Genomic DNA, 72,089 nt, shown 5'->3' on the forward strand with positions numbered 1-72,089 from the left:
GGTACATGGGAACAACACCACCTGCACGTTCCCCTCCAAGTCACACACCATCCCGACTTGGAAATATATCGCCGTTCCTTCATCGTCGCTGGGTCAAAATCCTGGAACTCCCTTCCTAACAGCACTGTGGGAGAACTGTCACCACATGGACTGCAGCAGTTCAAGAAGGCGGCTCACCATCACCTTCTCAAGGGCAATTAGGGATGGACAATAAATGCCGGCCTCGCCAGCGACGCCCACATCCCATGAACGAATAAAAAAAAATCTTGGAATGTTTTTCCACGTGAAAGGTATTATATAAATGTTGTTCTTGTTGTAGAGGATGCTGCATTTGGTCATTGCCAGGTAAGTGTACCAGGAGTGCATGTACATTTGACGGCATAAAGGTAGGTGTGGGCCATTAGTTAGGTTACAGGGTGCAAATTAGATTAGGAAGCTCATGTGGAGAAAATCACTGGTGGAGACTTGATGGACTAAATAGCCAATTTCTATGCTTCTACGGGTAGGTATGAGTAAAGGCTTTTGAAGTTGGTGGACTGAAGAATGGGGAGCCAATGGAGGATGGGAGGTAACAGGAGTGCTAGACTTAGTATGGGATCGGAAACAAGTGGCAGATTTTCAGGCAGGTTGGAACAGGAAGTTGGCGAGGAGAGTTTTGAAGAAGTCCAGCCAGGTGAGGACAAGGGTTTCTGCACACTGCGGAAGGTGGACAAAACACCTGCAAAAGAACAAAGCTGTGTAATTTTTCAGTAAAGACTACAAAACCAACCAAGCTCAGCTCTTTATTGACCCGGACAATGAATGGGACTGACAGGTCCCCCAACCCCCTGACTGAGGGCCTACAATGGCTGTCACAAGGTAATGATCCGTAATTTGGGAACCAAATGTATGGAGCCAGACAAACCTTGCCCGCCCGTCTGCCTCCTTCCCTCCAGTTACAGTGTTTTAATACCTGTTATTGAAAAGAAAGACTTGCATTTATATGGCGCCGATCACGACCTGACGATGTCCCAAAACGCTTTACAGCCAATTAAGTACTTTTGAAATGTAGTCGCTGTTGCAATGTAGGAAACGCAGCAGCCAATTTGCGCACAGCAAGATCCCACAAACAGCAACCTGATAATCTGTTTTTTTTTTAAAAGCCACGTTGGTTGAGGGATAAATATTGGGAAAACAACCCTGCTCTTCTTCAAAATATTGCCATGGGATCTTCTCAGGACCTCGGTTTAACGTCTCATCTGAAAGATTTTCATTTAGTCTGACACAGTCAGCTCTTCACCACAGTCTCGAAATTTCGGTACAGCCCCTTCCCCCCCCCCCCCAAACCCACCGTGGTAATTTCCGGCTGGCGGTTCGGCCGAGCTCGGCCATTTCCGGAGTGTGGGGAGCGGGGGGAGGGAAGGAAACCAACCGAAACGCGACGCCATTTTGTGTGTTGACTGTCGGTGGTAGTTCGCTCTCAAACCTCTGGTAATCCGGCAATGGACGGGTAAGTACCGATAAACGGCAGGAAAATTTAAAAAAAAAACCCGCTTAGCTCCGGGTGTTTATTAAACGTATTCAATTTGCTGGTCAGGATCATGGTGCGGCTCTCCTAAATATAAATATTCCGGCGGAGTGCGGTTTTTTTTTATTATATATATATGATGTCGTGGCGTCTAACGTGAGTCGACTGGCGGGAAATGGAGGCGGACTCCTCTCCTACTACAGCCCCGGGCTCCTTCAGTGCCGCTTCTCGGTGACGGGAGAAATCGGCTCCGTTCCGGGAGGGATATCTCTTTCCCCCGCCCGCCGCCCCGGTCCCTGCCGATTGGGATCGGACGAGGGAGGGGAAGCAGAAGCAACAAAGCCCGGGTGAAGTGGCGGCCGCGCCGCCGTGTCTCTCCGGCGTATTGTTCATCCAGGGCCCCGGCTCCGACTCTGCGCTCATAAGGGGAGATTTTCACCTCCCGACACGGACTCACTTCCCTCGCAGGCCAGACGTAAGCGCCAGGACAGTGGAGGCGGACCCGACATAACCGACGATGGCTCGTTCTCCCTCCTTTTCCCCCTTAATTCAGAGTGAAGATAATTCAATGTTTATTTTAATCAATTAAAGCGAGTCCTATCCCGACGCTTATCAACTCGGCTCTTTATTATTCCAACAATAACAAAAAAAAAACAGGGCCATCGGATTAAGAGTTAATGGGATGGGGGATGGGTGGGTGATATCGAGAGGGACGGTGGGCGCCAAGCCATATGGACACGGGTCTTTCAGCTATGGCAGAGAGCCAGGTTGTGCACTCAGCAAATAACAGGGCCCATTGACTCGGGAGGGGGAAGGGAGGAAAGTCTTGTTTATAAAAGCCACACACAAAAAAAGTTTGCAGCTCGATGTTTCACACAGCATCGTTTTCATATTAAACCGTAGCTTGAATTAAATAATAGACGTTGATTCTGCAATGAACGAGTCATACTGCGTGGGACGAAATTCTGGTTTTACAGTAACAAGATTTTTTTCCTTCCTCTTGCAGCATTCTCACTGATGTTACAGTTGGCATAAAGGTAGGTGTCGCAGCTATATTAATTAGGTAGATTTTTTTTTGTTGCCTTTTCAAAAAAAATGTGTTTCCGACTGCATGTCAGACACGTGAATCTGCAAGGGAACCAAAATGAGAGAGACAAATTAAAGCGGGCCTGCGAATTGAGGCCTTACTGGTACCGTACACCATGATGCAAATATTTATGCGCATTAGAACCAGCTCAGTCATTGTGGCCCAGCGGTAGAGGCCCTTAATTTAACAGTAGTTCAAGAGACCCTGGGGAATTTTGGGTCTGTGATGCTGCTGAAACAGAGACGACAGGGGTCATTTACATTAGAGTGCCATCAACGACTGGGATACCATGCTTCTACTGTAAAACTAAGTTGAGTATTGATGGATGAGAGGAACCAAGAGTTAGGACTGGAGCTGAGAGAATACAAATGCAGATTCAGCTGAATTTTAATGTGTAAGTTTGACATGTCCAACTTGACATGTTAGTGAACTTTTCCTGTTCCAGCACATGCTCCTGGTTATAGCGATTATTGAGATTTTAAAATTCAAGCTACTCTGATCAGATGTGTCTGAATAAAGCATAGTTTGAATAAAGTATACTTTGTTGTATTGCAAAACCAGTGATTTTTGTCTGTTCCTAATGCTGTTGACCTCTTCATTTCAAGACCAGTACTATAATAAAATATAGTACTTCTGCTTTGCACTGCATTCTTATTCTCATAAATTGCAAATGTTCTGTATTTCCTTGTGATGTGATAGCAGGGACCAAAGAACAACTTGCAATAGATTAAGGCAAGAATAATGGAAGGTTACAGACCAGTGTTTACTCGCAAATGCACGGGGTCAAAATCACGTGGACCACGCATAGACCTGTGTGATTCACCGAACCATATGTTATTTTGTGCAATATATTCAACAACGTTAAGAAAAATAATTGTTGTAGGGTTAAATTGCTTTCAATGGGAACATAAGAAATAGGAGCAGGAGTATGCCATCTGGCTCCTCGAGCCTGCTCTGCCATTCAACATGATCTTCTACCTCAATGCCATTCTCCTGCACTATCCCCGTATCCCTTGATGCCTTTAATATCTAGAAATCTATCAATCTCTGTTGTGAATGTACTCAATGACTGAGCCTCCACAGCCCTCTGGGGTAGAGAATTCCAAAGATTCACCACCCTCTGAGTGAAAAAATTTCTTCTCATCTCAGTCCTAAATGGCCTACTCCTTATTCTGAAACTGACCCCTGGTTCTAGACTCCCCAGCCAGGGGAAACATCCTCCTTGCATCTACCCGTCGAGCCTTGTAAGAATTTTGTATGTTTCAATCAGATCACCTCTCATTCTTGTAAACTATAAAGAATACAGGTCTAGACTACTCAATCTCTCCTCATTCGATAATCCTGCCATCCCAGGAATCAGTCTGGTGAACCTTCGTTGCACCCCTCTATGGCAAGTATATCCTCTTGGGTAAGGAGACCAAAATTATACATTGTACTCCAGGTTTGGTCTCAAAAGGCCCTATATAATTGCAGTAAGACATCTTTACTCCTGTACTCAAATCCTCTTGTAATAAAGGCCAACATACCATTTGCCTTCTTAATTGCTTGTTGCACCTGTGTGTTAGCTTTCAGTGACTTATGTACAAGGATACCTAGGTCCCTTTGAACATCAACATTTCCCAGTCTCTCACCATTTAAAAAATACTCTGCATTTCTGTTTTTCCAATCAAAGAGGATAACTTCACATTTTTCCACTTTATATTCCATCTGCCATCATCCATTTAATATAGGGTTTATCACATGGGCTACAGTGCAAGTGCAAAATTACAGGATACCTTGCTAGTTATGATCTGTTTACAGGAATCTGTCAAAAGATGCAGGAAACAAACTACCTTGTGTGTATTTGGTTAAGTTTTTGCAATTTTTTTTATTTTACATTTTTGCCAAGTTATACAACCAAAGTGCTGGTCGCTGTATCCTATAGGATTTGTTCATGTTATCTTTAACGGCACAGTAATGTGAAAATGAAACCGAAGTAATTGACAGAAATTTATCTTTATGAAATTTTAAGTGATTCCGGGCTTTTATTTAGTGAAGACTTCAGGCTCTCATTGAAAATTGGCATTCCAAGAATGTAATTCACATCTGATGCTGTACTCTATTTATCTTGTTCCTTTACTCCAAATCAAGGTGTGTTGGAGGCTAGAGACCGATTGTCACCTAACAAAACCCACTTGGGAAAGCTGCCTGTTTTTGTGCATGAGTTTCTAGAGGTGGCATCTACCTCATTTACTATACTGTGCTGCCACTGAAGTCAGAATCGCAGTTGACAACAGTATGCTAAATGCACTATAAAACGCTCCATAATAATTTTCTTACCTACTTGTTAACTTTATGGGAACTGGAAGAACAAATCATGATTCAAAATAGAGTATAGTAGAATGATGCTAGTCTGCACACATCAGTAGTCTGAACAGATGGCTTTGGAAAGATCTGTTTTCTTGGTTTTTCTGCCTGTTCCTATGTAGTGACTAACGGCCAATTCTTTTTACCCTAATGAAACTGTCCCAAATTTAAATGGATAATTTTTGTGATTCAGCGAACAGATGAATTTAACATCTAGTAGGAAACATGTTATCCTATTTATCATTCTTATTTTGTGGAGCAGTTACTTACCCCTTTTGTTTTTCAAAGCTTCTGTGTCTATGTAGAATATAATTCTATTAACAATTCGCAGATGTTTTCAGTACTTAAAATACACTTATATTTTTGTTGTTTTAGTATTCAGTAGAATATACCCAAAACATGACTGTTCCCCTTTCCTTTATTTCAAGCTTTTACACATGAAAAAAATTAAATTATCATGTGGATTATTTTCTCAACATATAATGTAAACCTCGCCATCCTTGACTCAGTTGTAGCACTCTTGCTTTTGAGTCAGAAGGTCATGGCTTCAAGCCTCACCCCAGAGTCTTGAATACATAATCCAGGCTGACATTTCAGTGCAGTACTGAAGGAATTTCGCCTTTTGGATGAGACATCAACCGAGGCCCCGTCTGCCCCCTTAGTTGGATATAACAGACCCAGTGGCTCGATTCGAAGAAGAGAAGAGCTCTTCCAGTGTCCTGGCTAACATTTATCTCTGAACCGATTTCACTTTTTAAAAAAAATTTACCTGGTCATTTATCTCATTGCTCTTTGTGCAAATTGGCTACAGCGTTTGCCTACAGTACAAAAATGATTGCACCACAAAGGCATTCCATTGGCTGTGACATGCTTTGAGATATCCTGAGCCTGTGAAAGGCATCATATAAATGCAAGTTTTTTTTAATCTATTTTTAAATGGTATTAATTATCTGCCTGGAACCTAGAGTAGCTCCAAGTACCAGTTTTAGTTGGGATTCTCTGTTCATTGCACTTTTTTTTCCCTTATTTACATAAGATGTGTTTTGTATTTTAACGCTGAGAATTTTCAGCAGAGTTTGGTCATTTTGCATTGGTGCTATTATTGTAATTTGCTTGATGGATTGTATAAGTTTTAAATTGGCCTCGAACCGGGGTTCTCTAGGGGCAATTATTATTTATTTAAATATAGTAATTGGGACTTATGCCATGGAAATCCTCTCCATTTGGACAACTACACATAAAGATTTTTAAAATATCTAATCTTGCTTAGTTGTAATGGCATTTTTCCACTTTGAGTCTCCTTTGATCAAGCTGTTGACTTGCCTCGTTTATGTGTTCCTAGTTATATGCTTGTGCTTTCCTTTTTCTGTTTAGATTGACTAGGAGCAACAATCATCCTTGTTTGCTTGAGTTGTAATCTAACCCCTCTCTATAGAATACCTATGTTTGGCGGAGATCTTTTTCAAATTCTCTGGTCACAGTCCAGTGAACTACCATTATAGAGATGGATGTTTCCTTCATACACAGGGTTTTGGGGAATAGTTTTATTTAAATTTTTGACCTCCATTTCCCTGGGGCAGTTAAATTACAGAAACATCACAGCTGTATTTGAATTTACAATTTGGCCTGATAAGCAATTTTTCAATACTTCATAGACTTAAAATTATATTGTTGCAATGCTAAAAGAGTTTAAAGGAAGTAGACAATTTTGTTGATCAGGTTGTGGAATTACACTTATCTGTGCAATGTTAACATTATATTACAAAACAATCTGGTGTGTTTTGTTTTTGTAATACTGTCAATAACTAGGGTCTTGGAAGAGCAGATATTTGTTTTTACTCTTATCTATTATTATCCCAAAAGATTTAATAAAAAAAATAATGGAGCTGGTGTGACATGATAGGAAAAAATACAAGGTAGCACTCCTGGTGCCTTATTGCTTAAATGATGCTGAGCTTTATAGACTTAAAGGACTCTATATATTCATTCCCTGATCTCTGATGTGGTGGTTGGGGTGCTGCTGTTGGCCTGGTTGCCCTGGACTAATGGCAGGAAACTCTGCCAGAATTCCTGCCTGGTCCTGATCAATGTCCAGTACGTCTGCTGGAAAGTGTACATATATGGCCATTGGATGAGGAAAGGAGTGGCTCGACTTCAATGCTTCCTATGGCCAAATAGCATGCTAACACTATCTAGGCTTGCCATGAAGAATGTACCCTTGAGCAAGGTACTATAGGGCTGCCAGCACACAATGAAACTACAAGAGCAGAGGAGAAAATTGGGGGGGAAAAAGATGTTTGAGGAATATAAGTAGAAATTATGGTATCAGGAAGACACAATTACTGTGTTCATGTTTTATTAATGAATCGGCAAAGTAAGTAATACAGATATTGAATGCCTGAGAGCTGTGGTGTTACCCTAATCATGGAATCATAGAAAGGTTACAGCATGGAAGGAGGCCATTCGGCCCATCAAGTCCGTGCTGGATCTATGTAAGAGCAATCCAGCTAGTCCCGTTCACCCACCCTATCCCTGTAGCCCTGCAAATGTTTTCCTTTTCAAGTACTTATCCAGTTCCCTTTTGAAAGCCACGATTGACTGCCTCCACCACCCCCCCAGGCAGTGCATTCCAGATCCTAACCACTTGCATAAAAAAGTTTTTCCTCATGTCACCTTTGGTTCTTTTGCCAATCACCTTAAATCTGTGTCCTGTGGTTCTTGACCCTTCCGCCAATGGGAACAGTTTCTGTCTATACCCCTCATGATTTTGAACACCTCTATCAAATCTCCTCTCAACCTTCTCTGTTTCATAGAGAACAACCCCAGCTTCACCAGTCTATACACGTAACTGAAGTCCCTCATCCCTAGAATCATCGTAAACCTTTTCTGCACCCTCTCTAAGACCTTCACATCTTTCCTAAAGTGCGGTGCCCAGAACTGGACACAATACTCCGGTTGTGGTCGAACCAGTGTTTGATAAAGGTTCATTATGACTTCCTTGCTTTTGTACTCTATGCCTCTATTTATAAAGCCCATGATCCCATATGCTTTTTTAAAACCACTTTCTCAACCTGCCCTGCCACTTTCAATGATTTGTGCACATATACCCCCAGCTTTCCTTATGCCTGTACCCTTTTTAAAATTGTGCCCTCGAGTTTATATTGCCTCTCCTCGTTCTTCCTATCGAAATGTATTACTTTGCATTTTTCTGCATTAAATTTCATCTGCCATGTGTCCGCCCATTCCAGCCTGTCTATATCCTCTTGAAGTCTATAACTAACCTCCTCGCTGTTCACTACACTTCCAAGTTTTGTGTCATCAGCAAATTTAGAAACCCAAGTCCAAGTCATTAATATATATCAAGAAAAGCATTGGCCCTAGTACTGACCACTGGGGAACACCACTGTACACCTCCCTCTAATCCGTAAAACAACCGTTCACTATTACTCTCTGCTTCCTTTTGCTTAGCCAATTTTGTATCCATGCTGCTACTGCCCCCTTTATTCCATGGGCTTCAATCTTGATGACAAGTTTATTATGCAACACTATCAAATGCCTTTTGGAAGTCCATATACACCACATCAACCGCATTGGCCTCATCAACCCTCTCTGTTATCTCATCAATAAACTCTTATCAAGTTAGTTAAACACGATTTGTCTTTAACAAATCTGTGCTGGCTTTCCCTAATCAATCCACACTTGTCCAAGTGACTGCTAATTCTGTCCCGGATTATCGTTTCTAAAACCTCCCCACCACTGAGGTTAAACTGTCTGGCCTGTAGTTGCTGGGTTTATCCTTGCATCCTTTTTTGAACAAGGGTGTAACATTTGCAATTCTCCAGTCCTCTGGTACCACCCCGTATCTAAGGATGCTTGGAAGATTATGGCCAGTGCCTCCGCAATTTTCATCCTAAATTCCCTCAACAACCTAGGATGCATCCCATCCAGACCGGGTGACTTACCTACTTTTAAGTACGTAAAAGTAGGTAAGTCATTTTCCACATCGTTCACCTGACGAAGGAGGTAGCCTCCGAAAGCTTGTGAATTTAAAATAAAATTGCTGGACTATAACTTGGTGTTGTAAAATTGTTTACAACTTTTAAGTACAGCTAGCCTTTCTAGTACATGCTATTTATCAATTATTAGCTCATTCAGTATCTCAACTACATATTCCTTTACTGAGACTCTGGCAGCATCTTCCTTGGTAAAGACAGATGCAAAGTAATCATTTAGTACCTCGGTCTCCATGAGTAGATCTCCTTTTTGATCGGCCCCACCCCTCTTACTACCCGTTTACTGTTTACATGCCTATGGAAGACTTGGATTCTCTTTTACGTTAGCCGCCAGTCTATTTTTATACTCTCTCTATGCCCTTCTTATTTCCTTTTTCACTTCTGAACTTTCTATATTCAGCCTGGTTCTCACTTGTGTTATCAATCTGACATCTGTCCTACGCCCTTTTTTTCTGCTTCATCTTACTGTCCATCTCTTTTTGACATCCAGGGAGCTCTGGCTTTAATTGCCCCACCTTTCTCCCTCGTGGGAATGTACCTAGACTGTACCTGAACCATCTCCTCCTTAAAGGCTACCCATTGTTCAATTACGGTTTTGCCTGCCAATCTTTGATTCCAGTTTACCTGGGCCAGATCATTTCTCATCCGACTGAAATTGGCCCTCCTCCAATTGAGTATTTTTACTTTAGAGTGGTCCATGTCCTTTTCCATAGCTATTCTAAACCTTATGATACTATAATTGCTGCTCCCTAAATGTTCACCCACTGACACTTGCTCCACTTGGTTCTGGGGAATGAGGCGGGCCAAGTCCAGCAATGCCTCCTTCCTTGTTGGGCCGGAAACATACCGATCAAGAAAGTTCTACTGAACACACTTGAAAAATTCCTCCCCCACTTTACCCCTTATTATTACTATCCTAGTCTATATTAGGATAGTTGAAGTTCCCCATTATCACTACTCTATGACTTTTGCACCTCTCTGTAATTTCCCTGCAAATTTGCCCCTCTATCTGCTTCCCACTAATTGGTGGCCTATAGAATACACTCAGCAGTGTAATGGCACCTCTTGTTTCTTACTCTAACCAAATAGATTCTGTCCATGACCCCTCCAGGACATCCTCTCTCTCCAGCACTGCAATATTCTCCTTAATACTGCCACTCCCCCTCCTTTCTTCCCTTCCCTATCTTTCCTGAACATCTTGTATCCAGGGATATTTAGTACCCAATCCTGCCCATTTTTGAGCCAGGTCTCCGTTATCGCCACAACATCATATTCCCATGTGGCTAATTGTGCCTGCAGCTCTCCAACCTCGTTTAACATGCTTCGTGCATTTACACACATGCACTGTAAACCTATCTTAGACTTTCTTGTACTCTCTCTTAGTCTGGTCACATCTACTACTGTACTATTTCTTGCTCTAGTGCTATCTTTCTCTCCTGATCCTTTGCGCACCTTGTTTCTCCTTTCCAATGCTACATCCTGGTGCCCACCCCCCTGTCAAATTAGTTTAACCCCCCACCCTCGCAGCACTAGCGAACCTTCCCACAAGGACATTGGTCCCAGCTCCATTGAGGTGCAACCCGTCGGGCCTGTTCAGTTCCCAACTCCCCCAGAACTGGTCCCAATGCCCCAGGAATTTTAAAGCCCTCCCTCCTGCACCATCTCTTCAGCCACGCATTCATCTGCTCTATCCCCCTATTTCTATACTCGCTAGCGTGTGGCACTGAGTAATCCAGAGATTGCTACCCTTGAGGTCCTGCTTCTTAATCTCTTTCCTAACTCCTTAAAATCTGCCTGCAGGACCTCATCCCTCTTTCTAGCTATGTCATTGGTACCAATATGGGCCATGACCTCTGGCTGTTCACCCTCCCTCTTCAGAATGTTCTGCAGCCGCTCAGTGACATCCTTGACCCTGGTAACAGGGAGGCAACATACCATCCTGGAATCACATCTGCGGTTGCAGAAATGCTTGCCTACTCCCCAAAATATAGAATCCCCTATTACTATCGCTCTCTTGACCTTTCTCCTCCTCCCCCTGTACAGCTGAGCCATCCATGGACCTATGACCTTGGCTGCGGCTGCCCTTCCCAGAGGAACCCCCTCCCCCACCAGTATTCAGTATACTGGATAGAGAGTGAGATGCCCTCTGGGCTCCTGCACTACCTGCCTTGTCTCCCTGGCGGTCACCCAGTCCCTCTGCCTGCATTTTCTTATGCTGTGTGGTGACCACCTCCTGAAACGTGCTAGCCACGTAGCTTTCAGCTTCACAGATGCACTGCAGTGACGCCAGCTGTTGCTCAAGCTCCAAAACCTGGAGCTCGAGCTCCTCCAGCTGATGACACTTCTTGCACATGTGGTTGTCCAGGACACTGGAAGCGTCCTGGAGTTCCCACATGGCACAGGATGTGCATTTGAAGGGTCTGAGTTGCCCTGCCGTGCCTCGATTTATTAGATTATTAACTAAACTTAACGGAATATTAACTAAAGACTTAAAATAAATGCTCACCAGCTACTCACCAATCAGCTCCTTCCATTGTGCTGACGTCACTTTTTTTCTCTCCCTGACGCTCATGCTCTGACTCCCGCCTTTTTATGGACCGCTCCCTCTCCTCTGCTCTGCCGCCTCAGCTGCTCTTGGGCCTCCGACTTCTGCCATTTTATGTAAGGAATCTTACAACACCAGGTTATAGTCCAACAGTTTTATTTGAAAATCACAAGCTTTCGGAGCTTACCTCCTTCGTCAGGTGAGTGAGTGAAGCTATGCTCTGAAAGCTTGTGATTTTCAAATAAAACTGTTGGACTATAACCTGGTGGTGTAAGATTCCTTACATTTGTCCACCCCAGTCCATCACTGGCATCTCCACATCATGCCTTTTTATGAGCCGCTCCCTCTGCTCTGCCGCCTTAGCTAATGATTACAGAAGTCACTGTTTAGAACCAAAACCAAAAGATGAAGACATCGTTGCACACTTAAAGCATAGCAAAGTTTGTAGAAGTGATTTTATCATTTAAAAGTAGAGCAGTGCACCAATTTTTAATGTAGCCTTAAGCTTTCCTAGTACTGTTGAATTAAGTGAGACAATTTTGTAACAACTTCAAACGCTGTAGAAAATTGCCGGAATGGGAAATGAACAGCCTACAAAGTGCAAGAGGAAGATAAAACAATATCTGCTCGTAATTTCTGTTCTTGACAAAGCTTTTAGAAATTGATTCATTATTGATACTGCTATATTATCATATTACAGTGACAATTCAGCCAGTATGAGCCAAATTATTTAGCATGCATTTCAGTATTGTTGGGTTCATAGTGAAGTTTTTCTGTACTGCAGGTTGATGTTTTGTGTTTTTTTTAATCGTAGTAATAGAAATCTCTAGTCTTGGTATACCATGAGTGCGTTTCACTCATGCTTTTGGGCAGCCAAGTGGGAAAATATAATTTTAGAAGTTTCATCTTTGATTTGCAGGCCACAAAAAATGCATTTGAAAAACTTCACTTACTCAAAATTTAATGAAATTCCATTTCTTTTCACTCTCAAATAAGTTTTACTTTTCATGCTGCTTCCCCTCTACTTTTCCGTTTCCATTTTTGTGTATTTTTATGATGGGTCAATGAGAAAAATGGAGAGATGGGATAAATGCTGTCGAGGACTAAAATGAGAATCAGAAAATGAGTTCAAATGGGAGCAATATTCATCATGACATCTGTTCGAAGTTATTACATTTTTAATTGCTTTGTTTATTTTGGATGTTTTCTTCTAGATATTTGTATCACACACTTTATCACCTAAAGCATTTGGTAGGTCCTTTGACTGGGTGCAAAAGTAAGAAGGGTTGATTTGCCTCAATTTATTTCTTCTCTGCCGAATTCAGATTGGAAACCTGCTCTGGGAATGTAATTTTTTCAGCTGAGTGACGAGCTGCTTCTCTAGTTACCTTCAAATTTTGGTACCCCGGTTTCTGGCAATTGCAACGCCAGAACTGTGAAGGCTTGAAAAATGTTAAACTTGCAAGGCATGTCTTATAATGATCAGCATGCACTTTAAAACTGCATTTCTGTCATAATTTTTCAGGATTAAAAGAGTGGAAACACAATTTAGTGGATTTTCAAATAGGCTCTTCTACTCTTGAAATTTTTACGTTGAATTTAAGGGTAATATGTAAATCATGCTATAATAAAAACAGAAAATGCTGGAAATACTCAGCAAGTCAGGCAGCATCTGTGGAGAAAGAAACAGTTAACATTTCAGGTCGATGACCCTTCATCAGAATGTGAATTGTGCTTATTGACTGATTTGATTTCAGTAGAATCCTTGCTGTTTGGATTTTAGTTATGCACCAGATATAAAATTAGATTGTTTCCCAGGCACTTAAATGGCAGCATTTCCAGTTAGATTTTGGTTGTGTTACTATTTTTTTTTAAATTCCTTTTTTGGCCAGAAGTAATGAAACTTTTTCTTCCCCATTTCCTCTTCCTATCTCAATCTGCACATGCTCTTCTGTGTTCAGGTTATGCAGCAGTGTCTGCGTTTTGAGTTAGCTTGTTGATAGGCTTGTGCACCAAAAATTTGTATGGCAACTTAATGGTAATTTTTAAAATATTGCTCAAGTTATCCCATTTGTATACTCTTCTGAATTGGAACCCACTTAGTATTTTGTATATCGACAAGTTCTTTATCGTGATCATATATTTACTAAACCCATAATACAACGCAGTACTGTCCATAATTCTTATTTAAGAGTTACGTATCCTTTTTGAATACATTTTACAAATTCAGTTTCATCCCTTAATGAAGATCAAACTACATGAGACAGCATTTTCAATGGCAGTGCGACACAGTTGAGTCTGTGCTTGGTGTAGTTGCTATTGGAGGTCAAGCATAATGTAAACCGAAGTCCCAGCGGGGGGGCTGTCATGGATGCCTGTAAAATCTGCCTTGCTGAACATGTTGGCAAACAGTTTAATGGGTGGCAAGGTTTAACAACAGAGTTGTCTGATCAGGAATATCCTAACAAGTACTTATTCGACTGTTGAGATTCACATTTATTGCTATCGTAGGGTTTTGTCATCCTGTCTTTTATTTTAAAACTTAGGGTTATGCTGGAAATTTGGTTATCGTGTGTCCCTGATATTTTTAGAGCTTTTATTTCCTATCCCAGAGCGTTAGTTACATATACTTTTGGGCAGATGCAAGGTATGCAGAGGGCAGCAGAAGTGAAATCTGGGCCATATGGACTGTGTAGGAAAGGCACAATTACAGATTTTAAAACTAAGTGGCACAGACAATTTTGTTGCCATCTCAGTTATGTTGAATCCTGAGTAATTTTAGCATTTTTCTATATATTAACAATCTTATATTTGTGTGCATTTCCTGTCAACCTTTTCCTATATAAATTCCTATATTCATATTTATAATGGAAGCTGCCTATGTAAATTTGTCACACTGAAGACACTACAGCAGCATCAGGGGTGGGGGGAGGGTGTTATTACAGCGTGACAAGTTTACAATATAAAGTAGACATAAGAATTGATAATGGAATATAAAAATAAGGACTGAATGTACGACTTAAAAAATGGGAACTGAGTTACATTTGTGTCTCCCGGCCCAGTTATTTCCTCACTCGCCATCCCTACTTCATCTGTATACTGCATCTGGTCTTGACTCCCTGTGTGCATTGCCACAGGAAATGGATTGGTATTTATAAATTTTTATATTTTTTCTTTAGAGAAATTTGTGCTTGAGGTGCCCATTTTTTGGTATCTCAACTTAATTTTTTAATTATTCTACAGTCATTTACATTATATTTCATGATACTACAATTCACACACAATCAACAGTTATGATTGAATTGTATGTAGAAAGATAGAAGTTCAATGATGTTTACTAAGACTAATGTGGTTTAGAAATTGTTTGGGGCTAGTAGATTTTGAGCATAAAAGGTGCAGCCAGTAGCCATATTTTCCTTTTTTTTGTGTGAATTTGTAGACCTAATTAGGAAAAGTGAAGAAAATACCGTAGCTTTACAAATTGTTTAATACATTGTATATACAAAATAAGTTTTAATCTGTAGGCTGCTTTTAGGCCTAGGGCTGAGGTGTCTAAACTTCGGTATATAAAGCGTATATATCAATATTCTCATTCATTCATATATTTCTCAAGTTGCTGATGCTAATAGATTTTGTATTTTCTGTGTTAGGGTTTATCCATCAATGAGGCAAAAAATGTTAAGAATGGCATTTTCCAAAACTCCAGGCCCACAAAAATCCAAACATTAACCTGCAAATGAGAAAAATAACTACATATAGGACTGAATTACCTTAATATTAAGGTTTGGATTGCCCTGGCTTGTGGGACTGAATATGGTCATCGAGTTGCAGGTTGGGCACTTCTTGTCTAGGCAAATTATTGCCTGGGGCAGTTGGTTTCACATCTTTTCAATTGATGCACTTTGTTGCTGGCAACAAAATATTACAGTTGAATGTCAGGCGTGGCTTTACTGTAATAACCTAACCTACAAAATTAACACTACTGAAGACTGACATGGTAGCCTAATAGGTGTAACCAGATGAACTCTGACATGAATTTTTATATCAAATGGAGGAAATATTACCACTGGATAAGCAATTCTTATGAATTAAAGCAGCCAGCAACATTTTATTTTGGACTTCATAAAATGTAATCCCAATATGGTAAAGAATTGATTTATCTTTATAGGAAAAAATGCATCTGTCAATCTCTAGTGTCAGCAGTCAGTGATTTTGGGCAGGGGACACCAGGTCCAACAGATAACACTTACAAACAAGTTAAAATGAAAACTGTTACTGCCACATCACAACTCTTGATTATAGAGTTTAAAGAATTGGTACAATTGAATTTGTTTTAATGTCATTGTTTTTTCTCTGGTTTCTGTTTGTAGTGTTACTGATTTGCTTGTTTATGTTGATTTGGACAATGTCCCACAGATTTCATATTTCCATAAATTTCTGTTGATTGTTTTTTTTTTACTTGGTTTAGCTTGGCAGTAATATGAGGAAGCATTCTACTCAGAGTAGTTCCCAGAAGCCATTTTGGAAAATCTCTGCATGAGAACAATGTTCAATATAACTAAATAGTTGTAATGAAATGATCAATTTTGTTTTTTTTTTACAGAGGGGATCTGACGAACTTTCTGGCACCATTCTCAGCAGCCCAAATTCTACCATGAGCAGCGTGGTGGTTACTGGTAGGTTGCCTCGTCCACAGTTTAGGACAGTAGCTCTTTGTTATAACTCTTGTATTAAAAAGATAAAGTATATGTTTCATTTCTGCTGAAATGTAGTTTGAGCCAGCAGCGTACGGGTGCATTATATTAAGTACACACTATTGAATAATAGTCTGGTGCTTTCCCTACAGGGTGGGAGGGTTATGCACAGGTGTATTTGCACCTCTTTCTAGTTTGTGATATCACTGGGAATGGCTGTCCCTTAAATGGGCTTGTTTATATTGATCAGTGCATTGTCAGCACAGTTGGTATGAGACCAGGGAGAAAAATTGCAGAATTTACTCTCCAGGTTAAATTCAGAAATATAGCTCTGCTTCATAATTGGAGTGGTAGTGATATATATATATTTTCTAATGCACTGTAAATGTTATTTTGAAAAGGAACATTTCCTGAATTTTCTCCCCAGATCTTCATGCCTGTCCTATTGCTGAAATGATGGGTGGCCAACTTGGACTTAAGTGAGCCTTTAAGGGTGTGTAAAAATAGTCAAGAATTACCCTCCTTTTGACTTTGATTCTCTGCACCAGTGTATCTGAGATTAGGAATACAGTGGTATTGGGAAATTAAATCTGTGTCCTCTGCTGCTGTCGTCACACATATGCTCAAATCACATTCAGTGGCACTGAGATCTTCTGAAATACCCAGTGCAATAAGCCTTCAGCACAGTCTAATTCTAAAAAGAGGTCATTAGTTTTGTAAATAAAGCACTACAAAGATATATTACAATTATTTATTTCTTACTGTTCACATACAAGTAGGAGCTAAATAAACAATGAAACAAATGGGAATGGCTGTTCCTTAAATGTCCTCCTTCATGTTTGTCGCTGCTTTCAGTTGCAACCTGTTCGGTCTTATCAATCAGTGTAGAAAATGACTGCTTTGAATCATTTAGCTGCAGAAACCATTTGAATTTGGGAGCAAACCTCTGTAGAAAGTTTTCTACTCTCCACTTTATGGTCATAACCATGAAATCTTGAAGTAATCCAACAAATCATTTATGGGTGTCTACAATACTGGCAGCGTTGTTCATAGAGATCAACAAATTGGTAGCTATGGGTGTAATTGAAAGGGGAAAGAGCAAGCAGCAACTACCAACATTTTATATTCCCAAAAAGACAGGCACTCATCTCAGGATTAGTTATCAGGACTTTAAACAAATTCCGCAGGCAGAAAAGTTTCAAGATGGTTACTATACTCATGATTTTCAGATATGTCCAGAGAACGAGTTATCAGCTGGACATGTAAAAGAAACCTACTTCTATATTGCTTTCCGGGAGTCTCATCAAAAGTACTCCAGTTCAACTTTAAGGAGTGCCCAGTCAACTACAAGACGTCTTGGCTACATGTCCGCAAAACTCTGTTCTTTGGGGGTTATTCCAAACTACTTAGCAGGAAATCTGTCTGTTTCTCTGTTGATTTGCATTAATGCAGTATCTGAGATAGTCACCTCAGGTGGCCATGGTGGTTAACGATATATACTCTTCCTATTGGTTGCAATGATCTTTGTAGTTCATAATGTCGATCTATTAGAAGTCGCCTCAGCTAAATTTGCTCAGCTAGTTGTCTCCCTGCGGACCCCTCCCCCATCTCAGCTGATAAGGATCAAACAAGCTGTAGCTCTGAATCTTGCATATGGAGGTGTCCCTAGTGCGATGATTGGCTGCTTATAAGGGGCCTCGATTCGTGGCAGATGACAGTGGATCAAATGACCTTGAATTGAAGGCAAAAGTGCGCACATTCTTTGCTACAGGAACAAACAGAGCAGCCTCTTTTTCTAAGGACCTGATTCAGCTGACAGAGGGTGTCTGAATCACACACTCCTTGTCCAATGCGTAGTGCGGTAGAAGGGAATTTCAGAATTTGGGAATGATCCTGGCAATCAACAGTTTCATAGAAACAGGAGGGAGGCCATTTAGTCCCTCGAGCCTGATCCGTCACTCATTTAGATCATGGCTGATTTATATCTCAACTCCATTTACTCGATACAAGAAAATGAATGGAAAGATAACCTTGTGACCGACCCCGGCCCCCATTGGCCTTCTAAACTGTAACTTTCAGATTTCTCGTGAGCTGGTACAGCATTTCACTGGCTTACCAAAGAAATGATCTCATTTGGGAGGGCTCATCTGCACTCAGAAAAGTTCTAATTTCCAGCCCGGTTATTGATAGGCAGGGTCTCCCACCATTGGTAGTGAATACCATGATCAATTCCTGTAAGATGCACACTAATTGGCCTTGCAGCACAAAGTGAAAAATTTTTGTTGTACTGATCTACAAAGTTGGTTAGCCCATATCAGGTGATGTAACCCAGATCTTGAAACACCTAGTTTTTGTCTGTTTAAAACCCAGTTCTGTTTGAGGTTATATTGAGCCTTGGATTTTCCACGAGCTGTTTTACATTTGGTTTGTTAGAGGAGCACCCACTGGTGGACCATATGGCATTGTGACAGATGGTCCTTAGGAGCTCCTACCAGAAGTTGTTTCCCAGTTTGGACCAGGAAATTGTCATTTAATGTTTTTATCTGCCCTCGCAATAATCAAATGTTCAGCATTGTTTTCACTGTAGATACTCATAGCCCTAATTTGCTATGTCTTTCGTACAAAGAAACTTTGGAGATCTCAACGTTAATTCATTCCCTGTGGTGCCAAGACCTAAGGCAAACTGACCAGGCCACAGATAGCTAAATGGATGTTTGAGTGCTTTCTGCATGCTATGTGGCATTGAGAAAAGGCTGCCACATGAACTAATCAACTTGTATGTACTGGACATTGCTATCTAGAGTTCACTAGTGTGCACGTTAATGGCTCTCCTAACAGCTGATGTGTTGGCTCCTCGGTGAAGGTGTTCACATCTCCTGAATTGCATCACTTTTTGGTATGCTTTTGTTTGGAAAATGCATGAATGGGGAAGAAATTTAGATTTTTCTTTGAATGATGTACATTCACACATCACAGTCCAACCTATCCATCTCTTCAGATCCTGCAGGTGCTGGGCTTAAAGGACTTGTGTTCAGTTTCAGGTCAAAATTAACTGATGCAATGACCCACTAGTACTCCCCCACAAGTGGAAACCAGTCATCTTACATGTCTGATGGATCCAAAGAACTAGGATATATTAATTTTGTTCTTAAAGTATGATCTGTGAAGGGATTTAAATGCAGACTTTGAAAGATTGACCACATGGCCCAAAGTTGGGCTTTTTTCATGTGGTGCTGCAGTATACCGAGGAATTGAAAGTTTTATTGTTGTGGGTTTTTTTGTTAATTTGGTTAAGTCTGTTATGGTATTCAAAGAGAGACCTCACCTAAAGTTGAGCTATCTAAGTTTCAGGGATTGCTAATTTGTGTGCACACTTAAATCTATCGACAAAATCCAAACCCCAATGGAATTATTTTTATATACTGTAGTAAGATTAACAAAATGTCAAATTAAGTGTTATGTCTGTGCCCATCCTGTTGACAAAATTCCTCTTCCTGTTATCAAGATTTTGTCACTCTTTAGTCCACTTTTTTTCCATTTATATATTCCCACCATATTTATAATCGAAACTGCCTATTTATAATGGACTCTTACCATATGCAAACTTGTCACATTGTAATTGTGCCCTCCTCCACTGGTAATGCTGTAGCACCTCAGTTTTGCATCTCAGTGCAGCCTGTACCGCAAAGAAATTTCCGTTTTCCAACCAACTATACTTCTCTCCTCCCTAAATTACCATAAGTTTTGCTATTTAACTATATAAAATCAAAATATTAAAAAATGGATAATTTATGAGTTCATACTGGGGACTGAGGTACGTCTCCATGTCCAGTACAGTTATCCCCCGTCTTCTAACCCTACTTTACTTGAATACTACAATTGGTCTTGACTCCCTTTGTGCCACGGGCGATTGCATAGGAAAATGAGTAGGCCATTCAGCCCCTCAAACCTGTTCTGCCATTTAATTAGATCATGGCTGATCTATATCTTAACTGCATCTACCCACCATGGTTCTATAACCCTTAATACCCATGCCTAACATAAGACCATAAGAGATAGGGGCAGGAGTAGGCCATTCGGCCCCTCGAGCCTGCTCCGCCATTCAATGAGATCATGGCTGATCTGATTTTTACCTCAACTCCACTTTCCTGCCTTTTCCTCCATATCCTTTGACTCCCTTGCTGATCAAAAATGTGCCTAACTCAACTTTGAATGTATTCAATGACTCAGCCTCCACAGCTTTTTGGGGTAAAGAATTCTAAAGATTCACGACCCTCTGGGAGAAGAAATTCCTCTTTATTTCTGTCTTAAGCGAGTGACCCCTTATTCTGAGACTATGCCCCCTAGTTTTAGATTCCCCCATGAGGGGTAACATCCTCTCAGCATCTACCCTGTCGAGTCCCCTCAGAATCTTGTATGTTTCAATAAGGTCTCCTCTCATTCTTCTAAACTCCAATGAGTATAGACCCAACCTGTTCAGCCTTTCCTCATAAGGCAACCCTTCCATACCCAGAATCAACCTAGTGAACCATCTCTGAACTGCCTCCAATGCAAGTATGTCCTTCCTTAAATAAGGGCACCAGAACTGAACGCAGTACTCCAGGTGTGGTCTCACCAGCACCCTGTACAGTTGTAGCATGACTTCCCTGCTTTAATACTCCATCCCCTTAGAAATAAAGGCCAATATTCCATTTGCCTTCCGGATTACCTGCTGCACCTGTATGTTGACTTTTTGTGTTTCATGTACAAGGTCACCCAGATCCCTCTGTACCGCAGCATTTTGTAGTATTTCTCCATTCAAATGATATTTTGCTTTTTTATTTTTCCTCCCAAAGTGGATGACTTCACATTTTCCCACATTATATTCCATCTGCCAAATTTATGCCTGTTCACTTAACCTGTCAATATCCCTTTGCAGACACTTTGTGTCCTCATCGCAACTATCTTTGTATCATCAGCAAATTTGGCCACAAGACACTCTGTTCCTTCATCCAAGTCATTGATATATATTGTAAATAGTTGAGGCCCCAGCACTGAGCCCTGTGGCACCCCACTAGTTACAGATTGCCATTTTGAAAATGACCCTTTTATCCCGACTCTTTGTTTTCTGTTAGTTAGCCAATCCTCTATCCATGCCAGTTTATTACCCCCAACACCGTGAGCTCTTATCTTGTGCAGTAATCTTTTATGTGGCACCTTATCGAATGCCTTTTGGAAATCCAAATATACTGCATCCATTGGTTCCCCTTTATCCACCCTGCCCGTTACTTCCTCAAAGAACTCTAATAAATTTGTCAGACACGATTTCCCTTTCATAAAACCATGTTGACTCTCCTTGATTGTATTATGAGTCTCCAAATGTCCTGCTACTACTTCCTTAATGGATTCCAGCATTTTCCCAATGACAGATGTTAGCTAACTGGTCTATAGTTACCTGCTTTCTGTCTTACACCCTTCTTGAATAGGGGTGTTACATTTGCAGTTTTCCAATCCGCTGGGACCTTTCCAGAATCTAGTGAATTCTGGAAGATTACAACCAATGCATCCACTATCTCTGTAGCCACTTCTTTTAAGACCCTTGGATACAAGCCATCAGGTCCAGGGGACTTGTCAGCCTTTAGACCCATTAGTTTACCTAGTACTTTTTCTCTAGTGATAGTGATTGTCTTTAGTTCCTCCCTCCCCTTTGCCCCTTGTGTAAGATTCTCAAAATTCATAGATCCCCCAAAACTCTGAGAAAAACCCTTAAGGAATTCACCTTTTCCCTGAGTATGGAAAACTTTGGCCATTGACTGAAATCCTAAGATGGAAGGATAGGTGAGAGGTCACCAGACGAATCCACAACCCACACGTGGAATGTGGGAGAATTTACTGCTTCAGACATGTCTCTGTTTTAATGCAAAACCGACAGCAGGGGGTCGACACTCAAGACCATTGTAAGAGAGAAGCCATGATGTGGAGATGCCGGTGATGGACTGGGGTGTACAAATGTAAGGAATCTTACAACACCAGGTTATAGTCCAACAGTTTTATCTGAAAATCACAAGCTTTCGGAGGCTTTCTCCTTCGTCAGGTGAGTGACTCACACATCTGACGAAGGAGAAAGCCTCCGAAAGCTAATGATTTTCAAATAAAACTGTTGGACTATAACCTGGTGTTGTAAGATTCCTTACATTGTAAGAGAGGTTATTAGAAGTGGAAACTCGAAACCCCTGGCTCACTCTCTCTCTCTGGTTCTGGTGGGCTGCTTGTCTTGGTTCTGCCTGTCTCTGGAAGGAAAGCAGCTTCCAGTGAACAACAAACAATAAGGAAAACAGTTCGACAGGGAAGGTCAGCAGCTCTAGAAGCAGGCCGACACACAAGAAACCAGAGCAACAGCCCCATTGACCATCAGTCACCTCGCGGCAACAAGGGCCTTACGAAACAACCAACCGAATATTACCACCAACCAACCGGGTAATATTGGGCCACCGCAACCAAAGAAAACCAACTCGGGAGAAAACCGAAGATCCGCAAAGTTTCCACTCTACAATCTATTTCTGACTTACCTTAGGGTGAATTACTGGCAAGGTTTCTTTTGGTGAGCATTATCTCTGGCCCTTTAGAGTCCAACCTAGCTAGTACAGTAGGATTGAGAGGGGTGAGGTATCTTTCTACTGTGATTTCCCTCGTGTGTACCGAAGTGTTCCCCATTTTATTAATGTTAAGATTGTTGTGTTGTATTTTCTCTCTTGAATAAAGGTCAAAGTTTCTTGCACCAAAACCAGTTGTCTGCTGCACTTTGTCACAACCCCCAAATAAGTCCAAGGTCTAGAACCCAGGGAGTGGGAGCGATTCGGACCACTCAGAAGTCAGAGGTGAAGCTGACACACACCACCACCCCCTACACTTGATTTTCCACTATTATTGGTATATTATTAGTGTCTTCTACTGTGAAGACAGATACAAAATATGTGTTCAATTCCTCTGCCATTTCCTTGTTTTCCATTATTATTTCCCCAGTCCTAAGGGACCAATGGTTCCTAAGGGACCAATGTTTACTTTAGCTACCCTCCTCCTTTTTATATACTTGTAGAAGCTTTTACTGTCAGTTTTTATATTTCTTGCTAGTTTACTCTCATAATTTATTTTCTCCCTCTTTATTATTCTTTTAGTCATCCTTTGCTGGTTTTTAAAGTTTTCCCAATCTTCAATAATCTTTGTCATGTTGTATGCTTTTTCTTTTAACCTGATACCATCCTTGACTTCCTTAGTTAGCCATGGTTGATTCAACCATTTTGTGGAGTCTTTCCTCCTAACAGGGATATATTTTTGTTGCGAGTCATAAAATATCTTTTTAAATGTTTGCCACTGCTTATCCACTATCATACCATCTCATCTGTTTACCCAGTCCACTTTAGCCAATTCCACCCTCATTCCTTTATAATTGCCCTTATTTAAGTTTAATACAGTAGTTTCAGACCCAAGATCCTCGCTCTCAAACTGGATGTGAAATTCTATCATGTTATGATCACTGCTTCCCAAGGGATTCTTTACTTTGAGATCATTAATTAATCCTGTTTCGTTACCCATTACCAGATCCAAAATGGCCTGTTCCCTGGTTGGTTCCCTGACATATTGGTCTAAGAAACAGTCCCTAATACACTCCATGAACTCCTCCTCAGGGCTATTTTTTCCAATTTGATTTGCCCAATCTATGTGAAAGTTTAAAATCGCCCATGATTATTACATTACCTTTTTTACAAGCCCACCTTATTTCCTGATTAATATTTTGCCTTACAGTGTAGCTGCTACTGTTAGGGGGCCTATATACTACTCCCACCAGTGATTTCTTTCTTTGCTATTTCTTACCTCCACCCAAATTAATTTGAAATCTTGGTCTTCTGAGCCAAGATCATTTCTCACTATTATACCAATTTCATCCTTTATTAACCGAGCTACCCCACCACCTTTACCTTTTTCCCTATCCTTCCGAAATGTTAAATAACCCTGAATATTTAGCTCCCAACCTTGGTCACCTTGCAACCACGTCTCTGTAATGGCCACGAGATCATACCTATTTGTTTCTATTTGTGCCATCAATTCATCTATCTTATTATGAATGCTGCGCGTATTCAGATAAAGAACCTTTAATTTTGTCTTTTTACCATTCTTTCCTACTCCGGCCCCATTTGCTAGTGCACTCTTATGTTTGTACGCTCTGTCCCTTTCTGACACACTGTTTATCATTACCCCCATCACTTTCCTGTACTACTTCCTTATCTTTTCTCTTTATCTTATCAGTCTCAGTTTCTAAATTTTTAATTGATCTAGCCTCAACAGCTTTTTGGGGGAGAGGTCCAGATTTCCGCTACCCTTTGTGTGAAGATGTGCTTCCTGACATCACCCCTGAACGGCCTAGCTCTAATTTTATAGTTATGCCTCCTTGTTCTGGACTCCCCCACCAGAGGAAATAGTTTCTCTCCATCAACTCTATCAAATCCTTTAATCATCTTGAACGCCTCAATTAGATCACCCCTTAATCTTTTAATACTCAAGGGGAAAAAACCTAGTCTATGCAATCTGTCCTCATAATTTAACCCGTTTATCCACAGTAGCCTGGTATGTTAAAAGCACATAATGTAATTTGCATAAATTTGTGCTGCTGTAATTTATTCTGATTTTTGTCAGGAAGAAGTTTTTCTTGCCACATCACAGCTACTGCACCAGATTCTCTGTTCATAATTGGTCATACTAATTTGAAATTGTTTTTGCCAAATTTATATCCAGGGTGAATTGCTTTCCTTGACATCTTTCCCAATTGCACAACCCAGACCATTGAATTCTTACTATTGAGGCATAGTGTGTTGGTACATTAGTAAGGTATATTACCACCCATCCAAGGTTTACATTTTTTTTTTCACCATTTCATCTGGGAAAAGTCCATTAACTAGCTAATCATTCTTTTGTTTGTTTCCTGAACTCTACATGTAGCTACTGATTTCTTTTTGGTAGTTTCTTTTTCCAAGTAAATACATTTTCATGTTCTTATATTGCATACAAAAATTTTCTCATTGCACACTTGTTACACTGAAGATCGAATAGTAATGCTGTTATTATTGGTTTGAAATTAAAATATTTCGGATTGCCAATGACTAGTTATAAACCATTTGAAGAGGTAAATTATCACATAAGTGTTGGATGTATGTTGTGATTTTGTTTTGAAAAAATCATAAAATAAGGAAATAATTTTTAAAATACTTTGTACAAATTGTGCACTATATGTCTTAAATAGTCTGTGTGCACTTTCTGACTTCCTGTTGTTTTGTTATACTTTGTATCAACTCCTTCCATTATAAATGTATATGGTCACATTTATACTGGAAAATACCCAAGTAACCTCATCACTATGTACAATCTGGCCACTATTCTGTTGTACTTTCTGAAAAAAATTTTCATTACCATTTTCCCCCATAGTAGCTGAAAATTCTAATGTTCAAAAGAAGGATTTAACTAAAATAAGTTTTTGCTTGAAAGCTTCAGCCTCTCCCCAAAGTCTTGGCTTGCAGTTACATTTTTGCTCAGAGCTGTGGTACTGAGAACTGAATTTTGACTGCACTGTCTGATCATGTACAGTGTAGCCAAGTTGCCAGGATGCATCAGTACCATTAGCTATACTATGGCTTTTTTTTGTTTCTAGCAGTTTCTACTCAAGTTTTTCAGAATTATTTGCAGAAAAGCTAGAGGACAAATTTTTTCATGTGGCAACAGATTCTTTTCACTGCTGTTTTTAAACTTACTGAAGTAATATATGTAACATTTGCTGATGTTCTGCAGCTAATGGCAATGACAGCAAGAAATTTAAAGGTGACGATAAGATGGTTGGTGCTCCATCCCGTGTCCTCCATATTAGGAAACTGCCCAGTGAAGTAATGGAAACTGAGGTCATAGCATTGGGTTTGCCATTTGGAAAGGTTACCAACATTCTGATGCTGAAAGGGAAAAACCAGGTATGTACAACCTGGAATGAATTGCTGGCACAAGTATAATTTAAAGCAAATGTATCTAGCACTGCAGTTGATGCTTTAATATGAATGCTTAATGTGAGTAATTTTCACCATGTTCTGAACTTTTATCTTTAATATATAGCTATTTTGAAAGTATTCCCATTATTTGCAAAAAGCTTTTAACAGATGAAATGTAAAGTACATTCAAGCTAACTTGAATATTTCCTCTTCTGTCTCTGAAAAATTGTGGTACAAGCATGCTCAACTGTGTAAAGTGGTCGAGGTTACCCATGCTCCTTAATGGCGTGGTGACATTTAAGAAGATTAAAAAGCATGATTAACTGCTAATCCTGAGAAATCTTAATTTACCTGTTCCAGTTTCTCAGTTCCCTTGCCCTATACATTGGGTAGTGCTTTTTAGAGGATTGCAGTATTTGCACCTGCTCATTAGTGAAAACAGCACTGTAACCTGAAGAGTTTCCTCTATGTTAAGGACATTCTGACTACTGCTACATAGCACTGAATCTTGGATTTGGAAATAAAAACACAATGCTGACAATACACAGCAGATCAGTCAGTATCTTTGAACAGAAGAAACAAGTTAATGTTTTGGGTGTATACCCATCTTATACTCGAGCTGGGACAGTGAGAAGGAGACCCTGGGTGGAAAATTACACATGACAAAAGAGTGGCCGTACTTAACTTACCAATAAAGGCTAAAACACTAGGAAATATGTGGGCTATACATTTTCATTAGCCTTAAGGAGCATATTAGTTATGCTAGCTAAGTATCGCTAGCATAACTTTTCACGCTGAGCTAAATGGATTATTTACTACTTTGGCTACTCAGATGATCAAGTATTTCAGTGTAATTGTTAAGTTTTATAATTAAGCATGCCTTGCAGCTAGCATGTTGTGGTTTAGGCACATATTACTAATAGTCAACATATACACAAACAGAAATACGTCAAATAAGTTAATGCTATGAAAATGATGCATAAAATGGTATATCAAATTATTTTCTTTTGTAAATTTAAAGACCGATAGCAGAAAAGTCATGACATGCAGTATTTTCAATAAATTTATTTACATTCTGGTGCACTTGAAATGTTCTTTGTGGCATAACTTGCAACTGAATGAATGAAATGAAACTTAGATGCCATCGGTTCCTATTGTGCATTGGATATTTACAATATTTGAACGTGTAATTGTAGGGATTCTTGTTATGCTGCCAGGTTCGCCATCCATAAACAACATATGAAAGTGTGCTTCATATAAGATTATATATAGATGTTACAAGCTATAATGCATTACGGATTTTAAATGAACTGCAAGAAGTGGTCTTAAAAACACTCCTATTTAGGAGTTTTCCACGGGGGAAGGATGGGGTTATTTTGTTCTCGTCAAGTTCACTTTCAGTGGTGGATGTGGAGTTTATGATTTGAATTAGGTGACTTCATCTGCAGTTAAAGATTTATTTCACCGCATGCCCTATATATTACCGTAACACAGCTTTGTAGCATATTTTTATATAAAGTATATAATGCAAACATCTGGAGACTTTTTCTGTGCGACTCATGTTAATTGCAATAGCACTATTTGGAAAATGTGCCACATGAACTTCCTTTGTCTGCGTTCTAAGGAATTAATTTGTGATTAAAGGCAATTGAGGGGCTAGGATATGCTAAGATCTGGATACTAATGTGTATTTTGTATATTATAGTGAGAATTTATGAATTTGTTATTCATTGTTCAGCTTTCCCAAACATTTCATCCTTGTATAACTGGGAAATAATAAGGAACAGATGAACAATGGATAAATACAGACTATCACTGGAAACATGATCACTAATGTTTCATTTCACCATAGCTTAGAAATGAATGCTGTAAAGGACTCCATCTGTTTTAAAACCTCATTTTTTTAATGCTGATATTGTTTTGTGCAAAAGTGCCAAAAATGTAATTTGTCATGTTCTGTAAGATTGAGTTAACCATGTTGGAATTGGAGCTGGTAACTAGCAATTTCTCATTTCATTGTGATAAAAATTAGTTTTACAACATTGTAAATCTGTAGTTAAAAACAGAAAATGCTGGGACTACACAGCAGGTATGTTACTTGCTGAATAAAAAGATAATTAACGTTTTGGATGTAGACCTTTCATCACAACTTTTGTTGGGTCTCCATCTTAACTCTTTTGAGTTGCTGACGTATTTGCTGTGTATTTTCAATTTTTATCTGCCTTTAATTGAACAAGATTTTATTGCTTAACCAGATGTCCATTTAAACATGTACCAGTTTTTATCTACACTAGTAATGGGGCTACCTTATTTTAGGAATTGGTTTGATCGTACTGTCTAAAAGCTTGAATTGCTATTTTTCTTTAACTAGTGCTCACCATTAGTAATGTCCTTTTGTGGTCTTACAGGCTTTCTTGGAAATGGCTTCTGAAGAAGCAGCTATCACCATGGTGAATTACTATACTGCAGTAACGCCTCATCTTCGGAACCAGCCTATCTACATCCAGTACTCAAATCATAAAGAGTTGAAGACCGACAATGCTTTAAACCAGGTTGTTATTTAGCTCATTGATAGTAAAAATGCTACACGTGTGCCTGCCTTTCACTCGTATCTGTTTTGTTTTTTGGAATTATGTATTTGAAATTTGGGGTTTGTGTGGATGCCTGCCATGATTTTTACCTAATGCTTCTATTCCTAAATTTGCACGTTTAACTGCTTTAGGTTCAAAGGTTACTGAGTATAAGGTGAGGGTAGAAGAGGGACCTTCTTTCTCTCCTTTGCTAAAACTAGAAAACTCCTTCTCTCGTCTAAAATCTAAGGATTTTGCTGTGGATCAGTCTACAGAGGCTGTTTCTGAAGGAAAGAAGGTTAATAGAGATGATGTGAACTACGACCCATGGACCATGGTAGTATCTGAAGGGTCAGGGAGCATAGTAAGAGGCAGGCGCTAGTGGGAGACTCAATGGTCAGATGTGTAAATAGGTAGTCTGAGGCTGAGAAATGGAGTCCCTTAACACTGCTGCTTCCCTTGCGCCAGGGTTACGAAGTGCTCTGACAGGAGCATTGAGTGAGCAGCCACTAGTTGTATTTAATGTGGGAATGAACAGTTGGTAGGACTGAAGAAAAGGGTCTGGCGCAGAGAATAGAAACAGCTAGGAGGGATGTTAAAAGGCATGACCTCAAGGCTGCTATTGTCTGGAATACCATGAGTGTCACATGCTAAGACTGACAGGCAGAAGAAACTGGATGCATGGTTCAATGAATGGTATAGAAGAGAAGATTTCAAGTTTATGGGTCATTGGGGCTAATTTTGACTCCGCTTGAACTGAAGAGGGACTTGTGTCATAGTTTTAACAAAACCATAGCTTAAGACAAGGCAGGATTGGGAATTAAACATTTCTGGCTATAAAATTTTCAAAAGATTGAGACTAGAAAGTGAGAAATGGCAGCATTACAGACTGAGGACATAGTTATAGCATTGGAAAGAAAGGATATTATCAGTGGTAGTGGTCAAACTTAAACCTGGATTGAATTGAGAAATAACAATAGTGGGCATACTTTATAGACTGCCAAATAGTGTGAAAGAAATAGAGCACATAATTTGTATGCAATTCAGAGATTTGCAGAAGTAATGGGGTTGTAAAAATGGCTGACTTCAACTATCCGAAGTAATAGGTAACAATGACCAACATGGGAAGGGGTTCGTATAGAAAATGCAATCAGGGCTGTTTTCTAAGTTAATGTCACAAGTCTACTGGGGAAAAGTGCAGCACTAGATCTTATTCTGGATAATGATCCACAACAATTAAGCACCTTGAAAGTAGGAGAACATTTGGGACCAACTTTTGTAACGTAATTAGGTTTTCACCCTGGAACCATTCTAGTAAGCCTTTTTGCACCCTCTCTCAGGCCTTCACATCCTTCCTAAAATGCGGTGCCCAGAATTGGACACAATACTCCAGTTGTGGCCGAACCAGTGTTCTATAAAGGTTCATCATAATTTCTTTGCTTTTGTACTCTATGCCTCTATTCATAAAGCCCTGGAACCCGTATGCTTTTTAAACCGCTTTCTCAACCTACCCTGCCACCTTTAACGATTTGTGCACATATACCCCCAGGTCTTCTCTGTTCCTGCACCTCCTTTAGAATTGCACCACTCAGTTTAAATTGCTTCTCCTCGTTCTTCCTACCAAAATGTATCACTTCGCACTTCTCTGCATTAAATTTCATCTACCATGTGTCCGCCCATTCCTGTCTGTCTATGTCTTGAAGTCTATCACTATCCTCCTCACTGTTTACTACGCTTCCAAGTTTTGTGTCATCTGTAAATTTGGAAATTGTGCCCTGTACACCCAAGTCCAAGACATTGATATATATCAAGAAAAGCATTGGTCCTAGTACCGACCCCTGGGGAACACCAATGTATATCTTCCTCCAGTCCGAAAAACAACTGTTCGCCACTACTCTCTTTCCCTATCAATTAGCCAATTTTGTACCCATGCTGCCCACTGCCCCTTTTATTTCATGGGTTTCAACTTGCTGACAAACCTATTATGTGGCACTTTATCCATCGCCTTTTGGAATCCATATTCACCACAACAACCGCGTTGCCCTCATCAACCCTCCCTGTTACCTCAACAAAAAACTTAATCAAGTTAGTTAAACACTATTTGCCTTAATACAAGTTAAGTGGTAAAACTTAACGGAGCAAAGGAATGGACATCTTGAGGGTACCGATAAGCCAGCTATTTAAAGTAGAATTACAGGTAGAAAAAGCTGTTAAAAGGAGAAAATGGGAGTATATATGGGCATTGAATACAATAGGACATTGAATAGATCTGTACAAGATATTCATGTCACAGTTGGAAGTACTGTGTGCAGTTTTGGGCATCATATAAAAAGGATATTGGAGCCATAGAAAATGTCCATTGCTGATTTGCTCGGATGATTCATGGATGAGAGGATATAGTTATAATAGATTTAAACTAGGACTGTATTCACCAGAACAGAGTAGGTTAAGGGGAAATCTGGACAGAAGGTTAAAGGGGATCAAATAGAAATGTTTAAAGTTTTGATGGATTTGAGAGGGTAAATACTGAGTGGTTATTCTGGTTTGTGAATCAGTAACAAGGAATATAAATTTAGGATTAGAACTAAAAACATAAAGGGGATGTTAGATACTTGTCATGCAGTTTTTTCTCCTTTCTTCCCCCCCCTGTAATTCTTCCCCTAATTTGGGCGAAGTACAAATTATTTGATTGTAGGTTTAAAAATTATATATCTGAAATATTGCTTTAAAATGAAATAGTAACATCTAATTTGCGTGTTACTGCTTTCAGCGTGCCCAAGCAGTTCTTCAGGCTGTAACTGCTGTGCAGACGGCAAGTACCCCCCTAACTGGGACTACAGTCAGTGAGAGTGCAGTGACACCAGCTCAGAGCCCAGTACTCAGAGTAATTATTGACAACATGTACTATCCAGTCACTCTGGATGTACTTTATCAGGTGCGTTAATGCTTCATGTTGTTTTGTGTGTAGATTTCAACTTCACTTCTGATGGATAATAATTGCATTCTTTTTCATTTTTTAAAAAGATTTTTTCCAAGTTTGGGCCGGTACTGAAAATCATTACTTTTACAAAGAATAATCAGTTTCAAGCGCTGCTGCAATATTCTGATCCCATGAATGCACATCAAGCAAAACTGGTAAGCAGGGCACAGCTTAAACTTTCCATTATATTTGCATTCCTTTTTATCCTTGTAATTGTAAGAGGGTAAATGTTTATCCTTGGAGCAAGATGTTAGTACCTGTAGACTTACGTCAAGGCTTTTATGCTCCGTTTTGACCTCTTATTTATTGGTCTGGCAAGATCTGTGCCAATGGTGATTTAGTATGTTTACGTAACCTGCTCACTCTTGAAGGTAAAATGTTGCACCTGAAGTAATGCTGTGAACTTAATTTCTGTAAAACGAAAGTGCTGCTTATAAGGTTCTAACATTCTTAATATTTTTGTTAATCATCATGTTTTACTTTGTCCTAAGTTGAAAATAAATTTTGATTTGAGCATGCAGTATGTGAAATCACTGTGGACGATTGAGATTATTTAAGCTGCTTGATTTCTTCAGCAAACTCAAAAGCTAGTCACCAGGTTTCCCAAATTATGCCTGAATGTATTCCTAGGTTTTTTCCCCAGTGCACCCAAATGCTGGAAGCTGCTTAGCTGTCCACATAACTTATAAAGTATGGCTTTGTTAGTAAAGTAGCTAAGCATTTATCAAAGTAATTCTGTGTCATGTGCAGTAAGTATACAGTGAAGCCTGTAAATTAAAGACACCTACGGGACTTGCATCAGGTATCCTTTATTTGCAGGTGCCCTTATTTTCAAAATGGTCATTGGAGGAGCCATATATCCTGGGATTGGATATATCTCCTGCAGCATCCTTTTTTTTCACCCTCACCTGGGATCGTGCCTAATTCTGGAGCCCTGCCAGCAGGATGTGATTTCAGTTTGTTTTCTGTTTGTTGGGTTTCCCAGTTCATTGCTATCCTGGGTCCTTTTCTATTGAGGGAGGGCTATCCTGATCCTGGGATCTGCTGCGTTGGCAACCTGCACAGGGCGAGGTGTGTCAGGGTAGGGCCGGAGTACCCTTGGGGATCCCAGCCAAATTGGTGGGGGTGGGGAGAATCAATGTCTTGTGGACCCCTGTCTGGGACCCCCTCCCTCTGTGTGCTGCAGCTGCTAATGTTTGAAGTGCTGGGGCACGGGTAGTGGGGCTGTTAGCAGCTCATCAGTACCTGAAGCACTGGTGGATTGGGTTGCCAACTGTGGTCGGAGGCATTCCTGGAAGTTTGATCATGTGATGTTCTGACCATGTGATCTTCGATCATGTGATGTCAGATCACATGACTTCCACAAATGGTATTGGATTTACCTTATAAACGTTGGGTACCCTGTAGTTGAGAATCTTTATTTGTGGTTTCGCGACAGCAACTGTCATGTGAAAAGTTCCAAGAACCAGGATTCCATCTGTGAGCAGGCGAAGAGTGGAAAGAGAGTGGGGAACAGGGGAAACCATTCTCTCCATCTCTCTCTTCTCCCCCTCCCCCGAACCCCAGACTCCATTTCCCTCCCCCATTTCCCAGTCTTCCTCTCCCTGAGTCTCTGGTCTCCCTCTTCTCCCCATCTCTTGAGCCCCCTGCTGTTCATAGTTCGTAATTTACGAGTATCCATGGTTTCAAGGTGCAGCTTGTATCTATTACAATGTAAGTTATTTGGGACTGTCAATAAGTGTCAGTTTTTTGGGGTGTCTGTTTGTACAGGTTTCACTGTTATTCATTGGGGCAAAATCATGCAAACAAGTTTGCACCAGAATTAGGCACGATCCCAGGTGAGGGTGAAAAAAAAGGATGCTGCAGGAGATATATCCAATCCCAGGATATATGGCTCCTCCAATGACCATTTTGAAAATAAGGGCACCTGCAAATAAAGGATACCTGATGCAAGTCCCGTAGGTGTCTTACGGCTTATAAAGGATACTGCACAAATTCAATTTTCATCCTTGTATTTTATGGTGGAGAATTGTTACTCTTCATGCTTCCATAATATATAAGAAATTCAGCTTCAAATCTTGCCATTCACTTGCATTTCTCGCTGGCAGCAGTGTCTTTTTCCCGTCCCAGTCTTCAGAATTAGTGCTCTCCCTATTGCAAGCAAGTTGTGTCTTTGAGACTCATTTAACAAGTCCTTTGAAAGATGCAGCCTGTTTTTAAGTTTCTCAGTGGAAAACAATCACATTGTATATGACTGCCTGTTGCTGGAATGAAGTACTTCGACACCACCTGAAATAAGTTTTTATCTAATCAAAGTGCTTCTCACTAAAACAAAAACCATTTCTGATGAATCTAAGATGCGGAAACGTAAGATGAGCAAGTACTCCGGGTAGAAAGAGAGACACTGCATCTATTGGGGAAATTGCTGTCAATTAGCTTTTGATCTCCCAATTGTGTTGCTTTATTTAGAATTGCTTAGGTAAGATCTTTTACGGAGTTTGTTTTTCTCCTGGCCACTTCAATTATGTGTACTACAACACTTGCACTTATTATTTCCCATGTTTTACCATGTGGAGAAGAAAAAATGGAAACCAGATGTGAAGAAAGAATGGGTAGATGGGGCCAAAATAGCAGGAGAATAGAAAAGCTTTGAGAAGACTTCTGAAAACATGAAGACAGGGAGTTTTGAATGCCAAGGCTATGGGGAAGAAAACCAAGCAGTTTATCAAGCAATGCATCAACTACCAGACCTAGTCCAAGATGGAAATTGTGGAGGTCGATGGATTCAAGAGGAGAGGCTTGCAGGAGCTAACAGGAGCCAAAAAGGATGGTTTTAGTTTAGCTTACATTGAGTTGGAAGAATTTTGATTTTGGACAAGCAGTTGGAATTATGGAGAAAGATAAGGAGGGACAGAAAGACAATCTTGGCAACAGCCACAAAGGATGTCACTAATGCTTTTAATCAGAGTAGTCTCTGTGCAGTGGGCAGGATGGAAACCAAATTGTGAGGTCTCAAACAGAATTGTTAGAGATTTGTGTGTGCTTGTGAGGCAGTATCATTTTCAAGGATCTTGGAGTGGAAGGGAAAATTTCAGATAGGGTGATGGTGGAGGGGTTTAAGGTAAGCTCTTTGAGGAAAGGTAGTGGTGGCATTTTAAAAGAGGTTTAAGGCTTATAAAGGATACTGCACAAATTCAATTTTCATCCTTGTATTTTATCGCTGTCTAGAAATTTGCATGTATACTCTTTGGAACCTTTCGCATTCAATCCCAAATTTCTATCATTGAAAATTTTGTTTCTTTTCTCTTCATAATAACTGTCCATTAACCATGTTCTATGTGATTTTCAGATCAAATTCAGTGGTTTCAAGCATGGGATTTTTTCTTTTTGCAATTGGGGTAGATTCCCCACACAGTTCTTCAGATGTTTTAGATGGGGTAACAAAAGGGAATGATTAGCTGCTAATCATGACTTCTACTAATGTTACTTATGCAACTAAATGGTGATTTTTTTTTTTCCCCCTTCAGATAACTGGTCCTCCTTTCTCTGGTTTCTGGGATCCTTTTTTAAATAAATGATCTTTTAGTGTTTTTAGCATAGATTGTGCATTCCCAGACATTTCAATGACTCAAAGAAATCTTTCAAAGGTATCAACAACTTGAGATATATGCAGATTAATGGAAACATGCAAATAAAAATTCTGTATGGACACTGATACACGCCTATGAAGACTAACCGTTTGGTCACCCTGGGTGTCCTGCATTGCATTCTTATACATTGGTTTATTTTTAGTTCAAAATTTCTCTCGGCCACTTCTGTAATGATTGAGAATATTGACTGTTACCTCTTGCAATATGTAATGTTGAAGAAATTGAAGTAACTACTTGAATCACTCCCTCTACTGAACTACTTTCGTAGTTAAAAAGCAATCCCTGTCTTGTAGCTCTAGTGTGTTTGGCTTTTAGAGCATTTAGAATCACAGAGGTTACAGTATGGAAGGAGGCCATTCAGCCCATCGAGTCCACGCCGGCTCTATGCAAGAGCAATCCAGCTAGTCCCACTCACTCACCTTTCCCTGTAGCCCTGCAATTTTTTTCCTTTCAAGTACTTATCCGGTTCCCTTTATAAGGCCATGATTGAATCTGCCTCCACCACCCCCTCGGGTAGTGCATTTCAGATCGCTGTGTAAAAAAAAACTTTTTCCTCATGTCGCATTTGGTTCTTTTGCCAGTCACCTTAAATCTATGTCCTCTGGTCCTTGACCCTTCTGCCAATGGGAACAGTTTCTCTCTCTATCTACCCTGTCTAATCCCGTCATGATTTTAAATACCTCTATCAAATCTCCTTGCAACCGCCTCTGTTCCAAGGAGAACAACCCCAGCTTCTCCAGTCTATCCACGTAACTAAACTCCCTCATCCCTGGAATCATTCTAGTAAATCTCTTCTGCACTCTCTAAGACCTTTACATCTTTTCTGAAGTGCGGTGCCCAGAACTGGACACACTATTCCAGTTGTGGCTGAACCAGTGTTTTATAAAGGTTCATCATGACTTTCATACTTGTGTACTCTTATGCCTCTATTTATAAAGCCCAGGATCCCGTATGCTTTTTTAACCACTTTCTCAATCTACCCTGCCACCTTCAATGATTTGTGCACATATACCTTCAGATCTCTCTGTTCCTGTACCCCTTTTAGAGTTGTGCCCTCTAGTTTATATTGCCTCTCCTCGTTCTTCCTACCGAAATGTATCACTTTGCATTTTTCTGCGTTAAATTTAATCTGCCACGTGTCCGCCCGTGCCACCAGCCTGTCTGTATCCTCTTGAAGTCTATCACTATCCTCCTCAGTGTTTACTACCCTTCCAAGTTTTGTGTCATCTGCAGATTTTGAAATTGTGCCCTGTACAACCAAGTCCAAGTCATTAATATATATCAAGAAAAGCAGTGGTCCTAGCATTGCCCCCTGGGAAACACCACTGTACCCTCCAATCCAATCCGAAAATCAACCGTTCACCGCTACTCTCTGTTTCCTGTCCCTTAGCCAATTCTGTATCCATGTTGCTACTGCCCCCTTAACTCCATGAGCCGCAATCTTGATAAGCCTACTGTGCAGCACTTTATCAAATGCCTTTTGAAAGTCCATATACACCACATCAACTGCATTGCCCTCATCTACCCTCTCTGTTACCTCATCAAAAAACTCTCAAGTTAGTTAAACATGATTTGCCTTTAAAAAATCCGTGCTGGCTTTCATTTATTTTGATAACTAGTAGATCTGGCTTGACATTGCTCATGGAAAGTCCAAGGTCTATAGTGCAGGTTCTGATGTTTACAGCAGCTTCATGCTAAGGCACCCGATGAATACTCATCTTGTGCTCTGGTTCACTTACTACCTGCTGCTACCATGCGAGTTGGGGGACCTGACACTTATGTCTACTTGGGGCTGCTTCATTCTTCAAATGCAGTTACCAGTCCCCACGTTCCCCCCCGCCAAATTGGGATCTCAGCTATTTTTTTCCCCTCTGATTCTGCAATCTGGTGTTTGAAATCTAAGAAATACAATGGTATTTAATAATGTTTGGGAATAGAACGGAGAGAAAGTGCGATTGTGTTGAGACATCGATTTGCAAGCTGATGAATAACAGCAGCAGTAACAACGTGCATCTATATAGCACCTTTAAAGTAGTAAAACGTCCCAAGGCGCTTCACAGCAGTGTTATCAAAAAAATTTGACACCGAGCCATATACGGCGATATTAGGACAGGTGACCAAAAGCTTGATCGAAGAGCTAGGTTTTAAGGAGTGTCTTAAAGGAGGAGAGAGAGGTTTAGGGAGAGAATTCCAGAGCTTAGGGCCAAGACAGCTAAAGGCAGGCCGCCAGTGGCGGAACGATTAAAATCGGGGATGCACAAGAGGCTAGAATTGGAGGAGCGCAGAGATCTCTAAGGGTTGTAAGGCTGGAGGAGATTACAGAGATAGGGAGGAGCGAAGCCATGGAGGGATTTGAAATTTTAAAATCGAGGTATTGGGACTTGGTGCAAGTTAGGATGCGGGCAGCAGAATTTTGGATGAGCTCAAGTTTACGGAAGGTGCAAGGTGGGAGGTCGGCCAGGAGGGCATTGGAATAGTCGAGTCTAGAGGTAACAAAGATATGGATGAGGGTTTCAGCAGCAGATGAGCTGAGGTAGGGGTGCAGACGGGTGATGTTACAGAGGTGGAAGTAGGCAGTTTTGGTGGCGGAGCGGCTATGGGGTCAGAAGCTGATCTCGGTCATATAGGATGCCAAGGTTGCAAACAATCTGGTTCAGCCTCAGACAATGGCAAGGTAGAGGGATGGAGTCTGTGGCTAGGGTATAGTTTGTGGAGGTCTCCCTGACCACCATATTGATCAGTGTCCTAAAACTAATTTTAAATGATCCTTTGTGATATCTTAGCAAAACACCGTTTTCTTGTCTTTCTCTAATCATTTGCCTGTATAACAATCACTCTACTCTTAAAGTAATTATTTGTGTGAAGTGCTTTGGGGCATTTTAATGTCATGAGATACTATTTAAATGGAAGTATTTTAATTCTGATTTTTTTTTTCCCCCTAATTTAACTGCCAAAATGTAATGAGTGGCTGCTTGTTTCTAAAATGCAGTCTTTTATAATGCCTCTAAGGTTACAAAAAAATTGTTAGATATGATAGATTTTTGTATCTCTCTTTGGACCTTTGTGACAAAACATATGTATGCTTCTGATTCTTCATCTTCTGATTACTCATTGTAATTAATCTTTATAGGCTCTGGATGGTCAGAACATTTATAATGCTTGCTGTACCCTCAGGATTGATTTTTCCAAGTTGGTGAATTTGAATGTAAAATACAACAATGATAAAAGTCGTGACTATACACGTCCAGATCTTCCTTCAGGAGATGGGCAGCCAGCTATGGATCCTGCCATTGCTGCAGCATTTGCTAAGGAGAGCTCCCTTCTTGGTAGGATAAAATTGCCTGCAATAATCTTAATTGTCTTTTTTCAGATTTTTCAGACCAAACTATAATTTGTACTGAAACTTTGTACTTGGATAGATAAAGATTTTTGATTACCTTTTAGAACTGTATATCCCCATAATTTTCACTGAGTAATTCTCCAATTCAGTGTTGTTAATATTTGTATTAACTGACCATTTGCCCTGGATGATTGCTTTTATTGGCAGCAAACAATTGCAAAAAGTTAGACATATTTGGACTGGAATAAGTTAGTTTTTGTAGGAACAACTTCAGAACTAAAATTGGAGTTATATGTCTTTTAGAAATGTTGGGGTTGTATAGGATATTGTCATTTTTTTTATTCGTTCATGGGATGTGGGCGTCACTGGCAAGGCCAACATTTATTGCCCATTCCTAATTGCCTTTGAGAAGGTGGTGGTGAGCCGCCTTCTTGAACCGCTGCAGTCCATGTGATGAAGGTTCTCTCACAGTGCTGTTAGGTAGGGAGTTCCAGGATTTCGACACAGCGACAATGAAGGAACGGCGATACATTTCCAAATCGGGATGATGTGTAACTTGGAGGGGAACGTGCAGGTAGTGTTGTTCCCATGTGCCTGCTGCCCTTGTCCTCTAGGTGGTAGAGGTCGCGGGTTTGGGAGGTGCTGTCGAAGAAGCCTTGGCAAGTTGCTGCGGTGCATCCTGTGGATGGGGTACACTGCAGCCACGCCACGCCGGTGGTGGATGGAGTGCCAATCAAGCGAGCTGCTTTGTCCTGGATGGCGTCGAGCTTCTTGAGTGTTGGAGCTGCACTCATCCAGGCAAGTGGAGAATATTCCATCACACTCCTGACTTGTGCCTTGCAGATGGTGGAAAAGCTTTGGGGAGTCAGGAGGTGAGTCACTCGCCCCAGCGTACCCAGCCTCTGACCAGAACTTATAGCCACAGTATTTATGTGGCTGGTTCAGTTAAGTTTCTGGTCAGTGGTGATCCCAGGATGATGACGGTGGGGGATTCGGCGATGGTAATGCCATTGAATGTCAAGGGGAGGTGGTTAGACGCTCTCTTGTTGGAGATGGTCATTGCCTGGCACTTGTCTGGCGCGAATGTTACTGGCCACTTATCAGCCCAAGCCTGGATGTTGTCCAAGTCTTGTTGCATGCGGGCACGGACTGCTTCATTATCTGAGGGGTTGCGAATGGAACTGAACACTGTGCAATCATCAGTGAACATCCCCATTTCTGACCTTATGATGGAGGGAAGGTCATTGATGTAGCAGCTGAAGATGGTTGGGCCTAGGACACTGCCCTGAGGAACTCCTGCAGCAATGTCCTGGGGCTGAGATGATTGGCTTCCAACAACCACAGCCATCTTCCTTTGTGCTAGATATGACTCCAGCCACTGGAGAGTTTTCCGCTTGATTCCTATTGACTTCAATTTTACTGGGCTCCTTGGTGCCACACTCGGTCAAATGCTGCCTTGATGTCAAGGGAGGTCACGGTCCCTTTCACCTCACCTCTGGAATTCAGTTCTTTTGTCCATGTTTGGACCAAGGCCGTAATGAGGTCTGGAGCCGTGTAGCTCCTGGCGGAACCTAAACTGAGCATCGGTGAGCAGGTTACTGGTGAGTAAGTGCTGCTTGATAGTACTGTCGACGACACACCTTCCACCACTTTGCTGATGATTGAGAGTAGACTGATGGGACGGTAATTGGACGGATTGGATTTGTCCTGCGTTTTGTGGACAGGACATACCTGGGCAATTTTCCACATTGTCGGGTAGATGCCAGCGTTGTAGCTGTACTAGAACAGTTTGGCTAGAGGCGCAGCTAGCTCTGGAGAACAAGTCTTCAGCACTACAGCCGGGATGTTGTCTGGGTCCATAGCCTTTGCGGTATCCAGTGCACTCAGCCGTTTCTTGATATCACATGAAGTAAATCAAATTGGCTGAAGACTGGCTTCTGTGATGGTGGGGATCTCGGGAGGAGGCTAAGATGGATCATCGACTCGGCACTTCTGGCTGAAGATGGTTGCAAACGCTTCAGCCTTGTCTTTTGCATTCACGTGCTGGACTCCGCCATCATTAAGGATGGGGATGTTTACATCCTCCTCCTGCTGTTAGTTTAATTGTCCACCACCATTCACGACTAGATGTGGCAGGACGGCAGAGCTTTGATCTGATCCGTTGGTTGTGGAATTGCTTAGCTCTGTGTATAGCATGTTGCTTCCACTGTTTAGCATGCATGTAGTCCTGTGTTGTAGCTTCACCAGGTTGGCACCTCATTTTTAGGTATGCCTGGTGCTGCTCCTGGCATGCTCTTCGACACTCCTCATTGAACCGGGGTTGATCACCTGGCTTGTTGGTAATGGTAGAGTGAGGAATATGCCGGGCCATAAGGTTACAGATTGTGCTGGAATACAATTCTGCTGCTGCTGATGACCCACAGTGCCTCTTGGATGCCCAGTTTTGAGCTGCTAGATCTGTTCTGAATCTATCCCATTTAGCACGGTGATAGTGCCACACAACACGTTGGATGGTGTCCTCAGTGCGAAGACGGGACTTTGTCTCCATGAGGATTGTGCGGTGGTCACTCCTACCAATACTGTCATGGACAGATGCATTTGCAACAGGTAGATTGGTGAGGACGAGGTCAAGTAGGTTTTTCCCTCGTGTTGGTTTGCTCACCACCTGCCACAGACCCTGTCTGGCAGCTATGTCCTTCAGGACTCGGTCAGTAGTGGTCCTACCGAGCCCCTCTTGGTGATGGACATTGAAGTACCCCACCCAGAGCACATTCTGTGCCCTTGCTACCCTCAGTGCTTCCTCCAAGTGATGTTCAACATGGAGGAGGCCTGATTCATCAGCTGAGGGAGGTCGGTAGGTGGTAATCAGCAGGAAGTTTCCTTGCCCATATTTGACCAGATGCCATGAGATTTCATGGGGTCCGGAGTCAATGTTGAGGACTCCCAGGGCCACTCCCTCCTGATTGTCTATCACTGTACCGCCCACCTCTGGTGGGTCTGTCCTGCCGGTGGGACAGACATACCCAGGGATGGTGATGGAAGAGTCTGGGACGTTAGCTAAAAGGTATGATTCTGAGAGTATGGCTATGTCAGGCTGTTGCTTGACTAGTCTGTGGGACAGCGCTCCCAATTTTGGCACAAGTCCCCAGATGTTAGTGAGGGGGACGTTGCAGGGTCGGCTGGGCTTCGTTTGCCTTTGTCTTTGTCTTGTCCGGTGCCTAGTGGTCTGAAGCAGGGTGATCCTTCCGGTTTTATTCTTCTTGTGACTTTTTGTAGTCAGATTGTACAACTGAGTGGCTTGCTCGGCCATATCAGAGGGCGATTAAGTATCAACCACATTGTTGTGGGTCTGGAGTCACATATAGGCCAGACTGGGAAGGACAGCAGGTTTCCTTCCCTAAAAGACATTAGTGAACCAGATGGCTTTTTATGACAATCCGGTAATTTCATGGCCACCATCACTGATACTAGTTTTTTAAATTCCAACTTTTATTTAATTAATTGAATTTAAATTCCCCATCTGCCATGGTGGGATTTGCGCTCATGACTCCAGATTATTAGTCCAAGCCTCTGGATTACTAATCCTGTAACATAACCACTATGATACCGTACCTGTAATTGCCCTTATTTGGAGGTATAGCATATTGTGATATATTCTTTACCTCTAATACAAGTTTGAGGAGTAGGGAAAAACTGAAAAAATCTGATTAATACTTTATTAAATCAAGACAATAAGATAATAAAACATAACCCTTTACGTAGAGTATATATGAGATATAGGTACCAATAATACATACTTCAGGAGATGTCTTTATTGCATATGCTAGCGTCAGAGAGAGTAGATTGAAGAGTTCTTACAACATTCTGAAGCTCAGAGCAAAAAAAGTATATATTTCATTAGGTAGGACAAATGTGGGGATCATTGTGTTATCACTACCTCCTTTTGTGTTGTGGAGATGCCGGTGATGGACTGGGGTTGACAATTGTAAACAATTTTACAACACCAAGTTATAGTCCAGCAATTTTATTTTAAATTCACAAGCTTTCGGAGGCTTCCTCCTTCGTCAGGTGAACAATGTGAAATGTATCATGTTGACATAGTTGCTGTTGCCCTTTGATGTCTTAACTCTTCCAATCTTTACTGCAAAGAAAGTTTTTTCTTATCTACACTGGTAATCGAAATTCCTTCTTCACACTCTTTTTTCCCACCCCCCCCACGTTGTGATAAAAGCCTGTCTCTTTTAACTGAGTGTGTGTGTGTGTCTTTAAAGTGTGTTTTAACCTAGCTCAATATTATATAATTCTGTATAATTCAAATTAGCTTATTCTATTTAATAATCTATGAGTGCCTACTCTTACAAGGAAGACCTTGATTTGGTGAATGTTTTTGGAAATCATTTGAGGAAATATGCTATATCACTAGAAAAACTAATGTACATGTAATTTTTGCCCTGCATTTAGAGGGTGTAAAGCAATACACAAAGATACAATACAGAATTGATTAGATTCTCTACAGTTAAAAAGTATTAGGATGAACTTTTTGCTGCGTTCCATCCTTTTGCTATTTTTTTAAATTGAGGATTGGTGGTGAATCAAGGGGTGTTGGCTTGCATGCTCTGACAACGTGAGGGTTTTGAATTAACATGCATGGTTGATACTGAATTCTTGCTGGTTTTATGACTACTGTTGGAATGGTTTAACTTTACCTCATAGTTTGGCTTGAGAACTCTTCAGGCACCAAGTGATATCCTCAGAATTCGATATTTAGACAAAAAAAATTAAAGATGAAGCACAGAAATTGATGGAACAAAATGATACAATGTTAGTCTAATTCTTTATAATTGATCTGTGGTGCAACTCTTTAAAAGTTGAAAGAAATTTTGTAGTAACTTAGAAGGAAAGCATAGCAGAGAAGTCTTAGGGAAGCACTTTTTGTTCAAAGTACTCTTAATAGAAGAAAGTGATCTTGCCTGAGATATTTGATATTGCTGGCATGGAGTTTATTTTTATTCGTTCATGGGATGTGGGCATCACTGGCAAGGCCAGCATTTATTGCCCATCCCTAATTGCCCTTGAGAAGGTGGTGGTGAGCCGCCGCCTTGAACCACTGCAGTCCGTGTGGTGAAGGTTCTCCCACAGTGCTGTTAGGAAGGGAGTTCCAGGATTTTGACCCAGCGACGATAAAGGAACGGCGATATATTTCCAAGTCGGAATGGTGTGAGACTTGGAGGGGAACGTGCAGGTGGTGGTGTTCCCATGTACCTGCTGCCCTTGTCCTTCTAGGTGGTAGAGGTCGTGTGTCTGGGAGGTGCCGTCGAAGAAGCCTTGGCGAGTTGCTGCAGTGCATCCTGTGGATGGTACACACTGCAGCCACAGTGCGCCAGTGGTGAAGGGAGTGAATGTTTAGGGTGGTGGATGGTGTGCCAATCAAGCGGGCTGCTTTGTCCTGGAGTCGTATGAATATGGTCGATCTCCCAGTGAGACCTCTCGATTGACAGTTACAGGGACCGTCCTGGGTAAGTTTCATTACAAACTGGAGGGGTGTGAGAGGCACTATATGGGGTTGGATTGCATTGAAGTGCTTGCAAGTTGGTTGGTAATCAGAAGGATGCCCTGTTATTGGCATTGGAGCTGCTCTGAGACGTACGAGAATGTTTTAAGAGAATCTCCATGCTGGGGAAAAATCTAAATCTCAGGTGAGAGTATCATTTTATCTAATTAGAAGAGCACTTTGAATAAAAATATTCTCCTAGACTTTTAAGCAACTACATACGAACAGGAGTAGACTATTCAGCTCCTAGAGGCTGTTCCACCATTTAATTATAAACAATTTTACAACACCAAGTTATAGTCCAGCAATTTTATTTTAAATTCACAAGCTTTCGGAGATTTTCTCCTTCCTCAGGCAAATGTTTGATAGTTTTCAAACAACATTTGCCTGAGGAAGGAGAAAATCTCCGAAAGCTTGTGAATTTAAAATAAAATTGCTGGACTATAACTTGGTGTTGTAAAATTGTTTACAATTGTCAACCCCAGTCCATCACCGGCATCTCCACATCATGACCATTTAATTAGATCATGGCTGATCAGAATCTCAACTCTATTTACCTGACTTGGATCCATATCCCTTGATACCCTTACCTAATAAAAATCTGTGGATCTCAGACTTGAATATTCAATCAACTACAAAATAAATTATCATTGTTGCTGCCCCTTTTATGAAACAATTACAAAGAGTGGTGATTAATGTTGCAATCGTTTGTTCCATTCATTTATTATTCTGTTTGTTTCATCTAGATTTGATAGTTTTCAAACAACGGTTTTAGAATGTTCATCATTTGTAACGATCTTTTGGAGTAGATAATCCTATATCATTCTAGTGAGAACGTCTAGGTGACCAGGGCACAAAAACCATGTCTTGGGAGGTTCATCTTTTGGTTAAAAGTTGTTCAGTGGTTGAAGGACTCAAATACCAGGGGATAGGTTTACAAATTAAGAAATTTGATGAAAACTTCTTGCATAAAGTGTATTAGATTGCGAAACATGTTGCCAAGGGAGTTCATTGAAGCCAGTGGTATAATTGGGTTTAAGAGGCAACTAGATGTGTTTCTGAGAAAAGGCCAAATTGAGGCTTATGTGAAATATATGTAAGGTTCTGCCTTATAGGGCCAAGTGGCCTTTTTCTCTTCCTGAGAAGTTCTACTTTTAGATAAAATTGGTATGGGCATGTTAAAATCTGTGGCTATATACTACATGTTTGTATTTACATATAACTTTTTTTAAAATGAAAGTGGATGCAGATAATTTATGATACCATGGTTTCCACTATTTCACAGAATTATATTCAGTGCATAAGCAAATTGAGTAACCAAAGTTAACTTTTTTGTTGCCCTTCATTTGTTAGGTACACCTGCAGGAATGATGTCTGGTCCATACAGTGGAGGATCTGGGTTTCCACCATCAATGAGCTTTGCACAGACTGCAGGTTAGAGTTGTAATAGTAATGTTTATAAGTAAACTGTGCTTACATTTGGAAAATTTAGCTTTTATTTTTCTGGAACAAATTGGTGTAGGTAAGATTGACATGACGCTGATTAGGTACATAGGTAAACATAGAGGGACTATGTATCATGCAGTTTTGAACCAGTGTTATTCAGAACTTCAGACCGTTGTGCTGAACAGTACACAGAAGTGTAGAATATCATAGTATGCACCCATGAACAAGTTGACTTCCAGCATCCTTAGTGGAGTCGTCGTGTAGAAGCAGTTATCATATCTTCAAGATGAGACAGCCCTCTTGGTAAACTTCCAAAACACAACATTGCTACGGTTCTGTTGCATGCAGTTGGACAATTTTTAAACTCCAACTGTTTTTATCAAATATGGAGGTCACTTATCTCAGGAAATCACAGTGCTGAAGTTTTGTCTGCCATCTCAAGTTAGGGAATGTTGTTTGCTTAGTTAAGCGCCTTGAGATGTTTTACTATATTAAAGGCGCTATATAAATGCAAGTTGTTTTTTGTTGGATAGGTGAGGATCCATATGTTACTCCTTGACTGGGTAGCATCCAGCTGGGAAAGTTGGCTCTCTACTTGTGAAATGACCACTTTTATGGACCAATGTGTAGAGGGTTCCTCTCCAGTTAAGAACCCTACTGCTAGGGTCCACTACATCTTGAATGTGGATGTTGAGTGATGGAATGAGAACGCAAGAAGTTCTGCCTTCTTCCTGTCCACCTTACCCTTGATTTTTCTTTCAACCCGGTTCTGCTTGTAGCTGCTCTGGTTTGTATAAGAACATAAGAAATAGGAGCAGGAGTAGGCCATATGGCCCCTCGAGCCTGCTCTGTCATTCAGTAGGAGCATGGCTGATCTCCTACCTCAACTCCACTTTTCCACCCTGTCCCCATATCCCTTGATTCCCTTTGTGTCCAAAAATCTGTCGATCTCAGTCTTGAATGTACTCAACGATTGAGCTTCCAAAGATTCTCAATCCTCTGAGTGAAGGAATCTTTCCTCATCTCGGTCCTAAAGGGTTGATCCCTTGAGACTACGATCCCTAGTTCTAGACTCTCCAGCCAGGGGAAACAGCCTCTCAGCGTCTACCCTGTCAAGCCCTCTCAGAATCTTATACATTTCAATGAGATCACTTCTCATTCTTCTAAATACCAGAGAATATTGGCCCATTCTACTCAATCCCTCCTTATAGGACAACCCTCTCATCCGAGGAATCAATCTAGTGAACCTTCATTGCATGCCCTCTAAGGCAAGTATATCCTTCCTTTAGATAAGGAGACCAAAACTGTACACAGTAATCCAGATGTGGACTCACCAGAGCCCTATATAATTGCAGCATGACCTCCTTACTCTTATACTCCAACCCCTTCACAATAAAGGCTAATATACCATTTGCCTTCCTAATTGCTTGCTGTACCTGCATGTTAACTTTCTGATTCATGTACAAGGACACCCAAATCCCTCTGAATACCAACATTTCTTAGTCTCTCACCTTTTTAAAAAAAAAATATTCTGCTTTTCTGTTCTTCCTACCAAAGTGGATAATTTCACATTTCCGCACATTATACTCCATCTGCCATCTTCTTGCCTAATCTCTTAACCTGTCTCATCAGCAAAGTGGTATATATTACGCTCGGTCTCCTCACCTAAGTCCTTGAGATATATATATATATATATATATATACTGTTGAGGCCCAAGCACTGATCCTTGCGGCACCCCACTAGTTACAACCTGCCAACCTGAAAATAACCCATTTATTCCTACTCTGTTTTGTGTATGTTGACCTCTGTCTCCACAAGCAAAGAACTTGGAGTGTTTTTTTCAACCTGAGGGCACCTGGTATGTGCAGTCCCTTTTTTTTATTCATTCATGGGATGTGGGCGTCACTGACAAGGCCAGCATTTATTCCCCATCCCTAATTGTCCTTGAGAAGGTGGTGGTGAGCCGCCTTCTTGAACCGCTGCAATCAGTGTGGTGAAGGTACTCCCACAGTGCTGTTCAGTAGGGAGTTCCAGAATTTTGACCCAGCAACGGTGATATATTTCCAAGTCCGTATGGTGTGTGACTTGGAGGAGAACGTGCAGTTGATAGTGTTCCCATGCGCCTGTTGCCCTTGTCCTTCTAGGTGTTAGAGGTCACAGGTTTGGGAGGTGCTGTCGAAGAAGCCTTGGTGAGTTGCTGCAGTGCATCTTGTAGATGGTACACACTGCAGCCACGGTGCACTGGTGGTGGAGGGAGTGAATGTTTAAGGTGATGGATGAGGTGCCAATCATACAGGCTGCTTTGCCTTGGATGATGTCGAGCTTCTTGAGTGTTGTTGGAGCTGCAGTCATCCAAGCAAGTGGAGAGTATTCCATCACACTCCTGACTTGTGCCTTGCAGATGGTGGAAAGGCTTTGAGGAGTCAGGAGGTGAGTCACTCGCCGCCGAATAATGAGCCTCTGACTTGCTCTTGTAGCCACAGTATTTGGTGTCTGGTTCAGTTAAGTTTCTGGTCAATGGTGACCCCCAGGTTGTTGATGGTGGAGGATTAGGCGTTGGTAATGCTGTTGAATGTCGGGGGTGAGGGGGTGGGGTTAGACTCTCTCTTGTTGGAGATGGTCATTGCCTGACACTTGAGTGGCGCAAATGTTACTTGCCACTTATCAGTCCAAGCCTGGATGTTGTCCAGGTCTTGCTGTATGTGGGCACGGACTGCTTCATTATCTATGGGGTTGCGAATGGAACTGAACCACTGCAATCGTCAGCGAATATTCCTACTTCTGACCTTATGATGGAGGGAAGGTCATTGATGATGAAGCAGCTGAAGATGGTTGGGCCTAGGACACTGCCCTGAGGAACTCCTGCAGCAATGTCCTGGGGCTGAGATGATTGGCCTCCAACAACCACTACTATCTTCCTGGTCAGCAGTTGGTTTAGTTTTTGATAATTATGAACTGTGATGACTTTTTTTTCTCCATCGGTTTTTATTTACCCTCCATGACTGAGGACAGAAACTCATTGGTGAGTTGAGGTTCCACGAGTGCCTCATATCTCGTCTGAGTGGCCTTTTTTCCCGTATGAACTTCGACAATAGATATCGGCAGTCTATTTACCTACAGGTGGCTTCACAGATAAGCCCGATCCTGTCCTCACCCAACATATACAAACTGCCACTTCCAGTAGTGGTTCCTGGACATTGAATGAGTGGGAACCCCTGCCAATTTTCTGTTACTGTGGCGCCACTGAGGCCAACTGTAGCACCCCAGTAACCGTCCCAATCAGCTAACTCAGCATACTTGGAGGATCAAAGCATGGACTTTATGATTCTGCTGTTCACTGAATAAACTTGCTGAAAATCTCAAGCCAGAACAAAGTACCTATTGACCATACCCATTACTATATGGAGCATTTTCTTCCAGATGGAATCGCGCGCCTGGTCAATTTAAAATTGTTATTTGGTACTAGTGTATTTTTAAATAATTGGTCTTCTGTTGCAGCTGTTCCAGGATCCCTGAGCCCATTGGCTATGCCTGGTGCTGCAGCTGCAGCTGCTGCAGCAGCCGCAGGGCGTGTAGCAATGTCTGGAGTTGCTTCTGCCAACCACAGTGTCCTCCTGGTTAGCAATCTGAATGATGAGGTAATTATTTGTTTCTTACAAATCTTTCTCTTTATACTTCTGTTCGCAGAGTAAGTTAGTTTCATTCATTGGTCTAACATTTATTTGTCTTCCTCGTCCATTGTCTTGTTGCTTTTGTGGTGTCCATGTCTGTATTTATAGTCCACTGTAAAATTAGAAATAAAATTGATAAACTTAAATAAATGCATGGAGTTCATAAGTATTACTAGCAATGGCAAAAATGCAGTTACAAAGTAATGATTTATAATAAATGTAGATCCAATTGCCCAGATGATATTAGTAAATTAGTAAACAAGCTACTGTTTTGGAAATTAATCTAGGTAAGTATTGGTGGAGGGGGTGCGGGGTGTGCCTTTTTTTTACCTCCAAGTTGTTTGAGTACCTTTTGAAATTGCTAGTGCCTATTTTTATTCTTTATTAATCTAACTTGGTGTAATCTAACATTGATGATTCTGAAATTAATGAAGCTGATGAGTTAGTGAGTAGCACATTCAGTTAGGGTTGAGCATAGAGTGAAATCTGTCATCTGGTTCATTGTCTTTTTATTAGTAGTACAAGAAGACATTAACAAACGTGCAGCATGGACGATTCAGCAATATTGATCAGTGTGAGGTGGTGCAATTTGGTAAGAGGAGTAAAGAGGCCACCTCCTCCTTTTGAAAATAAGAGTTTAAATGGGGTAGAGGTGCAAAGAGATTAAGAGTACAGATTCACAAATCGTTAAAAATGCCAACAAAGCACTGGGGTTCATTTCTAGAGGAATAGAATTGAAAAGCAGGGACGTTATGTTGAACATGTATAGAACCTTTGTTAAACCATACTGTGTGTACAGATCTGGTTACCATATTACAAAAAAAGGATAGATGCACTGGAGAAGGTGCAAAAAAGATTTACAAGGCTGATACCAGAACTGAGAGGTTATAGCTGCCAGGAAAGATTGAATAGGCTGGGGCTCTTTTCTCTGGAAAAGAGAAGGCTGTGGGATGGCCTAATGGCGGTCTTTGAAATTATGACTGAGTTCGATAGGGTAGTAGTAGAGAAGTTGTTTCCAAATGTGATGGGAGTCCAAAACTAGGGGCTGTAAATATAAGATATCCACTAATAAATCCAATGAGGAGTTCAGGAGAAACATCTTTACGCAGATAGTGGTGAGAATGTGGAACTCGATACCACATGGAGTGATTTGAGTGATTTAAGCGATTAGCGTAGATGCATTCAAGGGGAAGCTAGATAAGTATATGAGAGAGAAAGGAATAGAAGGATATGTTGATCGGGTGAGATGTAGCAAAGTGGGAGCAGGCTTCTGTTGAGCATAAATACTGGCGTAGACCTGTTGGACCGAATGGCCTGTTTCTGTGCTGTAAAATTCTATGTAACTATGTAATCTTACTGCTTAGTTATTGTCATACTTGCACATGTTATGTTTGTCATGAAATCTTGCTTTATGTAAACTTTCCTTTAATGCCTTTTCCTTAACAGTTCTTCAAAGAACTTAATGAGACACACTTCCCAGTCTTTGCAGTATTTTTTTTTCCTTTGCAAACCTTGGTTGTTGTATCTAAACATGTTCTTGCACTGCAAATCTTTGTATTCTCAGGTTCTTGGGCTTTTGTCCTCATGATCTAGTTTTACTCTATTTTCATTTTGGCTTTAACAAAAGCTGGTATGAAATGTGGCTTGTATCTGAGCCCTTCACAGGAGAAATTACCCACAGTTCTATCTTCATTTCTAAAATTCGAATTAACTTCTACATAGATTGAAATGTTGAAAGTTATCGGTAACATTTGATAGTTTTCTTCATGCTGCACTTCTGCATGCTGTTAAGTGTAATGTTCGAATTAGAGTGCCTCTCAAATATTTATTTGCCTGCATTTCATACCTGGCCATGATTATGCCGTTAACGTCGAAGTTCAAGGTTTTTTTGTGCATGATTTTTTTTTACTTTCTCATGTAATATGAAGTATTGTAATTCTTTGATTATAAATGTACTTTACCCATGGTTTTTGTTTTGTGTCTTGGGTGACTACATTCAACACTATTTTCTTGTAAAGTACATGAACCAGCCATTTTCTGACCAAATTCCTGCATTTCCTATGTACTGACCTATATATTTTTTTTTGTTTTGTTCCCCAACTCCTTGTTTTCTTCTGCATTGCTCCACCCCTACCCATCCCATCCCTCTTTCTTACCCTGTGTGTTCCTTTCACGTTTCCCAACCCTCCCCAATACCAATCCTCTCTGACCCATCCCTACCTCATTCCTTGTGTTCATGCTTATGTGCTTGAACAAAATGTTCCTCGGACCAACTTGCCCCAATTAACTGCCTTGAACCATGATCCATGACCACCTCACCATTCTACGGGAACCACCCTTCGTTATGGATGATCTGTTCATCTCCGCTCTTCCTCGATTCTTCTCTCTTCCTGTCTTACGCTGCTTGCTCTTCTCTCCTTCTAAAGATGGTTACGCCCCAAAGTCTGTTTACCCTCTTCGGTATGTTATCGTTAGCACTATACTTTTTATTATTGATTTAGAAATTTTCACCTTAATTCTTATTTGTAGCTAGCAATTCGGCTTATAGATGAGTAGATAATCTTCTGCTACTTTTTCTTTTGCTGTAATTCTCTCCATAGATGCTATTTTGTTTATGGTAATGCATGCTAAAAATTATTTTGCATGTTCTTTAATTTAGTATCACTTCACGTTAGCTTTGAGGGATTTTACCAGGATTTTTCTCTTCAGATAATCACTATGCTAAATCTTGATTTGTTGTACTCATTTTGGATGTCAAAACTTTGTTCACATTGATGTCTGATCTGAATGTTTCATTGATCTGTTGGTGATTTTGTTAGTCTGGTGAATTTATTACATGCATAACTTTTATTTTTCTTCACTCTTCCACTCTGCAAAGGTGTTTATGGTGATGTGCAGCGTGTGAAGATTTTGTACAATAAAAAAGACAGTGCTCTTGTGCAAATGGCTGATGTCAACCAGGCACAGCTGGGTAAGATTCTATATGCGTTTGACCACTATATTCTAAGTTTTGTTCTTAGAAAATGCACTGTCCTTTTTAAAAAAAAAGTGCTAAAACTGACTTTTTATTTGTTAGCAATGAGCCACTTGAATGGGCAGAAAATGTACGGAAAGATTATCCGTGTCACACTGTCCAAACACCAGACAGTACAGTTACCTCGAGAGGGCCTAGATGACCAGGGATTGACAAAAGATTTTACCAATTCCCCACTCCATCGTTTCAAAAAACCTGGATCAAAGAATTTCCAGAATATATTCCCCCCCTCTGCTACTCTTCACCTTTCAAATATTCCGTAAGTAATCCACTTGAGTGGAATGCATGTGATAAGTGGTCTATCTTATCAAGAAATTAACTTGGGCTGGTTTTCACAGGAGAAAGTTTTTAACCATGTCCTAATTGATGTGTTTTAACAGACCTTCCATTACTGAAGATAATCTCAAGTCACTTTTTACAAATACTGGTGGCAACGTGAAAGGTTTTAAATTTTTCCAGTAAGTGTTCTTTTTCCAAAAATGCAATTGGTATATGCATATTTCTTCTGCCAGCATTTTCTTCTAATCAATTAACATTGGCTTTGCTTCCATCATGAACAGTTGTCATTTTGTGCTGGGCAACAACATATTGTGATTGTTCAAAATTTGAAATCGTGCTGACTCCCCCCAGCTATCTTTGTTTTTAATGCACAACAGAAAACAAATCAAATACTTCCAAAGCTAATATAGTCAAATGACTTCCTAGTACTGGTTGCTGTATCTGTGTGCAAACATGATTTCAGAAAGATGTTTGATTCATTTTTAAAATCATTAGCAATGATTTCAGCAAGAATTGGATATTATATTGGATATTTTTTAATGTGCTAAACAGTAAAGTTTCATTTCCATTTAATTTTTATCTTGCTTGGTAGCAATGTTATGTATGAGCTGATATGGGCAAAAGCATAGTTAAATCCTAACAAGTTGACTAGGCAGTTTTCAAAATGTATTCTTGAAGCATCCTTGTTCTATTTTAAGATCAGTCTTTTGTATATACTTTAAGTATTGGTCTAGAGTTCACATATGCTGATATTTTGCCCAGATCAATATAGTACGCAATCCCCGCTATGGGCGTTTTTCCTTCTTCATTTTGTATGGTACTTTTTCTTCCCAATTCACAGATCCCACAATAGGCATCATCTGTGGCCAAGAGAGAAAGCGATATGCTTTCATTTTTTGCCACCAGAAATTGCACAAAGGCTACTTTGTGTGACCTGCCCAAAATTTTCACTCTGTAGGAAAGTCCCCAGTATTCCCAGTCCTCTTCCTCCAGTTCCCTGATGAGGGAGAATCTATGCCTTGCCATTCTAATGGGAATTTCAAGATGACAACCTGTCATCTGCTCAGAGCCAGTTCATGTCACATTCAGCCATGTTAAAATGCTGGGACTATTCCCACTGGAGCAGAGAAGGCTAAGAGGAGATTTAATAGAGGATTTTACATTTATGAAAGGTTTTGATAGCGAATAGGGAAAAATTCCTCTGGTTCAGGAGCCAATGACAAGGGGTCATAAAATCCTCAGTGAGGAGGTTAGTATACACAGAGTGATGTAGGAGAAGGAATGCTTTGCCACACGACATAATTAAGGCAAGGATAATTGTATCCTTTAAGGGAAAAGAGGATACGTTTTTGAAGCAGACGGTAGAGCTGTGGAGAGAGAGGACAGTGAGATTAGTTTTGGATTTTTCTATCAAAGATCTGGAACAGATGGGCCAAATGCTGTCCTGCTGTAAACCTATATGGTTCCTTATGCTTAAATTCCACATAAAAGTTAGAACAACTAGACGTCAAAATATTTTACACGTTTAGTTCTGCCAGTTGTGTATGAAATTTAAATAGACTGTTCTCGTGCGGATATAAGATTGAGTGTTACTGGGTTGTAATGCACTTAAGTGAATATTGTTGCTCAAACAAACAAATGTAGCCATCATTTTTCCTATTTTTAGTGCACTTCCCTAATTCCTACTTTTGTTCCAGAAGAGATCACAAAATGGCACTGCTTCAAATGTGTTCTGTGGAGGAAGCCATCCAGGCACTGATTGTTCTTCACAACTATGATCTTGGAGAAAACCACCATCTGAGAGTTTCGTTCTCCAAATCAACCATCTGAGAATGTCCAGAAAGAGCTTACAGTTTAATATTTTGATTTTGTGGTTAATTGTAGACTTGTTTCAGGGAGGTGGGACCAGAGTTTAAGAATTCCAGCTGTTGTCATTCCTTCATATATACATTTGTGATACTCAAATTTGGAGGATGAACAATCATTAGAAGGGGCAGAGGAAATTAATTCAGCTGCTGCTTGGGATGAAAATTCAAAACATTCTTATGTTTTTTTTAGAGAATTCATTCATTTTTAGTTTTTGGGGATTTGAATAATCTCTGCGTCTTTTTATTTAGTAGAAAAATCTGAAAAGAAATGTGCCTTACCTTAAAAGTTGAAAAACTTCTATTAATACAATTGAATATACTATGAAAGTGAAGCTGGGGCCTTCTTTTGGGCACATGGTTGGAGAATTTCAGAAATAGTGGGAGTATTGTGTAAATGTTAGCACTAAGTTACAGTCTTGCTTGTTGCTGAATATACATTTTGTAGATGTTTGGAGTTGACATTGCAAATTGCTTATGTGCATTTCTATTACCATCTTTAGTTTGTAATTAAGGACTGAAAAATGGCTGTGGACTTTTGAGCATGTGCAGTCAAGTCTAGTTAGTTAATGAAATTGGTGCATGTGTCATAGAAAGGCAAAAGAAAAATGCTTCAAAATAGGGAGCAAAAAGAATAGTTTTGTGGCAGTTTTCTAGAATGGACAACCAGGTGGGACCAAAGTTTATGTGCCTTTAGTCTTAATTTACCTTGCATTGTAATATTCAGTTTTAATAAACCTCTTCAAGATATTTTGTATTTGAACGGAAACAGACTTTAATATAAACAGTTCTGTATCTTCAAATAAGAGGAATTGTATGAGTAGAGTTCATCATTTGAAGAAAGTCCAACAATTACAAGTGTTGTCAAATTTAAGTAGTTTATTGACCACGAACTTTTCAGATCTATGTATTAGCATAATTCATATACATAGAATCTGTGGACTATGTAGCAAAAAAGGTCATATATATTTTCTATATTAGTTACGTTTTTACATCTTGATCTCTAGCAATGTAAATCTCAGTATAGTTTGAAAGAGGCACAATTAAAATTAATTTTCTAACAAAATTGGGATGTTTGATGGTTGTGTTGACTTTGATTTTTTTTTTCCCTGTGTACTCTGTTCGCTTGCCTGTAGCATGCCTAATAAATACTTCTGTAGCTCTATCCACCTCTTCTGTCTTTCTGTACTGCTTTTCCTCACTTCCCTTGTTCGTCTTCACCTCATTAAGCTTCTGACTTCATGGTTAATACTCTTGTTAGGGTGGGAAAATTAAGTACACCCTTCTTGCTGTATCTTGACCATTGTTCAACTTGGGATGCAAGTATTCCAGTTTCTCTAAAACTTATTTCCACTTCTGCAAATAGCATTTAAAACTTGGAGCAATGCAGTTTTAATAACGAGCCTTATAATTGAGTACCTATCTGGAATTTTTGGCAAAAGAGTAAATTTTAACTGAGATATATCCCTTTTTGAAGTTTTCTAAAGTTTCTTTTTAAAAAAGAACAACTTTGCATAAGCAACTTCTGATTCAGTTCAATGCCACTGGTTTATGTTCGTGATTGCCTTTTTTTAAGGTAGAGTTTTAAAATGGGCTTAAAAATTTTATGGTGTGTTGATTCTATATCAATTGTACTAAAATTGGCATGGAAGAAGTTGCAGCACATCAGAAGCAGTATACAACATTATTGATGTTCGGTTGTATTTGTTTAAAAATGCAAATTAGCACTGCGTTTAATTTTTTTTAATTTGTAGTTAGCACCAAGTTGCAAATTAAAAGGCTTGAGATATTTCCACTGGAGTTGGCCCATGAATATAATGCAGCTGTTCTGGATTCTATTTTTAAAAAGCCCTGGACATCTAAAAACATACATTTGTTTTTAACTAAAATACAGTATGAAATTTCTAAAATTGGTAACTTATGCAATTACAACATTAATTAGTAACATTGTGATTAAATTGGGATAAGTTCTATGATCTACATCAATTCTAGATTTTCAAAAATGTAAACAGGAGATTAAAATGTTTGTAGGTAAGTTTTAAAACAAATGGTCATCTTGAATTGCAATATTCTAGCAGTTAGTTTATTCCTTTAAAAACAGTCATATTCAGGCTTTTCTTTGCGCAAATATTCACATGCCAGGGAGCCCTTTGGACTTTGGAAAGATATTTACCCAAAAGAAAATAGTATTGTCATTGCAGAAAATGTTTGTGTACAGAAATAACATGAGTAAGTTAACAAATACAGAAATCTATGATGATGGACAGAAAGAAATCTGGTGACCTCATAGATTTAAATCTACGCTTTAAAAGCAAACTAAAGCAACGTTGAGAAAACTTTATTTGAGGGGATTTTTGCAGCCATCCTCAAGGCTCTTGTGTGAAATACATATAGTCACTCTGAAACTTGATTTAGTACTGACAGAATGATATTCTGTGCAACATGTAGTGCCAGTGCTCTCCTTGCATATCAGGCAGTTAAATAGCGTTACTGCACTTATGAAAAGAGACCTGATTTTAGATGCCTTGTCTCAAAATTTGGTAATTTAGAACTTTCAGTACATATTTATGGTGCGTTATAAATATGGATTAATCTAGTCCGAAATGTGCAGTTACACTAGAAATGTTTCATGTTGACATTGTGAGGGAACAACCCACTAAATAGTGCAGATGCACCAAAAAGCTTATACTATGTGATAAAATTTTGAAATTGATTCAACCAAACACATGGCAAGCAGACTTTGAATTTAGACAAGACAGAATTTGAGAAAACTAAATGTATATTTGTACTGGAAGGGTTTGTGGTTCTCTCGTAATATAAATTAAATAAGTCTATAAATTCATCTTGTAAACACTGCTGTATATTTTGGTGGTAACCTTATATTTTGATGCCCAATGTTTTCATTTGTCCATTCATTCATACTTTTAGCTAGTACAAAAAAAAAACTAAGACATCAGTGTTTGCGAAATGGAACACCTTTTATTTCAGGCATCTGGTTTGTGCGTCCCTCCCAGATCAGGTATACCACAGTTAGATGCAGCATTACTCTGTCACAACAATGAACCCTGGCCCCAGCCTCAGAAAAGCACCCCTACTGCACTATTTTGATACTTTACATTTCCTACGCCACCAATCTTGTGGACTTTAAGACATTGTCAATTTTGTGGCCATGTTTAATTACGAGCAGCTTGGGCAGTGAACCCATGCCCACTAGAAGCTAATATTGAGACTTCTCTACCTTATTTCACACAGGATGTTTATAGCCATCAGTCTGAGCTGGATTTGAGCACAAGATTCAAGGTGAAAGGTTTGATCCACTGTGTCACCCAGTACATTGTTCAGTCTGGATGCTAAGATGGACCATATATTCCATCTCAAATTAAAAAGATAATTGTGCCATTCATTGCAGAAAAAAATCCTTGTAATGTATTCCTGACTAAACTGCCATAAGTTCTGAAAAGTTTATTTTGTCAGGTATTAAAAGCTGAACTCAAACATATAATGTTAACACGTCAAGAAATCTTATTTTAGAAAATAGAACTTCTACTTGAACTGACATAGTGCAATTAATTGTGAAATTCAATTTTATCATCACATTTAATGGCTCATTTGTGAGTAAGCTTCTAATCTAATCTCATCTTCTCTTGCTGTTCCATTTCATCTAAATGCAGCCTTCAGGATCTTACCTATTTCTCATTTCCAATTCTGCATTTTGCTACTCACTAATTCCCTTATTAATGGTGTTTTTACTGGGACATAGGTTTGTGGGTCAGACTGTTATAACATGCTGAAATTGCCCAAAGGAAGAAAGTATTCATGGTAAGTGAGAAATAAATCTGTAATCCCTCTGTAGCAGACAACCACTACACAGGAAAATCTGTAATTACAGTTTTACAGGGATACGTACTCATCCTGGTTGTTGTGCACATCAGCTTGATGCCTAAAGATCCTAGCACGGCTGATGAGCAGTGAACAATGGTGGCATTAGATATTTGTAATTGGGTGAATTCCCGTTGACCTTGGGTCAAAAGAGCTTTAAAGATGAGTGAATACATTCTTGTATTTGAAGTAAAAGCTTAAATGTGTGCCACGGGTGCAGATTTTTTTCCTCATCAAGACGCAACTCTCCTATGCAGAAAGTAGTTCATGTAATGGTAAAGATAATTGAAAGAGGTGTAGTCTTAAGGAACATTATTTGGGTCCACAATTTTTTTTAAACTTCAAATTGGGTGAAGTGTTTCAAAACTCGAACAAAAAAAATGTTCACCTACCCTTGAATGGAAAATTGTTCAGGCAAATATAGATGGTTTCAAGTTGTGGCTTTTTTAAAAAAAGGGAAAAAGTTCTATACATCCTCTAGTCATCTGTTGCTGCACTCTTATCCTACAGCCAAAAATAACCACAAAAACGCCTGTTGTGTGAGAATGAATTCTATCAATTTATTGTCTACTAAACCCATTCCTACAGCCACTTGACTCACATGCCATTCCCTGGACTTGATATGACCAACTTTTCCAGTATTACTATCCTATGGTGATCTTGCAGTCACTATATTCAACAATGTTATAAGCAAATGCTGGAAGATTTCCTGGTTATTTCAAGAAAAATCAAACTTTTTTTTTAGTTTATTAGAAATACCAACCAAGAGGAATCTTAACTCATTTGTTCATGTCGCTGTAACTAGAGGAAATCATCCCAATAATGATGAAAATCAATTTCTCTGAGCCCACATACTCGAGTTTTGCAATAGAAGTACAGCTCCAGGTCATGCAGCGAATTGTGTCACCTGGGATACTTTAAAGCATTCTGGGAAAGATGCATCTTCCATGCTGACTCATGGCTGTGAAGATACCATACTTTCCTAGGCTCATTGCAATTTTCCAGCTTTAGGAGCTTGCTCAACATTGGTGTTACGTAGTTGACACTAAATCACCAGTACTGAGTGGCAAGACATTGTCGTCCTCTGACAGTTTTGTTATTAGAAGAGCTCCTTTGACTTTCGGGTAGGATTTTAGCTCCATGTGTTAGGAATTCAATTGTAGATATGGTAGTTTTCTGAAGGCCAGGCATTGCCATAGTTGCAGTTCCTTTCTATGTGGGCAGGCACTTAAATTATTCATGATTAGATAAGCTGTCAGCACTCGTGGTTTCTAGGTATAAGGATTCCCAATGGCAACTGCCTTTATTTTTCCATGGTGTTTTTGATTTTTCTGTTCCTGTAAGAATACTTTCTAAGTTGAATTTCCTGTCACGTCAAAGAATATGCTATTCTATAAGGACAGGAATAGTACACAAAGTTTTTTTTTTAATTATAAAGTAAAAATGGAAAATGCTGGAGAAGCTCAGCAAGTCAGGCAGCATCTGTGGAGAAAGAAACAGAGTTAATGTTTCAGGTCAAAGACTTTTTGTCAGAACTGGAAGATGTTAAGAGTTAAAGTTTTTGAGCAAGTACAGAGCCAGGGAAAGGGGAGGGAGGAAAGAACAAAAGGGAAGCTCTGTGATAGAGTAGAGGGCAGGAGTGATTAAATGACAAAAGGAATGATGGTGCAAGGAAGGTAGTAATGGGACAGGTTAAGAAACAAAAGATTGATCCGGAGTAGCTGTAAATGGCAGCAGCAGAACCATTATTAGTACTAGCTGACCGAAAAAATGGAAGCAGTGGTTATGCTTTGAAGTTATTGAAATCATTGTTGAGTCCGGAAGGTTGTCAAGTGCCTAAATGAAAGATGAGGTGGTGTTCCTCAAGCTTATGTTGAGCTTCATTGGAACAGCATAAGAGACCGAGGAGAGAGGTCAGAGTAGGAGTGGGAAGGGGAATTAAAATGGCAAGAGGCAGGTCAGGGTCACGCTTGCGGACAGAGCGGAGGTGTTCAGCAAAGCGATTACCCAGTCTGTGTTTGGTTTCCCCAATGTAGAGGAGACCACATTGTGTGCAACGGATGCAGTATACTAAAATGAAAGAAGTGCAAGTAAACCGCTGATTCACTTGGAAGGAGTGTTTGGGGCCTTGGAGGGTGGGAAGGGGGGTGGTGAAGGATTATAAAGTGTGGCTGGGTGTCCCTTTAAAAGCTATAAGGTGTTTCACATGTACGCTAATGACACCCAGCTCTACCTCACCACCACCCCTCTCGACCCCCTCCACTGCCTCTGATTTGTCACCCTCCTTGTCCGACATCCAGTATTGGATGAGCAGAAATTTCCTCCAGTTAAATATTGGGAAGACCGAAGCCATTGCGTTCGGTCTCCGCCACAAACTCTGTTCCCTGGCCACCGATTCCATCCCTCTCCCTGGCCACTGTTTGAGGCTGAGCCAGATCATTCACAACTTTTGCGTGCTTTTTAACCTTGAACTGAGCTTCCAATCCACATATCCTCTCCATCACCAAGACCGCCTTCTTCCACCTTTGTAACATCGTCTGTCTCCACCCCTGCCTCAGCTTATCTGCTGCTGAAACCCTCATCCATGCCGTTGTTACCTCTAGACTCAAGGAAGCGAAGTATTCATTTAGCACCTCAGCCATGCCCTCTACCTCCAAGATTTTTTTGTCCCTAATTGGTCCCACCCTTTGACTACCCTTTTACTATTTGTGTTTGTGAAATACTTTTGGGTTCCCGTTTATGTTAGCTGTTAATCTATTCTCAAACTCTCTTTTTGCCCATCTTATTTCCTTTTTTAGATATCCTCTGCACATTCTGTATTCAGCTTGGTTCTGTACATTTGTAATAAGCCTCCTTTTTCTTCATTTTAATCTCTATATCTTTAGTCATCCAGGGAGCTCTAGCTTTGGATGCCCTTCCTTTCCCCCTCGTGGGAAAATGTCTACTCTGCATCAGCGCCATCTCCTCCTTGAAGGCCTCCCATTGTTCAATTACTGCTTTGCCTACCAATTTTTGATTCCAATCCACCTGGGCAAGATCCCTTTTTAACTCACTGAAATTGGTCCTCTTCCAGTTAAGTATTTTCACATCTGATTGTTCCTTGTCCTTTTCCATAACTATTCTAAACCTAATATTATGATCACAGTTCCCCAAATGCTCCCTCACTGAAACATGCTCCACTTGCCTCACTTCATTCCCCAGAACTAGATCCAGCACTGCTTCCTTCCTCATTGGGCTGGAAACACTGTTCAAGAAAGTACTCTTGTACACATTTCAGGAATTCCTTCCCCTCTTTGCCCTTTACACTGTTATTGTCCCAGTCTATACTGGGATAATTGTCACTATTCTATGGCTCTTGCATTTTTCTGTAATTTGCCTGCAAATTTGTTCCTCTATCTCCTTCCCACTATTTGGTGGCCTGTAGTATACACCCAGTAGTGTAATAGCTCCTTAATTCTAACTAAATAGATTTTGTCTTTGACCCCTCAACTACCTCATCCCTTTCCAGTGCTGTAATAGTTTCTTTGATCAGTACTGCTCCCCACCCCACTTTCTTTCCTTCCCTATCTTTCCTAAATATCTTGTATCCAGGAATATTAAGTACCCAATCCTCCCCTCCTTTGAGCCAGGTCTGTTATTGCCACTATATCATAGTCCTATGTGGCGACTTGAGCCTGCAGCTCACCAACCTTACCACGCTACGTACATTTACGCACATGCACTCCAAACTCATCTTAGACTGCCTTGCATTTGCCCCCTGTCTGATCCCTCCTGTTTCTGAACTATTCTGTACTCTATACAATTTGTCCCTCCCAGTCCTTAGTGCACCTTGTTTCTCCTCTCTAATGTTTCATCCTAGTACCCATGGTCCATCCTGGAGTACTTGTGGGAGGAAAGTAAAACCACAACTTCCATTTATAAAGCACCTTTAATGTAGAAAACTTTTGGATGGGCAGTTTATGGAGAGTAAAGGATGGAAGGTCAACCAGAAGAACAATGGAGCACTTGAGTTTGGAGAGGCGACCAAGGCATGAATGAGGATTTCAGCAGGAAGCTTAGATCGGGGTGAAGGCAGATGGCTTTATGGGGGTGGAAGTAAGCAGTCTCTAATGGTGAGAAATTCAGTTTGGAGTAGAACAGGACACAGATTATAAACCGATTTAGTCTCGATGGTCAGAGGGGGATGGAGTCAGTGTCGAGGGTGTGGAAGCTGAGCAGAATTTTGGGGGGATTACATAGAAATTGCAATACAGAAACCAGTTGTTTGGACCAACCAGTCTGTTGGTTTTCCTCCACGTGAGTAGTCCTAATCTCATGAGCCATATCCCTTTATTCTCCTTCAACCACCTAGCTAACATTCTTAAATATTGGCATGGTCTCTGCTTCAGTCACTAACATTATTAGTGCCTCAGCTTTACAGTCCTCTGTAAAGAAGTTTGTCCTAAATCTCATATTTTTCCCTTAGTCTAGACCCCTCAACCACTGGAAATGTTGTTTCTATTTGTCCCTTCGTAATTTGTCCCGTCCCTTCATAATTTGTCCCAGCCCTTCATATTTTTGAACATCTCTATCAAACCACATCTTCATTTCCGCTGTTCCAACAATAACAGCCTCAATTTTTCAAATCTTTCTTCATATTTGCATTTCCTCCGAGCAGATATCATCCTAGTGAATCTGTGCTCTACCCTCTCTATTGCCTCAATATCCTTCCTATAATGTGGAATCCAAAACTGCACAGTACTTAGTGGTCTTACTAAGGTTCTATAGAGATTCACCATTACATCTTGACTTTTATATTCTTATATACCTTTTGCCATAAAACCCAGTATTCCATTTGCTTTTTTTAATGGTCTTATCCCCTTGAGGTGCTTGTAGATGTAATGAGTAGGAATTTGATCAATTTAAATCAAGTTTGCACAGATAATGAGATGTGGCTGGTCACTTTAAATAAAAAATCTTACACATGCTCAGACTGCCATCTCCCTGAAGTAGAGTGACATCTCTGGGTCAAAATATATAATTTTCACGGGGCAGGTGTTTGGGAAAGGCTGGGACCTTTGAACTTGCCCATATTTATGTTTTTATGCAATCATATTATAAACTATTGCAAATTGTTAACCTTTTCAGTGCATACTTGATGGACTGAAGGCAAAAAAAATGGTACATGCATCTTCTGTGTCACTGGGCTTCTGACCTAAACTGGGAGTAATATTAATGGCAACTGGTGCAAGGCCTACTCAATGGGATGGGGCTCACACTTCGGTCATCCTCAGCACTCCAACAATACAAAAACACCTCATGTTGCAATATACTGTAGCTTTTGCGAGATTGGCCTTTCATTCTCACCCTCAGCAAAAGATTAGTGAGTAACACTTCCCTAAGGTAAGGTGAACATCACTTGTAACATTGAGTTGCATGAGTTTTATTAATAGGCCCTTTCATTTTCAGATTTTATTTTTTGCAGAAATTTGGGTCAAAAATAATTGGGTGGTATCAAATGTCAGTAAATGTGTGTTTTTCTGTGTCAAAAATAAAACAATGTTCTGCAATCAGAATAGGATTTAGTCGACTAAACAATTTGGAAGGAATACATTGACTAAATAATAAACACTTAAGTGTCTTCACAAAGTATAATGCCAAAAGGAGTTGTGGACTATTAGCTGAATTCTTGGGCCTCTTTCTTCTCCATGGAACTTTGTACATGATCCAGCCAACTGAAAATAAATTCTATGTTGATGCTGCCTGTTGGTGAAAAAATGAACTGCTTCCAAACAGGGTGAGTGGCTCTGTGGGTCACACCAGAACTGCAGTATGATGACACTTCTCTGGATTTTACCAAGTCTAATCTTAAATTTGGATTTCATTTTGGAGGTAATTATCAGATTTGACAACCCTAAAATCAGAAGACTTTGTTATTAGAATGCCTTTTGTGTGTCCTTTAAATCGATCTGTCTTCACTGTGAACTCTTTAAACTAGTAAAACTTTGCTACACCATAAATGGCTGCACTTCATTGATTGTGAAGTGCTTTGTAAACATGATAAGGTGTCATATACATGCAAGTTCTTTAATGTAAATTAGTAAACATCTGAAAGATCATTGGTGATACCACCAGCCTTCTGAATCTCAGCAAATGAGTCTCTAGTTAAGAAAAGGATGTTGTATGATACAAAAAGTTTGTAAACTATATAAATGACAAGAGATGTCTTATCAGATATAATTGCTTCTGCATGTCTCCAAATCTACACCATAGTAAATTCTGCAAGCTTTGTCTCTAAGAATCAAGAAGCAAGTATAAAGTGCTTCCTTTCAGATTCACATCGATACTCTTGGAGTTCTATGATTTTGACAATTACACCTCTATCCTTTAGAAGACTGGCTTATTAGAAAATCTTGAAGAATCAGCAAGGATCTCTATTCACTGAGTATGATTGTTGGATTATATTTTATACTATAATCATTTAGCATTGAGGAAGCCATCAAGAGATCTTGTAGATCACTCAACTTGGTCAGTATCAATGTCTTGGAGCTTGTAAGGTTATTTTAAGAGAGTGCAAAGCTGCTGCTTGGATCAAATTTTAAAGAGGATTAGATTTTTTCATATATCTGTTTTAAATGCAGGTGTCTCATCTTACCCAACAGGTGTCTATTCACCTCTTCAAAGGTAAGTACTCAGTAAGAATCTTGATGTAATATGAAAGGTGCTGAAATGAAGAAAATTAGACTGCCTACCTCCTGTGGCTTGTAGCATACCAGAGAATACAAGTGCTGTTTATCATTAATAAAAATGATGAAATTAGTAGTAAATTTCTTCTCAATATGTAAAGTAAGATAAAAGTAAAATTTGAAATGGAAAATTATTTCAGGACTAAAATAACACTGGTCAACATAAGGACCACAAATCTGATAGTGGGTATGATGTGGCTTTTGGCAAATGTTTGACTTATTAAGAAACACCACATAAATTTGTTTCCGGACATGACTGCTTTGATAAAGACATTGATGCAAGAGCTAAATGCTAGAGAAGAGTTGAGCGTAACTGCTCTCAACATCAAGACAGCGTTTGACCAAGTGTGGTGCCAAAAAGACCTAGCAAAATGTAGGTCAATGGGAGTCAAAGGGAAAACTTTCCACTGGCTGCAGTCCTACCTGACGCAAAGAAGGTTATGGTTGTCAGCTGTCTCTCATTGTAGCCCCAGAGCATCACTGGAGTTCAGCCTGGCCCAACCATCATCAGCAATGACCTTTCCTCCATCATAAGATCAGACCTGGGGCTGTTCCTTGATGGTTCCAGTGTATTCAACTCTATTCACAGTCCCTCATATTGAAGAAGCCCATTTCAGCTACAGCAGGACCTGGATACCATCCAGAATTAGGCTGACCAGGGGCAAGTAACATTCGTGCCACATAAGTGCTGGCTAATGATTATCTCAAACAAGAGAAAGCCCAGCCATCATCCCGATGACCTTCAATGGCACCATCATTGCTGAGTCCCCACTATCAACATCTTGGGAGTCACTATTGAGCAGAAACTTAACTGGACCAGTCATATCAACACCGCTACAAGAACAGGACAGGGGCTGGGTACTCTGTGATGAGTGGCTCCACTTCTGACCCCTTGCAGCCTCTCCACCATCTATAAGGCTTAAGGCAGGAGCGTATGGAATATTTACCACTTGCTTGGATGGGTACAGCCGCAACAAAACTAAAGAAGTTTGTCACTGTCCAGGACGGAGCAGCTCACCTGATTCGTACCCCTTTCACCGGGGTTAATATCCACCCCCTTCCATCTCTGGTGCATTGTGGCTGTATGTATGATCTACAGGGTGCACTGCAGCAACTCTCTTCCCATGCCACCACCAACAAGGACAAAAGCAGTAATGTGGGAAAACAAATACCTCCGGGTCACACATCATCCTGAAGTGAACATATATCGTGTCCTTTCATTGTCACTGGGTCAATGTCCCAAATTCCTGACCTAAACCAGTGTGGAAGACCATCACCATAAGGACTGCAGTGGTTGAAGGAGTAGGTCTATTTCTTGCCACAGCTAGGAATGGGCAATAAATACACTTTGCTAGTGTCACATACCTCCTGAGAAGAAATAATTTTTAAAAATCTCAAATTAAACGGTAAGGCAAGGGAGCACAGGTTGAAAATGGCAAAAAGAAAATTAAAGACCAATGCCAGGAAATTTTGCCTCTCCCAGTAGAATTTGTGACTTGGATGGGGGTGGTGTTAGCAGGTTGATGGTGTGTGTGGCTGCACCTTTCCTAACTAAGTAGGTATCCATATTATGATAATATGAAGTAAAATGGATACATAATTAGCACAATTACTTTGGACCAGTTCTTCCTGGTTTTTACGATCACCTGGATCAGCAGCAATGATCAGAAAATATACATCAGTCTTCTGGTATCAAAAGACTGATGGACTCTCTCAATGTGATGTTGCATGTTGTCAATTGTTGGCCATGTGGCCCACTGGGCTGTGACTATGTTTCTTGTGGACAACCGGAAGAAATCTAAGAGGAACATGGACTACAGTGCCATTGTCCAGGTAGCACTTGAAATATAGCTTACAGTATAATGTGCTTGCATGCATAATTTGGGGCACCCAAATGAGCAGGGTGAGAAAGAAGAGCTTCAGAAAGAAAGTACTAACTCTGAACTGGGGATGCCTCTTGATTTCTCCATGAGCAACCCTATGTTGCCTCAGCCTTGTTGAAATCACCTAGTAGCTTGAAGTTAGGGGACTTTCCTTCAGTCAGGTCTACTGTCTTCTCTTATCGTCCAGTACTTCCCCGGAGCGGAGAAACTACGCCATGTTCTCCGCAGCCTTCAACATGTCATCAATGATGACGAACACCTCGCTATGGCCATCCCCACACCTCCACTACTCGCCTTTAAACAGCCACCCAACCTCAAACAAACCATCGTTCGCAGCAAATTACCCAGCCTTCAGGAGAACAGTGTCCACGACACCACACAACCCTGCCACGGTAACCTCTGCAAGACATGCCAGATCATCGACACAGATATCACCATCACACGAGAGGACACCACCCACCAGGTGCACGGTTCATACTCCTGTGACTCGGCCAACGTTGTCTACCTCATACGTTGCAGGAAAGGATGCCCCAGAGCATGGTACATTGGCGAGACCATGCAGACGCTGCGACAACGGATGAACGGACACCGCGCAACAATCGCCAAACAGGAGGGTTCCCTCCCAGTCGGGGAACACTTCAGCAGTCATGGACATTCAGCCACCGACCTTCGGGTAAGCATACTCCAAGGCGGCCTTCGAGACACACGACAACGCAAAATCGTCGAGCAGAAATTGATAGCCAAGTTCCGCACCCATGAGGACGGCCTCAACCGGGATCTTGGGTTCATGTCACACTACACGTAACCCCACCAGCGAACAAATGTTATCTGTTTTTAATATAACGGGTCATTGACTGTCTTCCTTATCTCTCTCTTTTTGTTTTTGGGGGTTTGTATATTCGGTGGCCTTTTTAGGTGACATCTTTCTGTCTGCTCACTGTGATTGCCTTGGCAACGGGCAGTAATCACCAGGCATTGTTCTGTGTTTTTAAAATGCGAAGGATTCGAAAATGTTATTTCCACACCGTTCACCTGAGGAAGGAGGAAGCCTCCGAAAGCTTGTGGGATTAAAAATAAAATTGTTGGACTATAACTTGGTGTTGTAAAATTGTTTACAATTGTCAACCCCAGTCCATCACCGGCATCTCCACATCATGTCTTCTCTTATGTGCAGCCTTCATCTGCAGAGAAGCAGAGGTGAAAAGCTAAAATTGTCATGAGCACAGAGAGTCATACCTAAGTGTCATGGTGCAGCCCACAGTGACTGATAACCTATACAGCCATCATTTAGCTGGTTTGAGATAGGAGACTTTGTTTGCAGCGAATCTCTTTTGACAATGTGACAGACTGAATACTTACAGGTGTAAGTTGCTGATGGGAAGCGCACCTAGTTGCATAATTCTTTGCGTGATAATTATTCAAAGTAGCGTGAGGAGAAGGAAATATATGTGCCATGCATACTTCGGACAGCTAATTAAGATAATGTCACGGTTGATTGTTGTACCTTAGTTGATTGGTGAAAGCTGCCAACTTCTTCCAGGCTTGAATCCAGGTTCGCTGACTGTATGACATGCACATGCATTATCACCTCCTCCCATGCAACAACAACAACAATTCGCATGTCTATAGTGTCTTTAGAGTAGTAAAATATCCCAAAGTGCTTCACAGGAGCGTTATCAAAAAGATTTGACACCGAGCCACATAAGGAGATATTAGGACAGGGTAGGTTTTAAGGAGCGTCTTAAAGAAGAAGAGAGAGATAGAGAAGCAGAGAGGTTTAAGCAGGGAATTCTAGAGCTTAGGGCCTAGGCAGCTGAAGGCATGGCCACCAATGGTGGAGCGATTAAAATCGGGGATGCACAAGAGGCAAGAATTGGAGGAGCGCAGAGATCTTGGGGAACTGTAGGGCCGGAGGAGGTTACAGAGATAGGGAGGGGTGAGGCCATGGAGGGATTTGAAAACAATGATGAGAATTTTAAAATCAAAGTGTTCCCGGACCGGGAGCCAATGTAGGTCAACGGGCACAGGGGTGTTGGGATAACAGGACTTGGTGCGAGTTAGGTTATGGGCAGCAGAGTTTTGGATGAACTCAAGTTTATGGAGGGTGGAAGATGGGAGGCCGGCCAGGAGAGCATTGAAATAGTCGATTCTAGAGGTAACAAAGGCGTGGATGAGGATTTCAGCTGCAGATGAGCTGAGGTGGGGAGCGGAAACGGGCGATGTTGCAGAGTTGGAAGCAGGCGGTCTTGGTGATGGAGCGGAAACTCATCTCAGGGTCAAATGATACTTAATGGTGTGCCGGTGCCCTGGGTTGGCAAAGAATGCCACCCATCTCCAGAACACTTGCTCAATCACCACTTCTACCGCTTCATTCAATAATATGAGTGGATAATGCAGCTCCTTTGGTAACTGACATTTTGTTTGGCAGTACAAATTGTACTCGGAGCCTTTAAGCAGTTGGCCCTTTAAAACATGACTTCGCCTTTCAGGTCTTGATACAGAGATTTTGAATGCCCCATACCATCAAACAATGACCTCCCAATCAGAGGTGTTATGCCAGAAGTTCACTCCAATTACAATGAGCCTGACCTTAGAAGCTCCAGTGAAGTCAGCACTCAACCAATAGGATGGAGACTATTTGTCCCATGCCCACCTCCTGCTGAATTTGTGTGCGGACCTGAAAATTATCCTTATTCTATCTATTACATGGTGTAAGAAGCCTTTTGTTCCAAGTGTTGCATATTTTTTCAGAAATAAGAATTACTTTTTCTTCAGAAAAGTGTTTCAATTTCATTACATTTTATGCTGTGTTAAAAATTCTTGCTTCAACTGTTTTTTGATTAAAAATTGGACTCATGAAAAATTTCCACAGGCTTCCAAATGAAGGCGTCATGCAAAAACTCCAGCTGCTATTGTACTTCATTCATTTGTAAACAATTTTACAACACCAAGTTATAGTCCAACAAATTTATTTTAAATTCCACAAGCTTTCGGAGGCTTCCTCCTTCCTCAGGTGAACAGTGTGGAAATGAAATTTTCGAATCCTTCGCATTTGAAAATCACAGAACAATGCCTGGTGATTACTGCCCGTTGCCAAGGCAATTACAGTGAGCAGACAGAAAGGTGTCACCTAAAAAGGCCACCGAATATACAAACCCCCAAAAACAAAAAAAGAGAGAGATAAGGAAGACAGTCAATGACCCGTTATATTAAAAACAGATAACATTTGTTCGCTGGTGGGGTTACGTGTAGTGTGACATGAACCCAAGATCCCGGTTGAGGCCGTCCTCATGGGTGCGGAACTCGGCTATCAATTTCTGCTCGACGATTTTGCGTTGTCGTGTGTCTCGAAGGCCGCCTTGGAGTATGCTTACCCGAAGGTCGGTGGCTGAATGTCCATGACTGCTGAAGTGTTCCCCGACTGGGAGGGAACCCTCCTGTTTGGCGATTGTTGCGCGGTGTCCGTTCATCCGTTGTCGCAGCGTCTGCATGGTCTCGCCAATGTACCATGCTCTGGGGCATCCTTTCCTGCAACGTATGAGGTAGACAACGTTGGCCGAGTCACAGGAGTATGAACCGTGCACCTGGTGGGTGGTGTCTTCTCGTGTGATGGTGATATCTGTGTCGATGATCTGGCATGTCTTGCAGAGGTTACCGTGGCAGGGTTGTGTGGTGTCGTGGACGCTGTTCTCCTGAAGGCTGGGTAATTTGCTGCGAACGATGGTTTGTTTGAGGTTGGGTGGCTGTTTAAAGGCGAGTAGTGGAGGTGTGGGGATGGCCATAGCGAGGTGTTCGTCATCATTGATGACATGTTGAAGGCTGCGGAGAACATGGCGTAGTTTCTCTGCTCCGGGGAAGTACTGGACAACGAAGGGTACTCTGTTGGTTGCGTCCCGTGTTAGTCTTCTGAGGAGGTCTACGCGATTTTTCGCTGTGGCCCGTCGGAACTGTCGATTGATGAGTCGAGCATCAGCTCAACAAACTGATCAAGACCTTCGATCCAGACCTTCAAAACATCCTACGCACTCTCATCCCACGTACTCCCCCCGTGGGAGACTTCTACTGCCTCCCAAAGATACACAAAGCCAACACACCCGGACGTCCTATCGTATCAGGCAACGGAACCCTGTGTGAGAACCTCTCTGGATACATCGAGGGCATCCTGAAACCCATCGTGCAGGGAACCCCCAGCTTCTGTCGCGACACTACAGACTTTCTACAAAAACTCAGTACCCACGGACCTGTTGAACCAGGAACACTTCTCACCACGATGGACGTCTCGGCACTCTACACCAGTATCCCCCACGATGACGGCATCGCTGCGACAGCATCAATACTCAACACCAACAACAGCCAATCTCCAGATGCCATCCTACAACTCATCCGCTTCACCCTGGATCACAATGTCTTCACCTTCAATAACCAGTTCTTTACCCAAACACACGGAACAGCCATGGGGACCAAATTCGCACCCCAATACGCCAACATTTTCATGCACAAGTTCGAGCAGGACTTCTTCACTGCACAAGACCTCCAACCAACACTATACACCAGATACATCGACGACATTTTCTTTCTATGGACCCACGGTGAGGAATCACTAAAGAGACTGCACGATAACATCAACAAGTTCCATCCCACCATCAAGCTCACCATGGACTACTCCTCAGAATCAGTTTCTTTCTTGGACACACGAATCTCCATCAAAGACGGGCACCTCAGCACCTCACTACCGCAAGCCCACGGTCAACCTCACGATGCTCCACTTTTCCAGCTTCCACCCTAACCACGTCAAAGAGGCCATCCCCTATGGACAGGCCCTGCGAATACACAGGGTCTGCTCAGACGAGGAGGAACGCAATGGACATCTACAGACGCTGAAAGACGCCCTAGTAAGAATGGGATATGATGCTCGACTCATCGATCGACAGTTCCGACGGGCCACAGCGAAAAATCGCGTAGACCTCCTCAGAAGACTAACACGGGACGCAACCAACAGAGTACCCTTCGTCGTCCAGT

General features: G+C 40.8%; 1 protein-coding gene across 2 annotated transcripts; it reads left to right on the plus strand.

The window, feature by feature from the left end:
• Positions 1-1,401: 1,401 nt before the first annotated feature.
• LOC137325177 (polypyrimidine tract-binding protein 2) lies at positions 1,402-55,748 on the plus strand. 2 transcript variants are annotated; one of them, XM_067989969.1, is made up of 15 exons: positions 1,402-1,489; positions 2,514-2,544; positions 16,102-16,174; positions 26,009-26,181; positions 28,605-28,748; positions 31,537-31,701; positions 31,791-31,901; positions 38,527-38,722; positions 45,641-45,721; positions 49,233-49,372; positions 51,832-51,865; positions 52,284-52,376; positions 52,482-52,698; positions 52,820-52,897; positions 54,416-55,748. In XM_067989969.1, exons 1-15 carry the CDS (start codon positions 1,482-1,484, stop codon positions 54,546-54,548), a joined length of 1,677 nt encoding a protein of 558 aa, XP_067846070.1. In that variant the 5' UTR covers positions 1,402-1,481; the 3' UTR covers positions 54,549-55,748. The 2 variants fall into 2 exon arrangements, with proteins under 2 accessions (XP_067846070.1, XP_067846071.1); XM_067989970.1 differs by having other exon boundaries at positions 54,419-55,748.
• The last annotated feature ends 16,341 nt before the right edge of the window (positions 55,749-72,089 follow it).

This window comes from Heptranchias perlo, chromosome 9 (assembly GCF_035084215.1).
Source record: "Heptranchias perlo isolate sHepPer1 chromosome 9, sHepPer1.hap1, whole genome shotgun sequence".
Lineage (NCBI taxonomy): Eukaryota > Metazoa > Chordata > Chondrichthyes > Hexanchiformes > Hexanchidae > Heptranchias > Heptranchias perlo.

What these genes read in the sequence shown, in the direction of transcription:
- LOC137325177 (XM_067989969.1), top strand. An exon ending in CTCTGGATGTACTTTATCAG is followed by an intron (nt 31,702 to 31,790) that starts GTGCGTTAATGC and finishes TTTTTTAAAAAG; the next exon opens with ATTTTTTCCAAGTTTGGGCC. An exon ending in TAAGGAGAGCTCCCTTCTTG is followed by an intron (nt 38,723 to 45,640) that starts GTAGGATAAAAT and finishes TTCATTTGTTAG; the next exon opens with GTACACCTGCAGGAATGATG.